General features: G+C 39.4%; 3 protein-coding genes, 1 long non-coding RNA gene and 1 pseudogene across 7 annotated transcripts; 3 read left to right on the top strand and 2 right to left on the bottom strand.

Annotated features, from left to right (window-relative positions):
- Positions 1-28,913: 28,913 nt before the first annotated feature.
- Positions 28,914-37,749, top strand: LOC142173278 (uncharacterized). Of its 4 annotated transcripts, none has more exons than XR_012702903.1 (4): positions 28,914-29,693; positions 29,813-31,327; positions 37,151-37,331; positions 37,433-37,749. It is a non-coding gene; the product is annotated as an uncharacterized LOC142173278 (long non-coding RNA). The 4 variants fall into 4 exon arrangements; XR_012702904.1 differs by having other exon boundaries at positions 28,916-29,693; positions 29,907-31,327; XR_012702902.1 differs by having other exon boundaries at positions 28,937-31,327.
- Positions 37,750-37,755: 6 nt separating this feature from the next.
- LOC142173277 ((+)-pulegone reductase-like) lies at positions 37,756-38,830 on the top strand (the record flags this gene model as incomplete). The annotated part of the gene is made up of 3 exons (XM_075238433.1): positions 37,756-37,838; positions 37,972-38,098; positions 38,504-38,830. Coding segments are annotated over 3 exons (465 nt in total), but the record flags the coding sequence as incomplete, so codon positions are not given.
- Positions 38,831-39,307: 477 nt separating this feature from the next.
- Positions 39,308-41,688, bottom strand: LOC107762379 (3,9-dihydroxypterocarpan 6A-monooxygenase-like). The gene is made up of 2 exons (XM_075238428.1): positions 40,669-41,688; positions 39,308-40,279 (listed from the first exon to the last, which is right to left on the bottom strand). Exons 1-2 carry the CDS (start codon positions 41,569-41,571, stop codon positions 39,518-39,520), a joined length of 1,665 nt encoding a protein of 554 aa, XP_075094529.1. The 5' UTR covers positions 41,572-41,688; the 3' UTR covers positions 39,308-39,517.
- Positions 41,689-45,413: 3,725 nt separating this feature from the next.
- On the top strand, positions 45,414-49,351 carry LOC107765034 (2-alkenal reductase (NADP(+)-dependent)-like). The gene is made up of 6 exons (XM_075238423.1): positions 45,414-45,644; positions 47,030-47,210; positions 47,312-47,478; positions 48,232-48,314; positions 48,448-48,574; positions 48,987-49,351. The coding sequence occupies exons 2-6, from the start codon at positions 47,048-47,050 to the stop codon at positions 49,239-49,241; spliced, it is 795 nt and encodes a 264-aa protein (XP_075094524.1). The 5' UTR covers positions 45,414-45,644; positions 47,030-47,047; the 3' UTR covers positions 49,242-49,351.
- Positions 49,352-49,384: 33 nt separating this feature from the next.
- Positions 49,385-51,702, bottom strand: LOC107765029 (3,9-dihydroxypterocarpan 6A-monooxygenase-like; annotated as a pseudogene).
- Positions 51,703-72,089: the final 20,387 nt, after the last annotated feature.

The following is a 72,089-nucleotide window of genomic DNA, read 5'->3' as shown; positions in this document are numbered from 1 at the left end:
TGGTACTTTGTTGGGTTGTGGATGTGTTGTTAGGAGTTGTTTTGGTGTTACTCTGGCAGGTGGATAGGCCCCATTTACAAGGGAGACTCTACCGAAATTTCTGGAAAATTTGGGAGTTAGTAAAATTTGGGAGATTGAGACATACGAAAGAAGAGATAAGTTATGTTATATGTTTGAGTGCGGACTCTACTTCTCATTCAAGGGCGAATGATCCTAAGTGGGGGAGAATGTAACACCCCGGAAGAATTTTGAAGTACTTTAACACTATCAAGAAAGTTGATGTGCGTAGGCACGAATTGCTATAGCCAGTTGAGACTAATACCGTGCGTTGATTTGAAAATCAGGCTTTTTGGAAATGTTTGGAGTGTAAGAAATTGGTTTTAAAGTTTATAAATGTGGATCAAAGAAGTAATCTCAACTGAAATGGTATTGTCAGACCCCTATTAAATTTATGGTGACATAGAATCACCCGCGAGTATGTGTGCAGTAAATACATTCAGTAAATTAAGTCCTCAGAAGATTCTTAGCACGTTCGAGGACGAACGTATGTTTAAGAGGGGGAGAATGTAACGACCCGACTTATCGTTTTAAGAATTAATGCCTCGTTCAATGACTTAAGGTTCCGAAAAGCTTCGTAATATGTATTATGACCCGCATGTGTGGTCGAGTTTGATTTTTGAAAGATTCAGAATTAAACTGGGAGAACAATTCTCATTTTTGAAGCTTAAATGAAAAGAGTTGACCGGAGTTTGACTTTTGAGCAAACGACTCCGGAATGGAATTTCAATGATTCCAATAGCTTCGTATGGTGATTTTGGACTTAGGAGTATGTCCGAAAAATTATTTGGAAGCCTGTAGTTAAATTAGGCTTGAAATGGCGAAAATATGAAGTTTAAGTTGGAAGTTTGACCGGGGAGTTGACTTTTTGATATTGGGGTCGGAATCTAGTTCTGAAAATTTTCATAGGTCCGTTATGTCATTTATGACTTGTGTGCAAAATTTGAGGTCAATCGGACTTGATTTGATAGGTTTCGGCGTCGAATGTAGAAGTTGGAATTTCTTTATTTCATTAAGCTTGAATTGGGGCATGATTCGTGTTTTTAGCATTGTTTGATATGATTTGAGGCTTCGACTAAGTTCGTATGATATTCTAGGACTTGTTGGTATATTTGGTTGAGTTCCTGAGAGGCTCGGGTGAGTTTCGGGGTGGTTTCAGACCCTTTCTAGGCCATTTTAAATTTCTGGTTTTTGTCCACATAGGTGTGCATCGCGATCGCGAACATTAGGTCGCGTTCGCGAAGAGTAAACAGCAGTTTGGGGACTTGTGAATCGCGATCGCGGAAGCTATTTCGCGATCGCGTAGAACAAACCTCTACTGCACTCATCCGGCTTTGAAACCTTATATCTCGCAATCTGTAAGGAATTTGGAGATGATCTAAAAATGAAAGTTGTATCTCTTTGTGTCTAGTTTTCAGAAAATCAAATCATTTGTTATTTGGAGTTGTGTACAAAAAGTTATGACCATTATACTAGAGGCTATCTGGAAGAGCTGGGCACTTGTTCTTCGCGACCGCGAAGCATTTTCCGCGATCGCGGAAGGCAAATTTTGGGCTGAGAAAAGTTGTGCTTCGCGATCGCAAAGCATTTTCCATGATCACAAAGAGTAAATACCTGGGCAGTAGCTATATTTCGAGGTTTCAACCATTTTTAACATATTTGGAGCTATGGAGCTATAGAGCTCGGATTGAAGCGATATTTGAGGTGATTTTCACCATATGGATTGGGGTAAGTGTTATATCTCCAAAAGTGATTATACTTCATGATTCTATAGTTATATTCATCATTTATTTCGGATTTAAATGGAAGAAATTAAGATTTTTGTAAAACTTTTCAAGAACGAAAATTTTAGATTTGGAGGTCGAGTTGTTATCGGAATTTGATAAAATTGGTATGGGTGGACTCGTAATTGAATGGGTTGTTAGATTTTGTGAGTTTCTTTGGATTTCGAGATGTGGGCCCCACAGGCAATTTTTGAGTTAAATTTCGGATTTTGTTGGAAAATTAGTATTTTCATATGGAATTAATTCCTATAATTAGTATTGACTGAATAGAATTAATTTGAATAGATTTGAGCTGTCCAGAGGAATTATTCAAGCAAGAAGGCTATTTTGGAATATCGGCATAACTTCAAAAAGGTAAGTATCTTGCCTAACCTTGAGTGAGGGAAATTACCCCTATGCATTGAGTCTTATGTGGAAATTTGTGTAATTGAAACCATGTACACGAGGTGACGAGTACGTACTTGGTTTATATGTGCACATTATGGTCGAGCCATGGGCTCCTTATTGTGAAAAATAATGTATTGTTGATTTCTGTGGCAAGTTGTAATATTTGAGCACTTAATGTGCAATTATTAATATGTTGTAATATTTGAGCACTTGTTGTGCAATTTGTGATATGTTGTAATATTTGAGCACTTGAAGCGCAATTTGTGATATGTTTTGATATTTGAGCACTTGATGTGCAATTTATAATATGCTGTGATAATCGGGCACTTGAGGTGCGAATTGTGATATTGATACGCATGCGGTGGTATAAGGTCTGGGTATTGAAACGCATGCGGTGAGATGGGGGGGCTTGATACGCATGGCTGGTATGGGAACTACTAGAAGCCATGTGGTGTGATAAGGGTGGCTAAAACTCGGGATGCTATTTCGAAAAAAAATGATATTTAAAACTAAATGTGAAGACACCTGCAGTGATATAAGGAAAGATTGTAAATTTATTTATGATTTGAGACTATGAGGAGGTACCTCGGGAGTGCCCTTTGTTGAAATTTATTTATGATTTGGGACTACGAGGCGATACCTCGGGAGTGCCCTTTGTTGATATTTCTCTATGGTTGCACTTGCCTTTTGTTATTTTGTTTTTCTGTAATTTGTAAATTCTTGTGTTCTCCGTGATGTATTATTTGACTTAATATTAAGTGTTTTGTATTTCTTGTTGTATTGTGTTGTCTTTGGCTTTTTCGTACGAGACTGTGAGGATTTGTATTTCTGGGTTGTACTTGTTTTCGATGATTGAGTTATTTTAAATAAAAGGAAATTACTATTATGTTTTAATTTAATAAGTTTTACATCCAAATCAGTAGCTTATCTGATGCTTTATTTTAATTGAAATGTCATTTTTCTTCACTCAAATTATTTCTAAAATAAACTTATTTCTTTGTTGATCTCTTACTTGAGTTAAATATTTTAACCTTACTTTATTGAAAATAAATTTATCCTACGATTTTTATATATTGATATTTTGGGCACGTGAGTTTTCCGTGCAGATGTGATTTAGACATGGGCACGAGGTGCCATAACAATATGAAAGAGGGTTGAGACCCGTATTTATGATTATGATATAAGATATTTATGTGAAAGAGTTTTATATTCGAAGGATATTTATTTGAAAAAATTTATTTGGAGGGTATTTATTCGAAAGAATTATATGTGAATGATTTACATTCGAAGGACTTGATTAATTGGATGTACTTGTGTTTATTATCAGTTTGAGCAATATTTATGGCGTTCCTGTTGCCTTGCTGTTTATGTCACAAGTTGATTATTGTTGCCATCACTGCTATTTGTTATTCTATTATTTTCGTATGTTATATTGCACAGGTTATTTGACTAGTGAGTATCTTGACTGTACCTCGTCACTACTCCACCGAGGTTAGTCTTGATACTTACTGGGTACCGACTGTGGTGTACTCATACTACACTTTTGCACATTTTTGTGCAGAGCCAGGTATTGGAGATATCAGATTCGGACAGAGATTAGAGTGTGATCGCAAGGATTCAAGGTAGGGCTTCTTGGTCGTCGCAATTCCCGGAGTCTTTCCATTTTTGTTGTACTGTCAACTCTTATTCGAACAATATTGTATATTCGATCCTTGGGGATCACTGCATATACTCAGTTAGAGCTCGTGACTCAGTATTACCAGTCTTGGGAAGGTGTTATAATTATTTCCGTTGTTGGTTTCTATTATAAAAAAAATGGCTTGAATTGTAATTGTAATCAGCTTACCTAGTCTTAGAGACTAAGTGACATCACGATGCCTGTGGTGGGATTTTGGGTCTTGACATGGACGATGACCAAGGTGATGAGGTTGCTCTTGAACCTCAAGCAAATAGGTAAGGCCGACCGCCTCAGGATAATATTCCCGTCTCTCCCCCACCTCCACCAAGAGCGGCTCCACACCGGGTGTTTCCGAACGAAGGATATGAGAGTGCAATAGTCCCGCCCCGCATTAGGGCGGGCAACTTCTAAATCACCAATGTGATGCTTACATTGTTAGAGCAACGAGGATTCTTCACCGGGGCTCCGAGTCAAAATTCATACAAGCACCTAAAAGGGTTTGTGGATACTTGTTGGGGGAGTAAACAGACCAACATCTCCGAGGATGCTCTAAGGTTGAGGCTATTTCCCTTTCTCTATGGGGAAAGGCCTTGGATTGGTTAGAAAGATTGCCAAACCATTCCATCCATACATGGGATGAATTGGCGGAAACATTTATTGCCAAATTCCTTTCTCTCGGGCATATGGCTACTCTTCGGGATGAGATTCTAGCATTCAAGCAAGAACCCAATGATCCTTTGCACGAGATTTGGGAGAGGTACCGTACCATGGTAAAAGAGTGCCCGAATAATGATATGGCTGAGGCTATGATTCAACAAACCTTCTACCGGGGGATCAACACTACCAATCAATGCGTGGTCAACCAACTTGCCGGTGGAAATTTCATGACAACGCCATATGTCGAAGCTTGTGAAATCTTGAATGAAATGGCGAATACTTCATCGGCATGGTAAAGTAGATCTAATGTTCTTCAAGGTGATCCAAATATGATTCACCTACACAAGGAATTGCATGATCATGGGCAAGCAATTATCGAGTTGACGACCACAATGAATCAATTAGCCAAAGCTATACTTCAACAAGTTCAAGGTCCTAAGCAAGTGAATGCAATTGAAGGTGTGGGTATGATGGTGAACAAAAGAAGGCAAAGGGGTCAACAAGTACAAAACTATGTGGAACACTTTGTGCAAGATGATAGTGGGTTTGACCAAGGCGAATCATACAATGAGCAAGAGGAAGAAGTGTAATATGTGAACAACTATCAAGGGCAAAGAAACAATTCTCAAGGCCCGAGTCAACAACAATGGCATTCTCAAGGAAACCAAGGAAATTGGAACAATCAAAATCACCAAGGAAATTGAAGTGGTGGTAACAACAATCAAGGTAATTGGAACAATAACAATAATCAAGGCAATTGGAATAATCAAGGCAACCAAGGCAATTGAGGTGGCAACAATCAAGGATACTTTGGAGGCAACAACCAAGGGGGGTGGAATAATAACCAAGGGAATCGGGGGTCGGGCTTTCAAAGGCCCCCGATGTATCAACAACCAAGCAACCCGCCTCCTTATCTGTCCCATGGTTCTAGCTCTTACAATAATGAGATGGGACGGATTGAAAATATGTTCAAACAGATAATGGAGAAAAATGCCGACTCTGATGCTCAACTAGCCTCTAACAACACTTCAATCTGAAATTTGGAGGTTCAATTAGGGCAAATCTCGCAAGCTTTAAACACTCGACCTAAGGGGGCACTACCTAGTGACACGGTGGTGAACCTGAAGGGTGGAAATAATACGGGACATGCCATGGTTGTAACCACACGGAGTGGAAAAGGTGGGGAGGCAACAACCTCAAACCAAATAAAAGTTATGGATGATAATGTAGTGATTCAAGAAGATGAAATTCCAAGCAATGTGGTTCAAGCTAATGAAGAAGTGAGAATTGAGATTGATGAAAATATGGAGGAGACCCAAGAAGAAGTAAACCCGTCTAGGGAACACGTGATTGACATACCGGAACTGGTAGTGCCAAAGGCCAAGGCACCAATGCCAAGGCCTCCTCCTCCATACCCTCAAAAGCTCGCCAAGCAAAATAGCGAGAACCAATTCAAGAAGTTTATTGACATGAAGAAGAGCTTATCCATTAATGTGCCATTGGTTGAGGTGTTGGAACAAATGCCCGGCTATGCAAAGTTCATGAAGGATTTGGTGACAAAGAAAAGATAAATGAATTGTGAGACTATCAAGATGACGCATCAAGTGAGTGCTATTGTGCACTCAATGGCTCCGAAATTGGAAGATCCCGGCGCTTTCACAATCCCTTGCACTATTGGGAGCGCCGACTTTGCCAAAGCTCTATGTGATCTAGGGGCGAGTATCAACTTGATGCTCTACTCGGTGTTCAAAACTTTGGGAATTGGGCAACCAAGACCCACATCTATGAGGCTACAAATGGCGGATCGTACTATGAAGAGACCATTGGGTATTATTGATGATGTGTTGGTTCGTGTTGATAAGTTCATCCTTCCGGCGGACTTTATGATTCTTGATTACGAAGTGGACTATGAGGTGCCTATTATCTTGGGTAGACCTTTCATTGATATGGGGAAGGCTCTTATTGATGTGGAAGCCGGTGAGCTCACCTTCTGGGTGGGCGATGAAAAGGTGATTTTCCATGTGTGCAAATCTATGAGGCAACCGAATAGCAATGAAGTGTGTTCGTTTGTGGACATAGTAACCGAAGTGATTGTTGATGATGCTAGTGTCATGATGCATGTTGATAATACTTTGGAAGTCGTATTGCTTAATCATGATGATGATGATAGGGAAGGCTATGTGGAATGTGTAAACACACTGCAAGGAATGGGGTCGTACACTTATGAACCTCGAAAATTGTCCTTAGATATTGAGAACCGGAAGACTCCTCCAACAAAGCCCTCAATCGAGGAGCCTCCCACTTTGGAGTTAAAGCCATTGCCTCTACATCTTAGGTATAAGTTTCTTGGCCCATGTTCTACTTTACCGGTTATTCTTTCCTCTTGCTTGACTAACGTGCAGGTAGATTCTACTTTGGCGGTGCTCCAAAAGAGGAAGAAAGCTATAGGATGGACATTGGCGGATATTTAGGGTATAAGCCCCGCCTTTTGCATGCACAAGATTATTTTGGAGGAGGATGCCAAATCCTCCGTTGAACATCAAAGAATATTAAATGAAGCAACGCAAGAGGTGGTGAAGAAGGAGATCATAAAATGGTTGGATGCCAGGGTTGTTTACCCCATTTCCGATAGCTTGTGGACCTCTCCGGTGCAATGTGTACCAAAGAAAGGAGGTATGACTGTGGTAACAAATGACAAGAACAAATTTATCCCTACAAGAACGGTCACTGGGTGGATAGTGTGTATGGACTATCGGAAGCTCAACAAAGTCACTCGGAAAGATCATTTCCCACTTCCATTACTTGATCAAATGCTTGATAGGTTGGCCGGTCAAGATTTCTATTGTTTCCTTGATGGATATTCTGGCTACAATCAAATTCTTATTGCTCCAGAGACCAAGAGAAGACTACTTTCACTTGTCTCTATGGTACTTTCACATTCTCGCGGATGCCATTTGGGTTATGCAATGCACCGATAACTTTTCAACGGTGTATGATGGCCATCTTCACCAACATGGTGCAGGACTTTCTTGAGGTCTTCATGGATGACTTTTTCGTGGATGGGAACTCTTTTGATGATTTCTTGAACAACTTAGATAAGGTCTTGGCAAGATGTGAGGAAACAAACTTGGTTTTGAATTGGGAGAAATGTCACTTCATAGTCGAGGAAGGCATTGTCCTCAGCCACAAAATTTCAAAGCATGGTATTGAGGTCGACAAGGCCAAAATAGAGGTGATCTCTAAACTTCCACCCCCTACATCCGCGAAGGGAGTGAGGAGTTTCTTGGGTCATGCGGGGTTCTATCGCCGATTCATCAAGGACTTTTCTAAGGTGGTAAATCCCTTGTCTAAACTTTTGGAGAAGTATGCCAAGTTCCATTTCAATGAGGATTGTATGAAGACATTCGAATTGCTCAAGTTCAAATCGACTACTACTCCAATTATCACCACACCGGATTGGAGCTTGCCTTTTGAGCTCATGTGTGATGCAAGTGATGTGGCAGTTGGTGCAGTGTTGGGGCAACGTATCAACAAAATCTTCCATCTGGTCTACTATGCTAGTAAGACCATGAATCATTCCCAAGTCAACTACACAGTGACCGAAAAAGAGCTCCTTGCTATTGTCTTTGTTATGGAGAAGTTCCGCTCATGCTTGATGGGTACAAAGGTGATTGTCCACACCAATTATGCGGCACTTCGATATTTGGTGAGCAAGAAAGATTCAACTGCAAGGTTAATATGGTGGGTGCTTCTATTGCAAGAGTTTGATCTAGAGATTCAAGACCGCAAGGGTAGTAAAAACCAAGTGGCGGACCACTTGTCTAGTTTGGAGGAGGAGGGGAGGCCACATAACAGCCTTGAGATAAATGATTCCTTCCCCGACGAGCAGCTTCTAGCCATTTCAATGACCGGGATGACATGGTTTGCCGACTTAGCCAATTATCTTGTGAGTGGTATTGTACCGAATGAGTTCTCTTAAAACCAAAGGAAGAAGCTCAAACGGGATTGCCTTGGCTATTATTGGGATAAGCTGTATCTCTTCCGGATTTGTACTGATGGTGTAATTCGACGATGTGTACCGGAGGAGGAACAAGTGGAAATTATTGAGGCTTTCCACTCTTCACCATATGGTGGTCACCATGGGGGAGCTATAACGACAACAAAAGTGTTGAGTTGTGGATTCTATTGGCCTACTCTTTTCAAGGACGCTAGTGATCTCGTCAAGCGTTGTGATGAATGTCAAAGGGCCTGTGGGATTTCAAAGAAAAATGAGATGCCTCTCACCACCATCTTGGAGATTGACATTTTTGATGTGTGGTGCATTTATTTTATGGGTCCGTTCGTGAGCTCTTGTGGGAACACTTACATTTTGGTAGCGGTGGATTATGTGTCAAAGTGGGTTGAAGTCGTGGCTTTACCCAACAATGAAGCTCGAAGTGTGCTGGCAGTTTTGAAAAAGAACATCTTCACGAGATTCGGTACTCCAAGGGCCATTATTAGTGATGGAGGATCGCACTTTTGCAACAAAGCTTTTGATACCTTACTCACAAAGTATGGTGTGACTCACAAAGTGTCGACCCCCAATCATCCTCAAGCAAGTGGGCAAGTAGAAGTCTCCAACCGGGAGATCAAGAGTATTTTGTCAAAGACAATGAATGCCAACCGGATGGATTGGTCAAAGAAACTTGATGATGTTCTTTGGGCTTATAGGACGGCTTACAAGACACTTATTGGTATGTCTTTGTACCGGTTAGTGTTCGGGAAAGCTTGTCACCTTCTGGTGGAACTTGAGCACAAAGCTATGTGGGCATTGAAGAAGCTTAATCTTGAATGGGATGTCGCCGCCAACTTGAGGGTGGCACAACTGAATGAGCTTGATGAATTTCGGTACCATGCATATTCAAGTTCGTCCTTATATAAGGACAAGATGAAGTACCTCCATGATAAGTACATCCGGAACAAGGAGTTCAAAGAAGGTGATCTTATGTTATTGTTCAATTCTCGGTTACGAATGTTTCCGGGAAAGTTGAAGTCTAAGTGGAGTGGTCCATTTGAGGTTGTGTATGTGACACCCTTCGGTGCATTGGACTTGAAAAATAAAAATGATGAAGTGTTTAGAGTCAATGGTCACCGGGTGAAGCATTATCTTGGCAAAGTTGATGATTGCCACATCGTGGCGTTAATTCATTTCAAGTGATTGATGGTAATATGTGTCATGTCGCAACGTTAAATCAGGCGCTTCTTGGGAGGCAACCTATGTTTCTTTTCATTTTTCATTTTCTTCTTTTTTAGATAGGTTTTGTTTTGAGCTAACTGGTTTTGAAGTGAATTGCAGGAATGAGTGTGCATTGCAGGGATTGTGTTCAAAAACTTTGGACAAGTGTTAAACAAAGTGCGAACCGCACATTTATTGTGCAGACCGCACAATAATGAATACAACTGCAGAAAGGAGTCTACGGCCGCACAATATTTTTATGCGGCCACACAATTGGAGACCCAAAAATGTAAACTCTCTGAAGTTTTGAGTTGCAGAGAATAGGCCATTCTGCGGCCGCACTCACTTTTGTATGGACCATAGAATCTCATAAAAGGTCCAAGTAAAGAGTGCAGACCACACTCAAACTTGTGCGGCCGCACTCAGCTTAACTTTTGACCGACTTGGTCAACCTATAAATAGGTTCTCTGATCACTATTCACAACTTTACACACTCTAAGTTCTTGAGACCTAAGCAAACACAGTGCACCACAAAATATCTCACACTTTAGATTCTCACCTGCATCCTTCATCACTGGTATGTTCAATCCATGATTAGATTTTTCCATTTTTCTTAATTTTTGTTCTTGATTAGTATAGTTATTTGTAGGCCTAAAATGTCAAATGTTATTCACGTGTGCTTACAATCATGTGGGTTATATCATGTGTGTTCATTGGGGGTTGGGTAGATCATTAATCATGTTTATGTGCAAATACCATGTTTAAATTGTGCAAAAATGGCAAAACCTAAAATCAGTACCGCTTAATTTCAAATTGTGCGGCCGCACAAAAAATTGTGCGGTCTGTAGATCATAAATTAGGGCAAATGTGTTGCATGAAAAGTGCGGACCGCACTCAAAATTGTGCGGTCTGCAGAAACATTGTGCAGCCGCAGAAAGATGTATGCGACCGCACTTTGGAACTTCAGAGAACCAGTGTTCTGAACTTGGGAATGTGCGGCCGCTGTGCGGTCCGCACTTTAGGATGTGCGACCGCACTTTGAAATTGTGCGGTCCGCATATGGTAGTCTATGGCCGCACTTAAAATTGTGCGGTCCACACTGTCTCTTCTGTAGACTATTTTCCTGCAACTTTAATGCAAATGTTTACATTGTTTTGAACTCTACCTGACTTATGTGCCTTGTATTGTAGACAATGGTTCAGTCACGAGGTAGAGGCGATACATCTAAAGGGAGAGGTGAAGCCTCCCGAGGCCGAGGAAAGGGCACTCACCCACTGGGAGTGCAATCAAAAGCCATCGCCAAAAAGTCGACTACTGGGAGAGGTAAGGCCACAGAGCCCTCAGAATCTAGTTTATATGCCCCATCTAGGGAAGCCTCCGAGGGTCATTCAGTGGAGGTACAACCTGAGGCCCAGTCCCAACCACCACAAACTACTGGGAGATATCAATTGCGCAATGAACCCTCCACTACAGCAAGTTCTTCCGAGGGTTCCGATGCCCGTAGCCAGGGTTCAGAGCCCTCCTCTACACCTAATCCTCCTGCACCAGTTGCAATATATGATGATGACGATGTCCCGGATGATAGTAGAGGAGGTGACACTCGAGTGGGCGGCCTAGAGAGGTCGAAGAAGAAGGAAGCATGGGAGGATAGATTTGTGAGTTTGACGGCCTTCACAAGGCTCAGAGAGTGGTGGCCCCAGAGATCGCTCACACTTGAGCGACAATTCTTAATGAAGGATTTGGATAAATACAATCCAAATGTCCTTAGACAATTCCGGGAGCGAAAGGGGTGGAAGTGGTTCACCAAAAGTGTCATAGATGCAAATGAGCACTTGGTACGGGAGTTCTATGCCAATGTGGTTCACATCTAGAAGGGTACCAAAATAACCAGAGTGAGAAATTTGAAAGTCAGATTCGACCCCAACACTTTGAACACTTACCTGGGCTTTGAGGAGGTAGAGGCAATCCAATACCTGGAGATGCTTGCTATGGGTGATGCAGCTCGCCCCTAGTTAGCAGAGATTTTGGCTGCTCCAGGACCACCACCACCGTGGATCACAGCAGGGATTCCTATCACACGGGCCACCCTAAATTTTGAAGCAAAAGGGTGGCAAACCTTTGTGTGCAGCCGTATTGATCCAAGATTGAATGAGAACAATCTTCCAATTCCCCGAGCAGTTCTGGTGGCATCTATTATGGCTGGGTACCCAATCAATGTGGGTGCCATCATGTCGGCCAACATGACAGTGGCTATCCGAAAAGGTGAAAGCTCCTACCCATATCCCAACACCCTCGCAGAATATTTCAACGATACAAAGGTGGAGCCAAGGAATTTTGATACAAAAGTGAGGGCCAAAAAGCCCTTCTCATGGTACTCCCTGCAAGGTCCGGACAACCCAAAGTTCAAGGGTAAGGCCACTACCACCGTTGGTCAGTTTGATGAGCCATCGGTGGTGGTTCCAAAGTTTGTTGCTGAGCCATCTATAGCTCTCATGCCTTCCACAGCAGCCTGGCCTTCCACCGGGACAACTGACATGCCACCACCTTCATCTTCTAGACCATTAGTATCTGTACCAGTGATGGCCTCATTCACTTATCCACTCACTGCGCTGCGAGTCTCCCAGACATTGGCGAGTCTCAACAACTGGATGAAGGCAGCCACTTCTAAGTTGTCTGATATATCCAGTGTTGTTGCAGCATAGTCTTCTACCCTAGTAGTACCACAGGTTCCTCCGTCAGTAGAGAAAACATTAAAGAAGATACTTGAGAACCAGAAGACCATTATGGATACACGGGTGGCTCATGGGGGAGCTATTGAGGAATTGGGCAAGTAGGTAAAGAAGATGAGGAAATCCCAAGCTTCAAATAAATCAGTGGAGAGATTGAGAAAGGAGGTGACAAAGATTGCAGCAGCGGGTACTGATGGAGACGGATCCATCAGTACCAGTAGACATAGCAACACCATCAGCAGAGGCACCAGTGAGCCAGACCTTGCTGCCCACACTGTCGAGGAGATGCTTCAGATGCTTGCCAACCTTGTTGTTCCCTAGCTAGATGAGGATGAGATCCAGTTGGAGGAGCCCGAGGGTGGCGATGTTGCCAGTCACCCTTAGACCACATAGGGAGTGGGTGGTCTATTTTGGTTTGATTTGATGATATTTGATGACATTGGCATGTATTAACTTTAATACTCTTTTTCTTTTATCTTTATCTTCTCTTTCATTATGTATATATTCCTCCCTCTCTTTTGATGTATATATTCTATTCCTCTTGGTTTGTATATTCATTTGCCTTACTTTCAGTAGTTTATTTCATAGCTTCTTCATTTTGTTTTCTTAATAGTATAACTTCTTATTTACTTTAATAGCTTCTTTTTGATTTGTTAGCTTCTTTTTATGTTTAAGTGAACAATTAGTGTTTGGTTTTCTTAATGCCACGGTTTTATCCAAAGGTGAGTTTTGTGTGAACCGGGTGGCTCTTTCCAACGATGGATGGAGTGACAACCTTCTTAAGGGATCGAGTCCGTTTTTGATATTTAGATAGAAACAGTAGTATTAATGAATAAATAAGATTCAAGCATGCTTCACTTGGTACCAACACACTTAACTACACGCTTATGGTTAAAAATAAGTTTTTGGAAAGAAATGGCTCTAGTTAGTGACCTTCTAACTCTTGTGTTGTTTAGTAGAACCATTAGCAATTTTCAATCTTGAATGCGGTTGTTGTGGGCCCTAGACTCTATTCTCTTTAACAAACCAGTTGTGTGAGAGGTGAGGTATTTTGTTACAAGTCCAAGTACCCGTGCGAATGGTCTAGAACTTGCCCCGAATATGTTTCTAGGCGAAATTCTAAGTTAGCTTGGCTTGAGAAGTGATTGTAGGCTCTCCTTGACCCGTTTGGAAACCTTCCATGGCCCACCAATGATATTATTCCTAGTCAACCCTTTTGAGCCTAAAGCTTTTTTCATTCGATAACCATGTTACAAGCCTTTACCCGTTTTATAGTGACCCTCTCTTGGCACCCGAGCTTTATTAGCACTCATGAGAAACAAATGGCGAAAACATAAGTTTGGGGGAGAGACAAGGAGTTTGAAGATTGTATCACGGAACAAAAAGAGAAAATAAATGAAGAAGATGAAAGGCAAAGAAAAAGAAAGTAAGAACAAAAGAAAAACACAAAAAGAAAGTGAATAATCTGAAAGGGTTGAAAAGATTCAAAAGAAAGCAAATGTGCAAAGTATGTAGAAAACAAAGATGGAGAATATGAATAGCATGACCAAGAAAGAGTGATGGCAAGTCTCTCTAGTTCCCCTAAGGAAAAAGAAAATGACTCAAAGAGTCGGCAAAATATGAGACAAAAAAGAGAAAATGGAGTGCTAAAGGAAAGATGAACCAGTTCCATTCCAATATTTCTTCCTTAATCCAAAATCCTTCATTACATGCAGAAAAAGCCCTACGTGATTTCAGGCCGAGTAAGCTTACATTAGTGGTGATCTACATGAGGGGCTAACATATGGTACTTAGAGCCGGGCTTGTGACATTCTTTTGAGAGTGATGAGCGAACCTTTCTCGAATCATTGTATTGAGTGAGATGAGCTTACGGAGAGTATAAGAGGAGGAGTTTGGGATCCACAGTGACCTACATGAAAGTGCAAAATTCCTTGATGAATAAAGTCAACTCTTGATGCTCAAATGTCACATTAGAGCTATTTGTGCTTTAATATTCAAAACATAGGCTTGTGGATGATTCGTGAGTGTGTGGGTAATCGTTGGTCCCAATTGATCTGTGTTTGATTCAACTTAGGCCAGCTAAATTAGCTCTATCCTTGTGGAGGTGGGAATTACCTTAATTGCTTGAGGACAAGAAAAAGCTTAAGTTTTGGGGAGTTGATAAGTAGGGATTTTGACCACTTATTTGCACTCTTTTACTTTCCTTTTAGCTCAAAAATGCTTAAAGGTATTCCCGAGAACTAATGAAATGTGCTTTCTTGCAGGAATATTGGGAAATGAGCCAAAGAGATGAAAATCAACTCAAGAAGGAGTAAAATTGGACAAGGACCAAAACAAAGAAGAAAAGACCAAAGTGCGGACCACACAATACTGTGTGCGGCCGCAGACTATGAAGAACCACTGACAAATTCCCTTCGCAAAGTGCGGACCGCACAATTATTGTGCTGCCGCAGAAGACGAGGTTCAGAAAGATGGTATTTTGGGTCCCTGGAGAAGTGTGGACCGCACTATTATTGTGTGGCCACATAATGCAAAAGTGTGGCCACACTCATAAATGTGCGGTCCGCAGAAATCTCCCATGTCCAGCTCAATTCCAACAGTGCTGTTGCACTCAAAAATGTGCGGTCCGTAAAATCCAAGAGTGCGGCTGCACTCAGAAATGTGCGGTCTGCAAAATCTGAAGAAGTGCGGCCGCAGAAGTCCATCCTGTCAAGCTAGCTTCAAATGCGGACCGCACACAGAATTGTGCGGCCGCACAACCTACGCAGGGGCAATTTTGTCCGATAATTTTTGCTGGGTATAAATAGATCTTTTTGTCAAATTTAGGAAAATTTTTGAACACCAGAAAGTAGATAGCCGTTTTTTCCTTACTATTTTGGGTAACTTTGCAATAGTTTATCATTTTTACATTAGATTTTCTTCCCTTAATAATCTATTATGAGTTTAATCTTAGTTTCTTCTTTAGTTTCTTCAATTTTGCCTATGAGTAGCTAAATTCTTAGCTAGGGTTGTGACTCAACCTTAGTGTGGGTGCCTAATGAGTGTTTAATTTGGGGTTTGTTTGTGATTGGGTGTATGATATTTAGCCTAGTTCTTGGTTGAATTTAAGAATTAATGGTTGCAAATATTGATTCAGGCCTAATTGACCTAGTCTCTACTTGAGAAAGAGAGACTAAGTCTAGGAAAACTTGGCTAACAAAGAATTGGGGTAAACTCAAAAAATTGATAGCCCCAATTAAAGGGTCAAATCTAGAGATAGTAAGACCCGACTTGAGCATCTATCATTAGTTTTGTGAATTACCCATTTGTACTTGAGAAAGCCAAATTGGGCAAAACCACTCAAACTACCGAGAGGTATAAAGTGGGTAATTACGTGTGATGGCTATATTATACCCCGATCAATCAAACCTGCCCTAAAGCCCTCAATCCGTTAGGTAACCACCTAGGTGGAAGTCATGACCCTAGATCTTTTATCAACTTGAAAAACAACAATACCAAAAATATCGTTCCTTAGCTTTTCATTTACAAACAATAGTATACTTTTTATAAGTAGGAAGAAACAACCAATTATGTGGAAGTTCAATTTGGACACGTCATACACCTAGTCTAGATATATATCTACTCCAATATAAGCTCTCTGTGGAATCGACCCCGACTCACGTGGGTAATTATAATTGCATCGACTGCTGCACTATCCCATTCAGTGGTATGAATTTGGGCGACATCACGACATCCTATGAAGGGAGTTTGGGGTCATGACAAGTTGGTATCATAGCTTTGGGTTCATAGGTTCTACGTGTCACGAACGAGTTTAGTAGAGTCTTGTGGATTAGTACGGAGATGTTTGTACTTATCTTCGAGAGGATACATAACTATTAGTAAAATTTCCACTTCTTTTATTCATGTCGTGCGGATATGTTGATTTTGAAGTTTGAGCCTTTATATCTCTATTCTCTCACAGGTGGTGAGGACACGCGCTACCGGATCAGCTGAGCAAACACCCGCGCACCCTGCTAGAGCCGCGAGAGGCCGGGGCCGAGTTAAAGGCCGATGAAGGGCACGTGCCACAACTAGAGCACCTACCAGAGCAGTAGTTAGGAGCCGCCAGTAGCTCTGGTTGGGGGATAGGCACCGGAGGCACCTGTTATCCCCCATACTTCAGGAGACTTTAGCGCAGTTCGTGAGCAAATTTGTTATATTGGCTCAGGCGGAATTGATCTCTGTTGCACCAATTACTTCGCAGAATAGGGGAGGAGCTCAGACGCTCACCACCCGTACTCTAGAGCAGCGATCTTACATTGGTCAGGTTCCGGGTATGGTGCTGGTACAGCTTGTTATTCCAGTTCAGTCTGAGGTTAGGCTAGGGGCATCAGAGGAGGAGCAGAAGAGGCTTGAGAGGTTCAAAGGGTATAGTTCACATACTTTTAGTGGCACAAATATCGAGGATACATAGGTCTTTCTAGAGAAGTGTCACCGTATTCTCCGCACCATGGGGATTGTAGAGGTGAGCGGAGTAGCTTTTACTACATTTCAGCTATCGGAGGCACCGTATTAGTGGTGACAAGTTTATGAGGAGGGTAGACCAGCCGATGCAGCACCACCCATTTGGGCTCAATTTTCAGAGATGTCTTTGAGGGAGTTTGTTCCCTAGACCCTCCGAGATGCGTGGCGTGTAGAGTTTGAGCAGTTGTATCAAGGCACCATGACGATGTCAGAGTATGCCATCATGTTTATTGAGTTATCCCGTCATGCACCTACTTTGATTCCTACAATCAGAGAGTGAGTCCGCAGATTTATTGAGGGGCTCGGTTATGATCTTATATTCAGCATGGCTCGAGAGTTGCAGATTGATACTCCATTTCAGAAGGTGGTGGAGATTGCGAGGATGTTAGAGCGTATTCGGGGTGAGGAGAGGGGGGATAAGGAGACCAAGGGGTTTCGAGGTTTTGGAGGGTTAAGTGGATTCTACTCTTCAGTTATGACCCATCAAGGCAAAGGCTCGGGCATTTGGCCGGTCCAGTCTGCACTTCAGACTACTCGTGGTGCTCCAGTTAGTTAGGGTACTTAAGTGCACCACCGGCACGGGGTTCCCACAACAGTTATTCCAAATATCCGGCACAGACTCAATACGAGCAGTCACGCCTGTAGAAGGGTTGTTATGAGTATGGTGATACTAGGCACATCATGGGAGATTGTCCCAGACTCAGTAGGGGCGAATTTCATCAGAGCACTCAGGATACGATCCTCATTCCAGTTACTACTCCACATGCACAATTAGTTAGGGGTGGAGGACAGGCGGGTAGACGGCTCCCTAGAGGGAGAGGCCCGGCCCGTTGATATGCTTTCTATGGTAGGGTTGAGACCGCTGCACCAGATGGTGTCATTACAGGTATGGTTTTTATTTGTTATAGAGGATCATCATCCTTATTTTGATTCGGTTCTGCTTATTGAGGTAAGTCATCATATCTTGCTTCACATATGGGTGAGTTTCTTGATTTTGTACTCTATTTATGTGTTTACCCCTGTTGGAGATTCTATAGTGGTAGCCCATGTCTATCATTATGTTTTGTTCACTATTGAGAGCTATGAGACTAGAAGTGACTTTTTGTTACTCACTACAGTAGGTTTTGATGTGATTTCTAGATGGTTTGGTTATAATTTGTGATTTAGATGCTCTACCAGTATGGCAAGTTCGTTACGTGTTGCAATTTTGTCTCGCGGAATTGAATTAGTGGAAGGTTTCGATTGGTATAATGTGTGTTCTACTTGTGATTCAGATCTGAGGATGGGATCCTCACATTTTCATGCGATATGTTTGAAACATGCTGCATGTTGCGGTGAAGTTATATTATGATAAGATCCTCGTGATTAGTTCATATGTTTTGATTCTTCCTTGTTGAATTGATTCGTAGTATGATAATAATAGGTATTTGTGCATGTCGGGCTTGCTTGATGATTCTCTCATGTGATTCTCTTTCAATATTCAGTCATATTCACGTTGTGCTTATTGGATTTTAGCTTGCGAGGTGTGTGCCCAGGTGGTGTTAGATGTGACTTGTTGATTTGAATGAGTGGTTATGGGATCTTCATGTTCCTTGCATCATTGTCAGTGTTGTGAAGGTTTGGAACAAGGTTCTAGTTGATATGAGGTTAATTGCTGGTGCTGGATGTGATTATGGGCAGCTATGCTGGTCAGAGATATTGTTATGGGAATATGTATGATGTGTTACGTCATGTGATTGTACCTCATGGGTGTAGGCATGAGTTTTTGCAGCTGGTTGAGGCTGATACCGTGTGTTGATGTGGGAATCGGGTCGTTGGGAAATGATCGCATGGTGAAAATTTTGGTTCTAAGGCTTATTAGTGTGGGTGGGAGGAATAATTTTTAGTTGAGATGGTGTTGTCGGGCCTATGTGGATTGGGGTGACGTGGGATCACCCGCGAGTATATGTATGGTGAGTTTATTTAGTGACTTGATGACTTCGGAATGGTTCTTGGCACGTTCGAGGACGGACATTTGTTTAAGAGGGGGATAATGTAATGACCCGACCGATAGTTTTGAGAATTAGCGTCACATTCGGTGGCCTAAGGTCTCGAGCAACTTCGTATCATGTATTATGACTTGCGTGTATGGTCGAGTCCGATTTTTGGTTGATTCAGGATTGATTTGGAAGGATGATTCTTGTTTTAAAAGCTTAAGTAAAAGAGTTGACCGGATTTTGACTTTTGAGTAGACGACTCTAGAATGGTATTTTGATGATTCCAATAGTTGCATGTGGTGATTTTGGACTTAGGCGTATGCCCGGATTTAGATTTGGAGGTCCGTAGGTTGATTTGATGCATTTTGGCAAAAATTGGAAAGTTGTAGGTTTGGAAGGTTGAGAGGTTTGACCGGGAGTTGACTTTTTGGATATCGGGCTCGGATTGTGATTTCGAGAGTTGGAATAGCTCTGTTATGTCATTTTGGACTTGCATGTCAAATTTGAGGTTATTCCGGATTGATTTGATATGATTCGGCGCGAGTTGTAGAAGTTAAAAGTTCATAAGTTCATTAAGTTCGATTTGAGGTGCGATTCGTAGTTTTGATGTTGTTTGATATGATTTGAGGCCTCGGGCAGGTCCGCGTTATGTTATGGAACTTGTTTTTATGTTCGGACGAGGTCCCGGAGGCCCCAAGTTTGTTTTGGATGAGTTTCAGATTATTTTTGTGTTTTTGGAAAGTCTGGTTTTGGTGCGTCGCATCTGCGCATTTTGGAGCGCAGGTGCGGGGCCGCTTCTATAGAATTTGGGTCGCTTTTGCGACGTTGGGGTTGTTCAGGTCTTCCGCTTCTACGGGTAAGGAACCGCAAGTGCGATATCACATTTGCGGAATAATGATAGCAGATGCGAAATAGAGGCTTCAGATAGTCATCCGCTTTTGTGGAGTTTTTGGCGCTTCTGCGGTGTCCCTTTTTCACAGGTGCGCGTTCTGGACTTAGTAAGTGTATTGGCTCGCAAAAACGAGTGCGCATCTGTGCATTTTTGGTCTGTAAATGCAGAATCCCTAGGCAACATCATTATAGCTCGAGGGTTTGGCCATTTTTATCATATATCTTGTGTTGTAGACCTCGGTTTTGGGCGATTTTGGAGGGGTTCTTTACTGTTTGAATTGGGGTAAGTGTTCTTTATTCGGAATTGGTTATATTTCATGATTACATCTTTGTTTTTAACATTAAATTAGTGATTTGAATGGGAGAAAATGATCTTTCATGTATTTATTTGGAATTGTTATCACATGTTGTATCTTTTATTCGTCATATCTACTATCACATGCTTTATTTGAAGTTGTCGTTGCATGTCACGTTCTTTACTTCTCGAGTTTGCTCTTATATGCTTTATTTGAAATTGATATCGTTTTTATCATTATGTGATTTCTTTTATTGTTGAGTTACTCTTAGTTGAAATTGTTGTACATGATATCATTTTGTTGCCGGGTTATTCAAATGCATTTATACGCAGTATTAGTTCGTGCCATCTCCTTCATTGTTAGCCTAATTCATACACTAGAATCCGAAGTGTGCCATTTCATGGAGTTACTTTCACTACTGAGTTTATCCTTAAACAATTAATTAGAATTGAGGTTATCGAAAGCCATTAATCTATTTTAATTGAAGTTGTATTTAAAGGGGGTGTTGTTTCTTATTTAGTTACTTTCCCGTTCATTTTATTATTATCGAGATTCTATGCACATTGTGTTGAGCCGTGGGCTATTTGTTGTTGAAATATTATTATTGTTGGATATTTGGAAAGGTTGTGGCCTATGGACACTTGTGATACGAGTTGATATGTCGTGTTGTTGTGATGTTAGCACATGTGCATGGTTGTGTGGTTTGGTTGTTGTTATGCGTAGTATAAGTGTGACATTTCACCATTGTTGTTACGCGGGGCATAAAGGTGGCATCGCAATGTTGTTGAATGTACGGAGTGATACGGGTGGCTCTTGTGTTGTTGTCCGGACGGAGCGATAAGGGTGGATATTATAGTGAGTGATAAGGGTGACTAGTAATATTGTTAGGGCGGAGTGATACGGGTGGCTATCAGAGAGATAAGGGTGGCGATGTCAGGGATGATGTGTGATGGCTTGGGGACATTGTGTTGGTGATTTTCGTGTGATTATGTGTTTTTCCATTTGCATGTCATACACCTTGCGTGACTTATTTTGTTGCTTCGATGAGCTACTCAATGTCTTTGACATTACTTGTTGACGTGGGCTACAATAGTACACTCGCACAAGCACACACCGTAGCATGTCACCTATACTAGCTAAGGAGTATGGAACTTGACATTTATTGATCATGCCCATGCGTTCTTGTATTATCTGTTTTCATGTTGATATTAAGCATGTGACTACGCTGGGCAGATTGTGATATTGAGCATGTGATCACATCTGGCGGATTGTGATTATGAGCCTGTGACCACGCCGGACAGATTGTGAATGTGAGCCTGTGATCATGCCGGGGAGATTGAAATATTGGCACGTGAGTTGTCCGTGCGGTTGTGATTTGAAATGTGGGCACAAAGTGTCGTGAGCATAGGATGATGGGTTGAGACCCGTGACTTGTAATTATGAGATAGGGTATCATAGAGTGATTTCGCAGTGAAACTTATGTTAGAACGGCTTGATTAATTGGTTGTCCTTGGTGTTCCTTATTTGGTTTCAATGATACTTAACGATGTTCTTATTGCTTTACTGTTTATATCACTTGTTGATTCTTGTTGCTATTTACTGATTTCTGCTTTCTATTATTAGCTTTATACTTCTTTACTGCACCGGTTATTTTGTCTAGTGAGTGTCTTGACTCGTACCTCGTCACTACTCCACCGAGGTTAGTCTTGATACTTACTGGGTACAGACCGTGGTGTGTGACCTTGTTCAACTGCCTGTAATCAATGCACATTCTCATGGAACCATCCATCTTCTTCACAAATAGAACTGGTGCACCCCAAGGTGACACACTAGGCCGAATAAACCCCTTATTAAGGAGTTCCTGAAGTTGTTCTTTCAATTCCTTCAACTCCGCCGGTGCCATACGATATGGTGGAATAGAAATGGGCTGAGTGCCCGGCACCAAATCAATACCAAAGTCAATATCCCTATCAGGCGGCATGCCCGGCAGGTCTACAGGAAACACATCCGGAAAATCACGTACCACCGAAACATAATCAATGGCAGGAGTGTCTGCACTAACATCCCTCACAAACACCAAATAAGATAGGCAACCCTTCTCAACCATACGCTGAGCCTTCAAATATGAAATTACCCTACTAGGTACATAATCTATAGAACCGCTCCACTCAACCCTCGGAAATCCCGGCATTGCCAACGTCACGGTCTTAGTGTGACAATCTAGAATAACATGACATGGATATAACCAATCCATACCTAATATCACATCAAAGTCAACCATACTGAGCAGCAAAAGGTCCACTCGGGTCTCCAGACCCCCAATAGTCACCACATATGACCGATATACGCAGTCCACAAGTATCGCCCATATGAGTAGATACATGAACAGATGAAACTAAAGACTCATGGGGCATATCCAAAAAATGAGCAAAATATGAGGAAACATATGAATATGTGGAACCAGGGTCAAATAATACCGAGGCATCTCGGTGGCAAACTGAAACAATACCTGTAACCACAGCATCTAAAGCAATGGCATCTGGTCTGGCAGGGAGGGCATAGAAACGGGCCTGACCACCACCTGATCGACCTTCCCCTCTAGGGCGACCCCTAGCTGACTGACCTCCACCCTTAACTGGCTGGACAGGTGGTGAAGTAACTGGTACTAAAGTCGATGGCTGACTCCTTTACTGAGGCGGACCCCCATGACAACGAGGACACTGCCTCCACATATGCCCAAACTCCCCACACTCAAAACAACCCCCTGGTGCTGGAGACGGGGAATGAAGGGAACCCCTAGAACCGGGATAACTGGAAGAAGAACCTGGCATGGAGGAGCCTTGAACTAATGGAGCACGGGACGAACTCTGGGCTGGGAGGGCACCAAGTGATGAGTGGCCCTAATGAGAACTGTGAGAACCATGGCCCGATGATGCACCACGGTGAACTGGGCGAGCTGACTAAGCATGCCTGAATGGACGGCCTCTGCCGTGCTAGAACTGACCCCCATGAGGAGCACCACTGAATCCACCCTGACCATGAGGCATCTTGGCCTCCCTCTCAACCCTCTCCTGACCGTGAACCATCTCAATTTGTCGAGCAATGTCGACAACCTCATCAAAAGTAGCACCAGACACTCTCTCTCTGGTCATAAGCAACCGAAGCTGAAAATCGAGGCCATCTATAAACCTCCTGATCCTCTCTCGGTCTGTGGGAACACACCAGATCGCATGACGGGCCAACTCGGAGAACCGCATCTCATACTGTGTCACAGACATATCACCCTGACGAAGCTGTTCAAACTGTCTGCGCAGCTCCTCTTCGCGGGACTAAGGTACAAACTTCTCCAGAAAGAGAACGGAGAACTGCTGCCAAGTAAGGGTTGTTGCGCCAACCGGCCTACGCCTCTCGTAAGCCTCCCACAACCTGAATGCAGCCCTAGAGAACTGGAAAGTAGTGAATGAGACCCCACTGGTCTCCAGAATACCTGCTGTTCGGAGCATCCTCTGACACTTATCTAAGAAACCCTGTGCATCCTCACCCTCTGCACTACTGAAAGATGGAGGCTGGAGTCTCCCAAACCTCTACAATCTACGATGCTCATCCTTAGGCATAACAGAAACTACATAGTCTTGAGCAGCTGCAACCGGTTGGGATGGTGGTGCCCCCGGTGTCTGAAGCCCCTGAACAAACTGCTCCGGTATGCGAGCGGCGAGAGTCTGAGTGCCTCCCCCGGCTTGAGAAGTGGTTGCGGCAGTCAAGATAGAGACCGCCTGAGCAAGGCCGGTACACACTGCCAGAATCTGAGCTAGGGCCTCTTGAAGGCCTGGAATCACAATAGGCACAGGTGGTGCCTGAGCTGGTGCATCAACAACTGGAATGTGATCCTGATCTGGGGCAATCGGTGGGTCTGCAGGTACTGCCCCAGCTGCTGTGCGGGTTGTACCTCTGCCCCTACCGTGACCTCGGCCTCCCGCGGCCCTGGCTGGTGGTACTGGTGGATGTCCATCCTAACCGGTAGTATGAGTCCTCACCATCTGTGAGAGAATGAAACAACAGAAGTTTAGTTACTAGAATCAACAGATTCGCACGATAAGAATTCAAGAATGTGAGATTTCCTAAAGGTTCTGCAGCCTCTTAAAGATAAGTACAGACGTCTCCGTACCGATCCGCAAGACTCTACTAAATCCGCTCATGACTCGTTAGACCTAGGTAACCTAGGCTTTGATACCAACTTGTCACGACCCAAAACTAACTCTGTCGTGATGGCGCCTATCGTGGTACTAGGCAAGCCGACACATTACCAAAACAATTCGATATTTCCTTTTAAAAGATAATTTCAAAGTTATTCATTATAAAACCTTCACAAAGGAGTTCAATTCGAAATTAAAAAAAAATGCAGAAAAGGAAGCCCGACATTGGGGTGTCACTAAGTCATGAGCATCTAAATCAGACTAGAATCAGAGTTTAAAATGTTCCAATAATACCCAAACAGAAAGAAAAGATAATAATAGAGGAGAAATCAAGGGTTGTGGACGCCGGCAGCTACCTCATAAGTCTCCGACAACCCAAAGCGCACGGACTCAATGATCTCTGCGAACAGGCTAACCTGAATCTGCATACAAGGTGCATGGAGTAACGTAAGTACTTCCAACTCAGTAAGTAACAAAATTAAATAAGGAACTGAGAAAACAAAGCCGAGCTACACATAATACAGTTCTTTTCAGAAATTTCAGTAAAGTAATTTAGACATGTCTTCAAACCTATGTTTTAAAATCAATACGTTTCAAGCTCATGCGAAACAGTAAAAGTCCTTCAAAACATTACAACAACAATGACTAGAAACAATATGTATCAATAAATAAAAGCAATACACAGCCTCACATGGGCTACTGTCACTCATCTATCTCGATAGCTCAATCGCTCGGCTCTCAGCCTCAATACTCACAATCAAGGTACCTACGCTCACTGGGGGTGTACAGACTCCAGATGGGCTCCTACAGCCCAAGCGCTATATATTGCTGCGGCGTGCAGCCTGACCCAATACTGCTGCGGCGTGTAGCCCGATCCATATATTGCTGCGGCGTTTAGCCCGATCCAAGTACTGCTACGACGTGCAGCCCGATCCTAGTACTGCTGCAGCGTGCAGCCCGATCCGATATATGGCCCGAAGGCTTGTTGCGGAAAGCAACCCGATCGAATATTGTTACGACGTGCAGCCTGATCCAATGTATCTCATATAGCTCTCAACCCGGCACTCAGGCCCTATCTCAGTCACTAACCTCTCTAGCCCCTCGGGCTCACAGAATATTATAATAACCAGTCCAAACAGGGAAAACAACAAGTATCAACAAGAAATGAGAGAAAACAGAGATATAGCACACAATAAGACTGTGACTGAGTACAAGATAACAATTAGCAGTTAATTCAATAAGTATACGATTGTTGCGGGTCTCAATAGTGATATCATATGGCCTAAGCGTGGTTTCTAACATGAAAGGCAGTCAATTGCTCAAAGACAAGGAAAAACAAGTAATAACAATGGCTATTCGTCTTTACAGTATCACGAGATGGACCAAGTCACAATCCCTCACAGTGCACGCTCGCACGCCCGTCACTTAGCATGTGCGTCACCTCCAAATATCACATTATACAAAATTCTCGGGTTTCATACCCTCAAAACCAGATTTAAGATTGTTACTTACCTTAATCGAGCAAAATCCTACTCTGCAATTCCTTTGCCTCTCAAATCGGCCTTCAAATGTCCCGAATCTAGCCACAAGAAATACAATACGATCAATATAGGCTAAAGGAATCAATTTCACAAGAAAAATACCAAATTATAGCCAAAATCCAAAATCGGCTCACGCCTCAAAATCCGACAAAAGTTGCAAAACTTGAAAGGCCATTCACTTATGAGTCCATACATACAAAATATATCAAAATCCAACACTGTTTGATCCCTCAAATCCTTAAATTAAACTTTCCAAAATCTCAAGCCCTAACCCCCTATTTTCACCCATAAATTCCACTAATTAGATGATACAACAACAGGAAATGACCATAGATAGGAGTATTGGAGCACAAGAAATTTACCTCAATGAAAACCCCCTGAATCTCTCTTTAACATCACTCCAAAAGCTCCAAAAACCGACTTGAAAATGGTGGAAATGAACCAAAATTCGCGAAGTGTTCTTTTTATACTTTCTGCCCAAGGCTTCCGCACCTGCGGCTAAATATGCGCACCTGCGGTGCCGCATCTGCACAAGAAACTCCGCACCTGCGAAAAATCATTAATTCCCCCAACTTTGCACCTGCGCTCCATATCCGCATCTGCGACCATGCAGGTGCGGAAAAGACCTCGTATCTGCGGACGCTGCCTGACCTCCTCACTACCGCTTCTGCGGGCAGCTATCCACATCTGCGGACCCGCAGATGCGACCTCCCCTACGCACCTGTGGACCCAGCCTACTTCAACTCCGTCCGCACCTACGAACTCCCGCGCGCACCTGCGACTCCCCATCCGCAGGTGCGGAAATACCAATAGCAGCAGCTTCAGCTGCATTTTTCCAACTTCAAACAATCCGTTAACCACCTGGAATCACCCCGAGCCCCCCGGGACCTCAACCAACCGTACCAACAAGTCATATAACAACATACAAACTTAGTCGAGCCTTCGAATAACTCAAAACAACATCAAAACACCAAATTACCTTCAGATTCATGCCTAAGAACTTCTAAACTTCCAAATTCGACAACCGATGCTGAAACCAACCAAACCACATCCGAATGACCTCAAATTTTACATACACGTCACAAATGACACCATGAACCTACTCCAACTTCCGGAAATCCATCCCGATATCAAATTTTTCACTTCCGACCGAAATCGCCAAATTTTCTAACTTTCGCCAATTCAAGCCTACTTCTACTACGGACCTCCAAATCACATTCCGGATGCGCTCCTAAGTCCAAAATTACCTAACGGAACTAACGGAACCGTCAAAATTTAAATCCGAGGTCATTTACATATAAGTCGACGTTCGGTTGACTTTTTCCACTTAAGCTTCTACTTTAGAGACTAAGTGTCTCAATCCACTCCGAAACCACTCCGGACCCGAACCAACTAACCCGATATATCATAATATAGCTGAAAAGCACAGAAGGAAGCAAAAAAATAGGGAAAATGGGGCTATAACTCTCGAAACGACCGGTCGGGTCGTTACACTAAATCAAAACTTTACTAGTCTCCTACTTGAACCACCACTACAAAAAAAAAATACTGAAATTAGCTACGAACGTCGTCTCTAATCTGTCGCTAAAACGCTCATGGCTAGCAAAATTTCTTGATAATCCGTCGCTAAATGAGATTAGCGATGGATTTTTTTGTTTAGCTACAGAATTTATCCGTTGCTAAAACCTGATTTTTTAGTAGTGCACTTGTCTACCCCGGACATTCTCAATCAAATTTTATAGGGTCTCAATTAAGATAAGACAACAATTAGTGAATGTGTTATTTAATTGCCAAATATGAAATAAGCTGGTTGAACAACACGTTTATGGGGTAGTGATCTATAATAATTGTTGGCCATTAATCAGGGCGGCTCAACGGAAGTGATGGCTTAAAACTAAAATATATTAAAAGACCCTAAAATTTCTTTCATAAAATTCATATAATATTGAGACAAAAAAATCTACATGGCTTTGATCTAGTGGTGACTGAGCAACATATAATGTGTGGGTTAGGCACACGTCATATGGTATTGAACTCTACTCTATATAAAAATATAGCATTAAGTAAAAATGGTAAAATGATTGAGCCTATTATCCATTGTGTTTTGAACCTTACAATACTTGTCTCGGGAATTTCTTAGTTTAAAAAAATGAGACACAAACGAAATTGCTTTTTGATGTATGGATCAATCAAATGTGATAAAAAGAATAGTTAATTTAGAGAATCTGAGTTGAAATTAGAAAGTAAAATAGTAAAAAAAATGAAAAAGGAAAGAAAGAAGAATAGAACTGATGAAAAAATAAATATATTATTTAATTTAGTGATAGAATAGTTTTATCCTATTAACTCATTCAATCTTATCTCTACCAAATTTTAAAAAAAAATATTAAAATTTAAAATATTTTATCAATAATTTTATAAATATAAATTACATACTATATAATGATATAGTAAATACATGGATTCCAACTAATAAAATCATAAATAGAGGGTGTTTGGATTGACTTTTAAATTGGTCAAATCATGTTTTAGGCTCTTTTTAATTTTTTTCACTATTTGACAAAGTTAAAAGTGCTTAAAATAAGTTAAAAACTGTTTAAAACAAGCCAAAAGCAATAAGTTGTGGTTGCAATAAGTTGAGCAACCCCAACTTATTGCTTTTTTGCTTAAAAACTATTTCTGCTGAAAAGCCACTTCTTTTAAGCCAATCCAAATGGGCTCTAGTCCTTAACGCGTGAGTATGAAAATAATACTAGTAGTCTCTAACATGGTTATGATGGTTTATTTACTAAAAAAACATAAATATATAATACGTATATATACTTATGTCTTGTATGCGTCTTTTGGAATTTTATGGAGTATATGGCATTGGACATAAAGAGTCCTTTATCCTTGGAAATCAAGCACACAGCCAAAACTAAACGACCGGTTGGGCAAAATCCTTGCTCCGCACGGCTTCTTAGCAATTAACAAATTGCATTAATCAACGTCGAAGCAATCTTTCTCTCTCGAACCAAACTCTCTCTGCCTTCTCTCTATAATTTCAACCAATCCACCTGGACCACTAGAGGTCCCACAACTACCTCCACCAGCCCCACCCGATCCACCAACCCAAACTAGCAATCACCAATCGACACCTCACAATCAGAATTTACCAACATCAACTGCCACCCACTCGTCCAAACAAAACCCACTTTGCAATCAACATCTTCCCAACAAAAAACACATACTTCACATCCATCCCTTGAAGATGTGATTCATTTGGATGGCACAAGCACTCAAACACTATCAAACCCCCGATATGAAAACCCTATTATCCAACACAAACAAGTAATACCCAATACCCAGAAGAGTAATTTTCTCCCACCACCACTGAAGGTTTCTTCTAATTTTGACCCTCACCTCGTCACAACCGAACCAATAATAGCATCCAAAATCCCCAATCCAATATTCAACAGAATGCAAATCGGAACACGAAAAATAACAGTCCTTCCTCTAACTCGAATAATAATTCCAAAAATCAACCTCGACCACCCATTCCAGTGTCCAAGCCGTCCTTTGCAGCTACTGTCTCCACTTCTCTCGCAAATAGATCAAGTGCTAAGCAGCATGTTGAAATTACTCATGGTACTCATATAGGCAAACCCGCGGTCTAATTCTCTGCATAAGACTTTTTTGTTACTCTGGCTGAAGATTGCAGGTTCACAATTGTTGGGAAGTTTACTAGAGGCAAACCTAACATGGAGGAAGTAAGGAGGTTATTCATCAATCATATTCCGCTTAAAGGTACTGTCAAAATAGCCTTTTATGATACAAATCATGTTTATATTGACTTGTCCAATGAAATGAATTTTTATCTTATCTACTTTAAATCGTTCATCACTCTTGGTCCATACATAATGAAGATTATTAGACGGACCCCCGACTTTGCCCCCGAATGTGAGACTACAATTGCTCCGGTATGGATTCTCATTCATCAACTCCCCTGACATCTTTTAGGTGGGACATTTTATCAAGAATGGTTAGTTCAGTTGGTACTCCTATGGCTCCTAACATGGCCACCTACTCTAAATCTAGAGGTAATGCGGCCAAGATTAAAGTTGAAATTGATCTCTTGAAACCTAGTAAGGATCAAATCCGGCTGGGGTTTAAGAGGTTAGATAGTAATGAGGAGGATGGTTATTGGCTTGATATTGAATATGAAGGTGCTCCCTCATACTGTCAATATTGTTGTATGCAAGGACGTGATATACTCTCCTGTAGAAATAAGAAAAGAGAGGAAGAAATACAAGCCCAAGTCACAGCCAATAATGAGGAGAATACTGATCAATGGAAAGTTCAAAAAGGAAACAAGAAAGGTAACCAACACACGAATGGGAGTAATAACCTGAATGTGTTACCACAACAATCTCACCAGGAAGTCATAGATACACGAAACAACACCCAATCACATAAGGATGACCAACCAGCTCAACAACCGAGAGATCATGGTATACAAAACAATCAGCAGTAGGTTCTGAACGAGAACAAATCAATTGAGCAGGCAGCACAACCTCAACAGGTACCAAAGCAAAAGATTGGAGCTAAGAAAAAAGTGCAATGGCAAGTTAACCGGAGCAAGCAAATCACCAATACCATACACCATAATAACTCAAAATAACCAACTACTCAAACAACAAATTTCAACCAAGTTAGAACCAAATCAAAACCAAACACACATCAAAGAATAAATCCCTATCCTCAAGCTACTTATCAACGTTCCACTAGTAAAACCTCTCAGATTGTTCCCGATAACATATCCAAGCCAAAACCCCCAAATTATCACTGACATCCCTTCTATCTCAATAGTCCCAAAACAACATTTATCAGCTACAGAACCTAAAGTGCCAAAACTGGCACAAATTATCCCTTCCCAGCAAATAAGCTCTCAAGTAATTCAGTCAGCTAAGGCTTATGCAAATGCCACCCCTCAAGAGCCACCAGACCCTCCCCCTCTTGAAAACCTCCCACCTGAACACAACTTAAATAATCATAAGCCATCTAGGAATGCTCTTTCATATAGCAGTGATGAATCAGACTAGGGTATGCTAAATGATGTTGACTCTGAATTTGAAGCTTTAGGGAAAGAATTAGAAACTGCAGAATATAGTCAGGTTTTTAATGACTCTGAAGATGACTTTGAAATGAACACCAGTCTGATAGTGATGATGCTCAATCAGTTACCATTGATGATCATGCTAACAAATTGTTAGAAATTTTCTCACATCATTCACCACCACCACCACAAGAAGTTGATCAAGCCTTTGAGGAAGTGATTGGCCAACATCACCTTTCACCCCGGGGACATGAAATAATCAAAGGTAGGTTCTCATCAACAACATGTGGACTCTCAAGCAGAGGTGGCAGAGCAAACAAAAGAGGTAAAGGTATTCCTACTGTAAAATTTTCACAGGACAAAGATGATCAATCCACATCCTTTTAATGATTAAGTCTCTTATTTGGAATATTAGAGGAATCACTTCTTAAGGTACCTTTGATAGACTTAAGCAGCTTAAAAGAACTCACAACCTTGTATTAATAACTATTATGGAACCTTTCAGTGGTAGAACTAAATTGGAGAAGTTCAAGAGAAAACTTGGGTTTGATTTTGCATATGCAAACTGTAGCAACAAGATCTGTTTTTTTGGCAATAATTCTATTAATTGTACTGTGATTGAAGATTTCCCTCAACTTATCAATTGTTCAATTGATAACAATGGGGAGACTCTATTTATGACTTTGGTGTATGCTAACTGCAAAGCTCATCTCAGTGAGACATTGTGGGATAGTATCAAAATAGTTTTTGAGGGAATTAGCTCTCCATGGATGGTGGCCTGGGATTTTAACTCTATCACTGATCCCTAGGAAAAAAAAGGGAGGTAATGATCACAACATGTCCAAAAGCTTACCCTTCATCAATTGTATTGTTGGCAGTGAGTTAATAGATATCGGCTACTCTGGCAATCCCTTTACTTGGTGTAATGGATGGGCTCCTGGTAGGAGGATATGGGCAAGATTAGATAGGGTACTTGTTAATTCTGAATGGTTGCAAAGATTTGCAGATACTTCTGTCACTCATTTGGTTAGAATTGGTTCTGACCATGATTCCCTACTGATCTTCACATATAATCCTCGATGGGAACCTAAGAAGTACTTTAGATTTCTAGACTTCTGGACTGAATAAGAGGGCTTCATGCAAGTCGTGGAACAAGCATGGCAATTGCAGGTACAAGGTGGTTATATGTGGAGATTTCACCTAAAACTTAAAAATATTTGTAAGAGTCTTTCCTTCTGGCCTAAAAACTCTATTGGCAATATATTTGATAAGACCAAAGAATTGCATAACATGCTTGAGACTCTAGAGGAGAGATGCTTGAATGATAACTCAGAAAGCAATAGAATGGAGTACAACAATGTGAATGCTCAATTGATTAGGCATATTAAAAATGAAGAATCTTTCTGGAGACAAAAAGTTGGCTTGAAGTGGTTTACTGATGGAGATAATAACACAAGGTTCTTTCACTCTGTAATCATTTCTAAGAGGAAAAAATTGCAACTGACAAGAGTTAAGAAGTAGGATGGCACATGGCTTGAGAACAGTGATGATATTGCTACTGAAGCTGTCAGCTTTTTGAGAAATAATTCACACAAGAAATTACTTGCAGAGATTTTTCAATCCTAAGGGGGCTTCCAACATTGGTCAACAAAGAAGATAACTTGTTGTTAGACCCCCCCCCCCCCCCATGGAAGAGCTGGAACAAGTGGTATTCTCTATCAACGGTAGTAGCTTACCTGGTCCTGATAGTATTTCTGGGAAATTCTTTCAACACTGTTGGGATATAATTACTAATGATCTCTATGATGTGATTTTGGACTTCTTCTCTGGAACTGAACTTCCTAGGTCCTTCACTCATACATGCCGTGTCCTTATTCCTAAAATTGATAGTCCTCGGCAATTCACTGATTTTAGGCCTATTAGTCTAAGAAACTTTACTTCCAAAATTATCTCAAAGTTGCTTAATAATATGTTAGCCCCTCTTATGAATAGGATTATTTCTCCTAGTCAAACTGGATTCCTTATGGGAAGAGCTATTTCTGTTAATGGCATACTCACTCAAGAACTTGTCCACAACTTGAATAGGTCCAATATAAATGGTAATGTTGTATTCAAACTGGATATGGCAAAGGCCTTTGACAGAGTTGCCTTGGATTATCTTTGCCAGATTATGAGGCAATTAGGAGTTTTTGAATTTTGGATTGATATGGTGGCTAGACAATTGGTATTCCATTAATATCAATGGAGTGAGACATGGGTTTTTTAAATCATCCAGAGGTTTGAAGCAGGGGGTCCACTATCTCCCTCTCTTTTTGTCATTGGTGCTGAATTACTATCCTACATGATGGATCAATTGATACATGATAACTTCATCCCTTTCTCTATGGATAATGAAAGCCCCTTAATCACTCATCTTACATATGCTGATGACACCATCCTCTTCTCCTCTGATGACTTGCTTTCCATTGCCATGATGATAAACAAGTTGGAGAAATATAAACAAATCTCAGGCCAAATGGTGAACAAAAGGAAATCTGCTTTCATGGTATCTTCTAATACTCCACCCCTTGTAATTGAGGACATCAAAGCTATCACTAGTTTTTCCCATTCCCACTTCCCACTTCCCTTTTACTTATTTGGGGTGTCCAAAAAAAAATGCTATTTTGAAAATATGGTGGCTAAAATAGCAAATAGAACTCAGGGATGGAAAGGGAAGATTCTTTCCATTGGGGTTAGAGCAGTCCTTATTAGGTCTCTATTGCATTCTCTCTCTTTACATATCATATATATTGTGTATCCACCAAAAAGTACCCTTGATTATATTGAAAAATCTCTTGCTAGTTTTTTTTGGTGCACATCAGAGTGCAAGAGGATCTATCATTGGTTTTCTGGAAAAATTTATGTTATCCTAAGGTGGAGGGAGGGGTAGGTTTTAGGTCATCGCATGACATCTACATTTCGTTTGCTGCTAAATCATGGTGGAACTTCAGGACTCAAAAATCTCTTCTCACCCTCTTCTTGGAAGCTAAATATTGCAAAAGATATCATCCGGTTGCTAGGAAAAAAAGCTATTCTCAGTCACACATTTAGAGAAGGCTAATGGACATCAAGGAGGATTGTGAAGATCATATTTAGTGGAAAGTAGGGAAAGGTAACCTCTCATTTTGGTGGGATAACTGGACTAACAAAGGTGCTCTTGCTAAGCTAATCCAACATGAAAACAAGTCCAAAAAAACAAAAATGGCTGATTTTATCTCTCACAACCAATGGATGCTGGATAAACTTCATGATACCCTCCCCTCTCATCTGGTATCTCATATTCAGTCCATTAAGATTTCACCAGAAGAGAATTATCGGCCTATCTGGCTTGCTAATCCTTCTGGATCTTTCACTAGTAAATCAGCTTGGGAAACATTTAGAAAATCAAGAGGTACTTCCCTTACTCTTTCTAAGATATGGCACTGTAAACTACCATTCAAAGTCTCCTTCCATGTACTAAGATTACTTAATGGTAAACTTGTTACTGATGATTCTCTTACCAGATTTAATGTACATGGGCCATCAAGATGTTATTGTTGCGCCATTTGCAACATTGAAACTACTAATCATTTATTCTATGAGGGGAATGTTGCTATCAAAGTTTGGAAATACTTCGAAGATGTGTGTGGTTTGTCTACTTGTTCTACTCGAGGCATCAGGGATAAATTCATCAAATGGTGGCTCATCAAACAGAAAAAAGTACATGAAATGATATTGTAATGCCTCCCTTCTGTTATCTGTTGGGAAATCTGAAAATATAGATGTACTTATAAATATGAAGGTATTAGAGGCTCTATTGCCCGAGTCATTCATCAGATTACCACCATGATGCAGTTGCTGCTTTCTACTCAATTTTCCTCTCTATCTTTGTATCTCTATTCCCAAAGATATCGCATATGGTAGATAGAATCAAGCCCCAATTAAATATTATACCTGTGAGCTGAAAAAAACCTGCAATAGGGGATCTCAAATTAAATGTCAATGGGTGTAGCAAAGGGAACCCTGGTAACGCACGAGGTGGAGGGATCCTGAGGAATCATCTTGGTCATATGATTATGGCATTCACTGTGTATCTTGGTTGTTGTTCGAACAACTCTGCTCAAGGTCAAGCAATCAAAACTGGTTTGAGATGGTATTTAGATCATGGTTTCAACATGGTAACAATAGAGTCAGACTCTTTCCTTGTGATTCAGATAATTAAAGGAAATATCACCACTTCTTGGCATATCAAGGATGAAATCTCAGAGATTCAAGCTATGAACCTAGTTGGACATTTTCAATTTGTTCACACTTTCAGAGAAGGCAACATCCCAGCTGACCTCCTTGCTAACTTAGCTGTATTGGATAGGAAAAATATATTCTTTACTGAGGCTATAAGTCTACCAAGGCAGATAATATCCTCACTGAAGAATGATGAGATAGGGAGGCCAAATTTTAGAATCAAGTTGAGGAAGAGTACCTTCAACTTTGATCTAGGTGATTTTTGCTTGTTCCTTTGTAGATAGATCAAATTGTAAGGATGGACTCTGTCCATCCCAGCTTTGTTTTGAGAGGTTAGGCTTATACCCCTTCTATGTTCCTTTTGACTTATCAATATATTCCCCCATGGGGAGCTTTGATTTTAAAAAAAAATGTCGAAGCATATCTACATATGGAGATATCAATTAGAGGCCGTTTGGTTGGTGAAATAAGCATTTAATCACCACATACAATTTGTTACTAACTAATACTACATTATTTGGTTATTTGTTTTCTTTTCCACATAAATAATAGAGGAATTGGTTATTCATGGCTTTTTACAATGTTGAAATTAAAAAAATAGTTTTTTTTAGATCTCTTATGTGTAAAAGATGTTAGAATCTATATATTATTTTATACGAGATAAAATATGGAATAAGAAAGTAAATATTAGCAATACATGAATTAAAATAAAATTGATAAAATTGCCCTCATACTCTTTAGAATTTTTTTTTCCTTAATAATATTCAACAAGAAAGCAATTAAAAAAAAAATCTTCGCATCATTAATCCTACATTACTAATCACTATATTATAATCTCCATTACTAAGCCATACGCTACTAATCCTTAGATTGTCTATCTCTGCGTAACTTGTCTATAGCATTATTCGAATATTTATGGTTTGTATAAAAAAAAAAAAAAAAAAAAAGGAAGAAGAACAGTAAAAAAATGTGCATTCATGGAACAAAAGCAAACTATCCAATTTTTTCTCCACCACATATCACACCTCTAATTTAGACTAGGAAAACTACAGCACAAGGTGTCAAGGACCACCACTATACATCTGGGGACGCTTAAATATCCACCAAAATTCAATTTATTACGCCTTTTCCTCGGTGCATATATCATCTTAAAATCTCTTCTTCACACAAATTACAATTATGCGTGCACATACACACACAGTAACACGTAGAATGGCTGCTGCATCGACGGAGGTGGAGAATAGAGAGTGGTATGTTGCTAGTTATGCACCAACGGGTATTCCCAATTCTGAGCATCTTAAGCAACGTACTGTGAGTTTATCGTTGAGAGAGGATTCCATTCCAGATGGACAAGTGACATTCCAAGTCCTCTCTCTTATGTACTCCGTTAGCTCCGATCAAAAGTAAGTGTTATTTCAACCAAATCAATTTTGTCCAAAAAATATGATGCTTTACATATAACCGTAGTTTTTGCTTTCAACTCTAATTCTTGCTTCAATAAATGATTTAATTTTTTGAGGAGAGATAAATGGTAATTTGAAGAGATGCAAAGGAAGTATCAAAAGTACCATCAAAACTTATAATCTTAAATATGCCAGGACATTTCAGTGGCAATATTTGCATGTCAATGAGGGTATTATGTGAAAATTAAACAATGACAGAGTATCAAAGATAGCCTCAAAACTTATAGTCTTAAATATGCCATGATATTTCGATGGCTATAAATGCATATCATATAAAATGAAGCTGAGAGGGTAACTAGTACACGCTTCAAAGGATAAGAGTAACTTTAATATTGAAAAAGAAATATAAGTATCCTGTTTACAATTAACAAACTTTAATTCAGTTAAAGTATGCTGATATTAATTAATAAAATGAAAAATTGCAGGTGATAAGAGCATTTGGAATGGGGAAGGTAATTCAATCTAAGGACGCCATGTTTTCAGAGGGAGATATAGTACTTAGCCGTATTTGCCCTGTTTCAGAATTTGGAGTTATGCCCTCAAATTTACTTCAGAAGATTACTCCTGCAATTGGGATTGCGTTGCCCGATTATCTTAGTTGCTTAGGTATATACCTAATACCTCTCCTTCACCAATTTTAATTATCGTTTTTACAGTCATGAACTTAAAGCAAAAATCAAGTAATTTCTTTTATTTATGTGTAATAGGAATGCCTGGTATAACTGCGTGGGTGGGCATAGAAAAGATAGGAAATGATAACATTCCCAGAAAAAATAATCGAAATATGTATTTTATAATCCCATAATAATGATAACATTTCAAAAAAATCTAGGAAATGATATGGAAAGTAAGTAGTTAATTATAAGAGTAAAACAAGGGGAAAAAGAAAATTGTCCTTCTCTTGATTTGCGAAAATAGATTAAGTGAAAGTGAAAATATATTTTTCATAAGAGTAAGTGTTTTCAACTGGAGATAAATTAAATTATGCTTGTAATCTGGATATATGCTTCCTCTTCTTTTCTCTTGGTAGGTGAAGCTGTTGAAAGAAGAATGTGGCTACGACGATGCTTTTAATTACCGTGTAGAGACAGATTATGATGCTATATTAACCAAGTAAATTTCTTTGCTTCTTCAAAATATTTAGGTTTTTGGTAGTACTAATTACTAGCTAGTAAATCTTTTTATTTTCCTTGGACTACTTTTCTAGCGATTGACATGCTCATAATTTTTGTATTACCTCTTACAGATATTTCCCAAATGGGATTGATGTTTATTTTGACAATGTTGGTGGTAAAATGCTTGAGGCTGTTCTTAATCATGTCAACCACGGAGCTCGTATTGCACTTTGTGGGATGATATCCGAGTACAACAAGGTACCCTTTACTGTTTTAATACATGTATAATATGTGTATAACTATATATAATTTATGTATACCGATCAAACAAAGTAAATGGTAAATCTGACCGGCTAATTGTGTAAAGATTCCTAACTTTTGTACAAACTTGGTCTTTTTCTTCCTTCCGCTATTAAATAAGGACAGCCCGGTGCACAAATATTCTGCATTCATGCAGCATCCGAGCAAGGGCTGCACCCTAAGGGTTGTGATGTAGATAGCCTACCATAATGCAAGCATTAGTAGTTGCTTCCACAGCTCGAACCCGTGACCTATAGGTCACACGGAGACAACTCTACCGTTGTTCCAAGGTCCCCCTTTTCCTTTCAAGCTATTAAAAAAAAAAACTCAAATCATCAATTTTTTATTTTTTGGATTTTGCAGGTTTGGACAGAAAGAGAAGGGGTTCGGAACCTATTGAACATGGTGGGTAAAGAAGTTATGATGAAAGGGTTTATGGTAGGTTCATATTATAACCACTTTGAGGAATTCATAAAAGAGATGGAAGTTTACTTGAAAGTGGGCAAAATAAAATCCAAACACAAAATCTACAATGGTATTGAGAGTTTTTTGGAGAGTTTAGCATCTCTATTTTCTAGCTCTAATGTCGGAAAAGTAATTCTTCAAGTAACTCCTTAAACTACTTCTCCCTTTGCCATCCCTATTATCCTTGGAATAAATAAGCAAAAACAAAATGACAATATATGTCTATTTATGCTTGTTAGCTATGTTTGTTCTTTTGAGGAAAATGTTACACTCGATCTGTAAAAGGAGGTATAAGGATGGTTGTTTATATATTTATGTCAATTTGCGTTGACTAACCAAAAAAAAAAAAAAAAACAGATTGGTGGTTGTGACATATGTTATAATCTCTCTTTAGAATGCTCTAAATGGTGTGTATAAAAGAAATAGCATTGACTAAAGACACAGACGACGAGTTTGCTTTAATAAAGTGGCTCGGGACAAGATATTGGGGCAAAGGTATGAAGGTACTGCAATGCAGCCTAGTCTGGTCTGACGAGGATTGGGACCGTGAAAAATGCAGCAAAGGTGAAAGACTTTCACCAATTTCTTGAGTGAGGTTAGATCCAAAACCCGTACTCTAGTTTTTTGTTATTTACCTTTTGTCTAATAATAAAAGATTCATACTTTAAATCCAGATTCTTCACTCACTAGTTTTCAATGATATATAATATGAAAATAAACATGACATTGACATAATCAGACGGTAACAACAACAGATAAGTTTAACAGTCTGAACTGAAATTAAGACCTTTGGCTCCTTCCTATGTAGTCCAATCAGTTGGAAATAGTGGCAAAATCTATTGGATTAACACGCGTAACAATAAAGTTGGAGCAACGGTAAAGTTGTCTAAATATAACTTATAGGTCACGGGCTCAAGTCTTAGAACCAGCCACTGATGTTTGTATCAGGGTAGCTAGGCTGCCTACATCACACTCCTCGGAGTGCAGCCCTTCCCCGGACCCCATGCGAACACAAAATGCTTTATGCACCAGACTGTCCTTTTTTACACGCATAACAGGATAACAAACCAAAGGATAAACCATGGCAGCAGAAAATCCAGCTCCTTGTTCCATATTAAGTGTTTCTGCATCTTTAATTATCCAATCAAAACATTGGATCATTGCACCAAGTGTCCTATGCAACACTGCTGCTGCAAGTCCAGCACCAGGGCATCCTCTCCTTCCTCCACCAAATGGCACATAACAGAAGTTCTGGCCATCTTTAATGGCCTCCAATTCATCAGGCTCGATCGCGAGGTTCTCGTTCAAGTTAAGATATCTCTCCGGTACAAACTCATCTGCATCAGCCCATGCATTTGAGTCCCTATTAACCGCGTAAAGGCTGACCACAAGCCTAGAATCTTTAAGTATTTTGTAACCATTGATCACACAATCTTCCCTGCATTTTCGAAATACTAAGGGCAATGAAGGATGTAATCTTAGAGTTTCCTTGACAACAGCTTGCAGATAAGGAAGATTTTGTATATCTGAATCCTCAACCAGTCTGTTTTTCACCCCAACAATTCTGTCAATCTCTTGTTGCAGCTTCTTTATTGCCTTTGGATGGTTCAGCAGCTCCGCGAGCGCCCATTGCAAAGCCACACTTGTTGTATCAGTTCCTCCCAAGAACAGATCCTGTTAAATATAAATATTTTTCGACTATTATTTTGGAAACTTCCTTTCAAACAGGGCCTCGAGAGGCAACCCATGGAAGTACTGCTAGGTAGGGAGCGAGCTCCTACTTCACTGAAAGTCTGATGAAAATGGGGGGCCCCTTACTTAAGATTCAATTCATAAGGCTAACTTTATGTTGTTGAGGCTTCGGGCGGACGACTATTTAAGTTAATTTCTATAAATAAATAAAAGAACCATCAACTGAACCTAGCATTTTTTTAGATAGAGCATAGGTATATATATGCGTGAAAAGTCACTAAATTTTCAACTATTATTAAAATTTCAACCATAAAGGTTGAACACATCAAGTTTAAGTCGTGGATCCATCTTTATGAAGAGATGATTCTTACCAAGAAAAGACCCTTGATGCCATTTCTAGTGAGCTTCATCTCAGTGCTTGTATCATCTGCAATTTCCAGAAGAATATCCATCATATCTTTCCTGTCTTTACTTCCAGCGTGCCTTTTCTCTTCGTGTTTCTCGATGATCCCATCCATAAACTTATCAAACCTAAGCAACAAAGCTTTGACCTTTCTTCCAGCTCCAAGAAGATCACATTTCTTCAAAGGACCAAACACTTCACCTAAGCTCAATTGCCCTGAAAGTAATGTTATTCCCTTAGCGATTTCTCTTATCTCCGCGCTCTCATTGACATTAGTTGAGGTTCTGGTGCTCATAGTCAGCCTACAAATAAGATTATTTGTCATAGCCATAAGTTGATTTCCAACATCACAAGCCTCCCCTTGTTCTGAACACTCCGCGAAAAATTCCAACAATTTCATCATTTCCTCCTTCCTAACATCAGCAAATTTAGTTATCTGCTGAGGGGAGAGAATCTCTGTCATACAAATTTTCTTCATAAAAATCCAATACTTGGTATAATCCAAAGTGGAAAACAAGGTGTCTTTGTAAATTTGGTACTCTGATGAGCCAAATTCTGGCCTAGCAGCAAAATTGACATCATTAGTCTTAAAAATTTCTTTTGCTATGGCGCCATTTGACACTATATATGACGATGATGCACCAGCACGGATCAACATGAATGGCCCATAGCGCAATGCTAATTTCTGAAAGGATTGGTGTAACACTGAACCAAGAAGATACATATGACCGATGATTGGTAATGCTAACGGGCTAGGAGGTTGATGTTGGATTTTCTTGTTTGATTGTTTGAGATTCTTGATAAATGATTGAACTATTATTAGAGCAGATACTAAGCAGATGATTAACAAAAGCAAAGTATTCATTGCCATGGCTGCTAATTATGAGATGATTTACACTTTTAACTTCTGTGTTAATTTTATAGACGCAAGGCCTAAAGTATTTTGGAAAATTGGAACGACTTTGTAATCAAGTAGGGTGAGAGGAATAAAATGCAAAAAAAAATAAATAAATAAATAAATAAATATATATATATATATATATATATATATATACACCAACCACAAGGAAACAATAGATTCCACCCATAGGCGACAAAAGGAGATAATCATATGATTTAATTATTTCATTCGTAATTTTCTATATTTCTTGATCAACCAATTCGATGAAGAGGAGCTAGAAATGAAAGTTACAATTTATGCATGTTGTTTATTTAAGAAAAAAAAGGGGTAGGAAAGGTATCCAATGTGATCTCGTTATTTATTAAAAAAAAACGTAACTCTCACTTTTATTTGTGCATTATTTTAAAAATAGATTTTCACTTTTAGTTGTCACTTTTAGCATATCAAGAGAAGACAATTTCTTTTTTCCTGTTATACTCGCAGTATCGATTACTCATTTCAAATCATTGTCTCAAATCCATTAAAAATATGCATCAATTAATATGGATATCATGATAAATTATGCACTTTATTTATTAATTATTACCTCCAATGATTTTCATATGCAAACATGCATAGCGGCTAATGACAATTATCTCATGCTGGGTATCCAATGTGATCTCATTATTTATTAGATAGCCAAAGTCCTGCAAATGAGCAGTAGTTAATTGATTAAGTTGATTAACATAAATTAATAAGAACCAGTATAACAATGAAATCCAGATTTAGATTGCTGAAAGCAAACTAATCTTGAACTTGGATACTCCGATCCAGATTTAGAATTGCTTTTGGGCTTTTATTCACTTTTAGCCCGCGGCATAAACTATTTACATTCGTTAGCCGAAAAAGTACATAAAATATGTATAATTTTTGGAACGGACCAAAAAGGATATAATTTTTGGAACGGACCAAAAAGGAAATAGGTTCACATAAACTGGAACCGAGGGAGTAATTGTTTCTCTCATATTCCTTGCCAAATATTAAGTTTTGAATTCATGTTATAATTGCTACATGCTTATTTGACCTATGTGTCTTAATTGCTACTTGACATTTAGCATATTAAATATTAAATTGCATATGTTCTCCCTGATTTCCACAATTAACTGTTACTTGTCATTACTTGTTTCCTAAATAAATTATAATTATTGCATGCTTTGTTGCCTGATAATTTCTTATTGAATGTGGTATTTATTGGAGTATTTTTATTACATTTAAGAGTTGTTAAATTATATTGTTGGAGCGGGTTGCACACCGCAATGGAAATAAAAATGAATATATTGGGGGATCGGGTTGCACGCCGCAACGGATTATATTTTAAGTTTATATTATTGGAGCGGGTTGGACGCCGCAACGGAATTTAATTGAAGGATTATATTGGGGGAACGGGTTGCACACCGCAATAGAATGATAAAAGAAATAATTGGTTATACTGCTGGATTGACTTCAATTGTTGATATGATTTACTTGTCTTACCTCTATTCCTATTATTATTATTATTATTATTATTATTATTGCGTACATGTTAATGTAAATGACCTGCCTTAGCCTCGTCACTGCTTCGTCGAGGTTAGGCTCGGCACTTACAGAGTACATGGGGTCGGTTGTACTCATACTACACTCTGCACTTCTTGTGCAGATACCGGAGCTGGTCCCAGCGGCATACTGTAGATTTTGCTCGGATTCAGCTATCAGTTAAGACTTGAGGTATAGATGCACGGCGTTCGCAGCTCTGAAGTCTCCTTCTACTTTATTTTAGCTGTGTGCTTTCTTTCAGATAGCTTTATTTTATTCAGACCCTTGTTTGTATTATTCTAGAAGCTCGTGCACTTGTGACTCCAGTTCTGGAATGGTATTTAAACATCGTTATTATTTTGTTTTGTTCACTTTAATTCAGACATTATTCCAGTTGTTTGGTTTCTTTACTATTTAATTAAAATGAATTGTTAAAATGGTTTAAATTATTCTAACGTTGGCATGCCTAGCAAGTGAAATGTTAGGCGCCATTACAGTCCAGAAGATGGGAAATTTCGGGTCGTGACAAAATTGTTTGGACTTAATGTTATGATATTTGAATGTTTGATGTTTAAGTCCAACAAATTAAATTTTGAAATCGAATGGGCAACTCGAAACTGTAACTTTTCTTATTGAATTATATCGATGCATATAGAGATATCAATTAGAGGCCGTTTGGTTGGTGAAATAAGCATTTAATCACCACATACAAATTGGTACTAACTAATACTACATTATTTTGTTATTTGTTTTCTTTTCCACCGGTATAATTTATGTAGGTATTTAGGGGTGTACAAATGAAATCGACAAACCGTATCAACTCGATAATACGAGTCAAACCGAGAAAAACAAACCCGACTATGGTTTGGTTTGATTGGTTTGGTGTTGGAAAAAAAATCCGACGATATTTGGTTTGGTTTGGTTTTAACCGAAACCAAACCAACCCGATATTATATGTATAGAAGTTTTAAATATATTTAATACATGAAAATATTTATTATAGTGTAGTTTATAAATATTTCTTAAGCTTTTTTCATAATTTATCTTTAAACGTATTATTTCAAGTTTGGACTTATAATTTTTGGATGCTCCAATAAGTTTTATAGTCCATAAATGTTAGTGACTCAAATAAATCCTAAACCAAAATCAAATCAATACTAATAATAATAAAAGATATTCAATTCATTTGTACTATGAATGAAAATAGTGTTGGGTATCTATTTTTTAGTTTTTTCGTGGTTGAGATAAAATGCATAACTTATTTTTTTTTTAGTGTTTAGTCATGTAAATAATAGTACTTATTAGTCGTACTTATTTTAGCAACTTATTACTAATTTTAAATTATATATTTTTTTATTATGGCTAATTAATAATATTTATTTTTTGCTATTTTCTCATCTTTATTGTTGAATATTTTAGTACAATACCATGAATCATCTCATATTTATGTTATTTTATTAAAAAATACCTTATATAGTTCGATTTTACTAGGATTACAGAAATATTTGGAGCACAAATTCTATGTTTTGTGTTATGAAGGCTTTTGATAAAAAAAAAAAAAAAAAAACCCGAAACAACCTGAAAACCCGAGAAAATCCGAGATTTAAAAACCTGACTTTTATTGGTTTGGTTTGTTCTTTAGATTTAATAACCCGATATAATTAGTTTGGTTTGATAATTAAAAAATTCAAACTAACCCGACCTATGTACACCCCTATAGGTATTTATAAAATATTTATACAGGGTAAAATATGGAATAAAAAACGAATATTAGCAATATATGAATTAAAATAAAAATTGATAAAATTGCCCTCACATTCTTTAGATTTATTTATTCTTTTTTCCTTAAAAATATTCAAGAAGAAAGTAAAAAAAAAAAAAAATCACATTATTAATCACTACATTATATTCTTTGCATTACTAATTCCTACGCTACTAATTCTTGCGTAATCTATCGTGCATAACTTGTATTCAAACCAAAAACTACGCCTTATAACTTTATTCAAATACTTGAGTATTTGTAAGTGTCATTCGCTATTTATAAGGAAAGAAGAACATGTAAAAAACGTGCAACGAACAAAAGCAAACTATTCATTTTTTTCTCCACCGCATAATATCACATCTCTAATTTAGCCTAGGAAAACTACAGCACAAGGTGTGTAGGACCTACCACTATACGTCTGGGGACCACCAAAATTCAATTTATTACGCCTTTTCCTCGGTGCATATATCATCTTAAAATCTCTTCTTCACACAAATCATCGACGGAGGTGGAGAATAGAGAGTGGTATGTTGCTAGTTATGCATCGACGGGTGTTCCCAATTCTGAACATCTTAAGCAACGTACTGTGAGTTTATCGTTGAGAGAGGATTCCATTCCAGATGGACATGTGACATTCCAAGTCCTCTATGTCTCCATTGATCCATATGTACGCACTCAATTGAGTGGTCTAGATGATGGCCTCTCTCTTCCTCAGATTCCACTTGGCCAGGTTTACTATCTTCACTTCTCTCAGTCTGATTTTATGTGATGTTGTTAGACTGATCGCAAACTAAAAAAAAATAAAAATTGTTATATACTGCAATTAGTCCGATCGAACCAGAGGCAGATCCAGAATTTGGAGGCTCCGGTTGCCAAGCTAATCGATTTGATCAACTTTGAAAAAAACAAATAGTACTAACTATTTGTCTTTTGGGATTCTAATGGGAGCGAGGATTTTGAAAAGGAAATGTTGTTTTAAGTGTGGGTAAAAAAAACAAATAGTACTAACTAAGAGACCAAAAAAAAAAGTCAAGATTTACTAACAAAGAAAGATATGGTCAACAATAATTAAAGAAAGAAAATAAGGAGAACTGAATAGAATTGAAGAAAGAAAAATAAGTGAACAATAACATCAAAATTTACCGAGAATACGTGATGATGCAGCAAGTTAAAAAGGTTTTAAAAAGTTTTGTCTCAGTGGTTCGATCCCTTACTGCCAAGGAGGATTTATCAGCCATTTACCGCAGGCATCTTAAAATCTTTTGTTACTCCAGGTTGCACTCGGAATATTTATAAGATTTCGCAGATATGCATACATATATAGTTAAGATTTCGAACAAAGCTTGCGGGTGGTGTACCACCCCGCGGGCCTTAGTAGATCCGCCCCTGGATCGAAGGTAAGTGTGGTTTTAACCAAAGAAAATTTGTTCAAAAAAATAACGCTCCACTAAATAAAATAAAAAAGCAGTAGCTATCTTTTCCTAATCTAATCCTTGCTTTAGTAAATGATTTATAAATTTTGCGGAGAGATAAATGGTAATTTGAAGAGATATAAAGGGAGTATCAAAAATACCTTCAAAACTTATAATCATAAATATGTCATGACATTTCGGTTACTATATATGCATGTAAATAAAGGTAAAACAATAAATTTAAAGTTAATAATTGCATAAATTTTTGAATAAACAGAAAATAAAAGAGTGCCATATACATGCTTCAAAGGAATTCAAAAATAGCGAAAAAGAAATATAAGTATTCTGTGTGTTTACCGTTGAGGTATCCTTCTATCCTTAGATTGCGAGTACTATCTATTGTTTGATTGCTATCTTTGCTTCACTTTAATATCTTGTTGTCGTTGTTAGTATTTGTTGCTACTACTTCTTTTCTTCTATTTTTAGGTTCTATCGTAAATATACTCTTTACCTTCCCGATAGGGGTAAGGCTGTGTACACTCTACCCTCCCTAGACCTCACTTGTTGGAGTTTATTAGATTGTTGTTGTTGTTGTTGTTGTTGTTTGTGTTTACAGTCGACGGACTTTAATATCGGTTAAAGTTCTAATATAAATGCATAGCTCTAGTATGCTGATATTAATTAATAAAATGATACAGTGCAGGTGATAAGAGCATTAGGAATGGGGAAGGTAATTCAATCTAAGGACACCAAGTTTTCAGAGGGAGATATAGTACTTAGCCGTATTTGCCCTGTTTCAGAATTTGGAGTTATGCCCTCAAATTTACTTCAGAAGATTACTCCTGCAATTGGGATTGCGTTGCCCGATTATCTTAGTTGCTTAGGTATATACCTAATACCTCTCCTTCACCAATTTTAATTATCGTTTTTACAGTCATGAACTTAAAGCAAAAATCAAGTAATTTCTTTTATTTATGTGTAATAGGAATGCCTGGTATAACTGCGTGGGTGGGCATAGAAAAGATAGGAAATGCTAAAGCGGGATCGAATGTGTACATATCGGCTGCAGCGGGAGGAGTTGGAATTATAGCTGGACAACTAGCCAAAGTAAAAGGGTGTCGAGTTGTTGGAAGTGTTGGTTCAGATGATAAGGTATTATTTGTGTTAAATCCTAAATTATTTACTATATGATTGTTTGATATTACCTAATGTTCCATGCGTTTCATTTTATATGGCGATATTTAATTAGACATGAAGTAATTTAAGAAATAACAAAATTTGTGGCCTAATTAAATATGTCAATTATAAGAGTAAAATAAAAATTTTAAAGTAATTATTTTTGAAATATTAAAAGGTGCCTTATATTCAAAAGCAAAGAGTGTGTAATAAATGAAAGGTGCCCTTTTTTTTTTATTTATGTATATTCAATAACAGAGGGACTTATGTTGTCTAACTAGAGAATTGGAATTAATACATTTTTGCCTCAAAACTTATAGTATCAGACCTTTTCTCTTACGAAAAATCTAGGTTAAAATTTTACAGCTCACAACAACGATTTTAGAAGCTGTTTGGTAACTCGGTTAAATATATATTCTCTCTGTTCACTTTTAGTTTTTCACTTTTGACTTTGCATTCCCTTTTAAGAAAAAATAATTGAAATATGTATTTTATAATCCCATAATAATGATAACATTTCAAAAAAATTTAGGAAATGATATGGAGAGTAAGTAGTTAATTATAAGAGTAAAACAAGGGGAAAAAAAGATTGTTCTTCTCTTGATTTGCGAAAATAGATTAAGTGAAAGTGAAAATATATTTTTCATAAGAGTAAGTCTTTTCAACTGGAGATAAATTAAATTATGCTTGTAATCTGGATATATGCTTCCTCTTCTTTTCTCTTGGTAGGTGAAGCTGTTGAAAGAAGAATGTGGCTACGACGATGCTTTTAATTACCGTGTAGAGACAGATTATGATGCTGCATTAACCAAGTAAATTTCTTTGCTTCTTCAAAATATTTAGGTTTTTGGTAGTACTAATTACTAGCTAGTAAATCTTTTTATTTTCCTTGGACTACTTTTCTAGCGATTGACATGCTCATAATTTTTGTATTACCTCTTACAGATATTTCCCAAATGGGATTGATGTTTATTTTGACAATGTTGGTGGTAAAATGCTTGAGGCTGTTCTTAATCATGTCAACCACGGAGCTCGTATTGCACTTTGTGGGATGATATCCGAGTACAACAAGGTACCCTTTACTATTTTAATACATGTATAATATGTGTATAACTATATATAATTTATGTATACCGATCAAACAAAGTAAATGGTAAATCTGACCGGCTAATTGTGTAAAGATTCCTAACTTTTGTACAAACTTGGTCTTTTTCTTCATTCCGCTATTAAATAAGGACAGCCTGGTGCACAAATATTCTGCATTCATGCAGCATCCGAGCAAGGGCTGCACCCTAAGGGTTGTGATGTAGACAGCCTACCATAATGCAAGCATTAGTGGTTGCTTCCACAGCTCGAACCCGTGACCTATAGGTCACACGGAGACAACTCTACCGTTGCTCCAAGGTCCCCCTTCTTCCTTTCAAGCTATTGAAAAAAAAAACTCAAATCACCAATTTTTTATTTTTATTTTTTGGATTTTGCAGGTTTGGACAGAAAGAGAAGGGGTTCGGAACCTATTGAACATGGTGGGTAAAGAAGTTATGATGAAAGGGTTTATGGTAGGTTCATATTATAACCACTTTGAGGAATTCATAAAAGAGATGGAAGTTTACTTGAAAGAGGGCAAAATAAAATCCAAACACAAAATCTACAATGGTATTGAGAGTTTTTTGGAGAGTTTAGCATCTCTATTTTCTAGCTCTAATGTCGGTAAAGTAATTCTTCAAGTAACTCCTTAAACTACTTCTCCCTTTGCCATCCCTATTATCCTTGGAATAAATAAGCAAAAACAAAATGACAATATATGCCTATTTATGCTTGTTAGCTATGTTTGTTCTTTTGAGGAAAATGTTACACTCGATCTGTAAAAGGAGGTATAAGGATGGTTGTTTATATATTTATGTCAATTTGCGTTGATTAACAAAAAAGAAAGAAAGAAAAAAAAAACAGATTGGTGGTTGTGACATATGTTATAATCTCTCTTTAGAATGCTCTAAATGGTGTATATAAAAGAAATAGCTTTGACTAAAGACACAGACGACGAGCAAAAGTTTGCTTTAATAAAGTGGCTCGGGATAACCTTAAGATAGTGGGGCAAAGGTATGAAGGTACTGCAATGCAGCCCTTCCCTGACCCTGTGCGAACACGGAATGCTTTGTGCACCGGGCTGTACTTTTTAACACGCATAACAGGATAACAAACCAAAGGATAAACCATGGCAGCAGAAAATCCAGCTCCTTGTTCCATATTAAGTGTCTCATCTGCACCTTTAATTTTCCAATCAAAACATTGGATCATTGCACCAAGTGTCCTATGCAACACTGCTGCTGCAAGTCCAGCACCTGGGCATCCTCTCCTTCCTCCACCAAATGGCACATAACAGAAGTTCTGGCCATCTTTAATAGCCTCCAATTCATCAGGCTCGATCGCGAGGTTCTCGTTCAAGTTAAAATATCTCTCTGGTATAAACTCATCTGCATCAGCCCATGCATTTGAGTCCCTATTAACCGCGTAAAGGTTGACTACAAGCCTAGAATCTTTAAATATTTTGTAACCATTGATCACACAATCTTCCCTACATTTTCGGAATACTAAGGGCAATGAAGGATGCAATCTTAGAGTTTCCTTGACAACAGCTAGCAGATAAGGAAGATTTTGTATATCTGAATCCTCAACCAGTCTGTTTAATCCAACTTTTCTGTCAATCTCTTCTTGGAGTTTCTTCATTGCCTTTGGATGGTTCAGAAGCTCCGCTAGTGCCCATTGCAAAGCAACACTTGTTGTATCAGTTCCTCCCAAGAACAGATCCTATTAAATAAGGCCAAAAAAGAAGGGGAAGTTAGCCGTTCGATAAAAAATATTTACATCTCCTAGCCAATATACATTTGTTATACACTAAATATACATAATATATACATTTTCCAACTATTATTTTGAAAACTGCCTTCTAACAAGACCTCGAGAGACAACCCATGGAAGAACTGCTAGGTAGGGAGCGAGCTCCTACTTCACTGAAAGTCTGATGAAAATGGGGGGCTCCCTTACTTAAGATTCAATTCATAAGGCTAACTTTATGTTGTCATGAGGCTTCGGGTGGACGACTATTTAAGTTAATTTCTATAAATAAATAAAAGAACCATCAACTGAACCTAGCATTTTTTAGACAGAGCATATGTATATATATATGTGTGAAAAGTCACTTAATTTTCAACTATTATTAAAATTTCAACCAAAAAGGTTGAACGCATTAAGTTTAAGCTTAAGCAGTGGATCCACATTTCTCAAGAGATGATTCTTACCAAGAAAAGACCCTTGATGCCATTTCTAGTGAGCTTCATCTCAGTACTTTTATCATCTGCAATTTCCAGAAAAATATCCATCATATCTTTCCTGTCTTTACTTCCAGCGCGCCTTTCCTCTTCGTGTTTCTCGATGATCCCATCCATAAACTTATCAAACCTAAGCAACAAAGCTTTGACCTTTCTTCCAGCTCCAAGGAGATCATATTTCTTCAAAGGACCAAACACTTCACCTAAGCTCAATTGCCCTGAAAGTAATGTTATTCCCTTAGCGATTTCTCTTATCTCCGCGCTCTCATTGACATTAGTTGAGGTTCTTGTGCTCATAGTCAGCCTACAAATAAGATTATTTGTCATAGCCATAAGTTGAACTCCAACATCACAAGCCTCCCTTTGTTCTGAACACTCGGCGAAAAATTCCAACAATTTCATCATTTCCTCCTTCCTAACATCAGCAAATTTAGTAATCTGCTGAGGGGAGAGAATCTCTGTCATACAAATTTTCTTCATAAAAATCCAGTACTTGCTATAATCCAAAGTGGAAAACAAGGTGTCTTTGTAAATTTGGTATTCTGAAGAGCCAAATTCTGGCCTAGCAGCAAAAATGACATCATTAGTCTTAAAAATTTCTTTTGCTATGGCGCCATTCGACACTATATATGACGATGATGCACCAGCACGGATTAACATGAATGGCCCATATGACCGATGATTGGTAATGCTAACGGGCTAGGAGGTTGATGTTGAATTTTCTTGTTTGATTGCTTGAGATTCTTGATAAATGATTGAACTATTATTAGAGCAGATACTAAGCAGATGATTAACAAAAGCAAAGTATTCATTGCCATGGCTGCTAATTATGAGATGATTTACACTTTTAACTTCTGTGTTAATTTTATGATCAACCAATTCGACCAAGAGGAGCTAGAAATGAAAGTGACAATTTATGCATGTTGTTTATTTAAGAAAAAAAAGTAGGAAAGGTATCCAATGTGATCTCATTATTTATACAAAAACATACTCCATCCATCGGCACATCCGCCCCAGATGCACGCTTAGCCGCATTGTTCATCTTGAAAAGAGCCGTTCATTTTTACTTGTATTTTAAAAATAAATTTTCACTTCTACTTGTCACTTTTAGCATATAAAAAAGAAGGTAAATTATGCATTTCATTTATTAATTATTACCATCAATGATTTTCATCTACAAACATGCATAAATATATCAGTGGCTAATGACAATTATCTCAAGCTGGGTATCCAATGTGATTTCATTATTTAGATAGCCAAAATCCTGCAAATGAAAGCAGTAGTTAATTGATTAAGTTGATTAACATAAATTAATAAGAATCAGTATAACAATGAAATCCAGATTTAGATTGCTGAAAGCAAACTAATCTTGAACTTGGATACTCCAATCCAGATTTAGAATTGCTGATTTGGACTTTTATTCACTTTTAGCCTGCGGCAGAAACTGTTTACCTTCGGTAGTCGGAAAAATAATATCGTTTTCCCACATTATAATTGAAGCAGTCCAGATTTAGATTGCTGAAAGCATTTCCCCAAATTATAATTGAAGCAGTCCAGATTTAGATTGCTGAAAGCAAAAATCCCAAAACCAGTCCAGGGCTGATGGTTCGTCCAATTCTAAAGCCCAATTGGGACAAGACAAGTTTGAAATCCACATTTAAACTTTCATGGTTGAAGGAAGATTACCGCCTTTGAGCAACATTCCAAGGCTCAATTAACAACTGTATCGTATAAATCCATAAATTCTCTATGATAAAGCATAGTGTAAATCTTATACGACTTTATCATATAAATTTCTAAATACCACAAGCTCCTTTCTAATCAAACATTAGCCCAAGTTTTTAAATAAATGGGCTAAACTTGTAAAAGAAATTGAGTTGCCGGAAAAAACTTTATGACCAAAATTTAGGGGGGAAATGAGAAATAATCAGATTTACAACTGGTGATTGAAAAATAGCAACAATTTCAAAGTAATCAAAATTTAGCCACTTTTTTCATGTAAAGATAAAATCTGAATAAAAATACCCTTAAAATCCGGAAAAATGTCAGCATAATATGCTGGAATACGAATTTTTTACATATGAGATTCTCGCATAATGTGGTGGAATTTCATAATGTGCTCGAGTTCCAACCTAATATGTTGAAAGTTTATATGCATGAGCTCCATAATCCATTGTATTATGCTGGAACTTTCCATGTACCCGTTCCAACATAATATGCTGGAACGCAGAAGCTTCAACTTTTTTTGTTTCAACAAAATAATGGCTATTTTTAATGACTTTGCAAACGCCGACGATATTCTAATTATCAATTCGAAAACTGACTAGCACGTGCTATTTTCACAAAATTTTAGACCAGTGGGATTAAGTTGTTAGGAACCGGTAGCCGTAAATTTTTCATTCTAAAATTGAACTACCAATAAAAAGGATTATGACCAAAATTAAGACCACTAGGTTCTAATGTCAGGAACTAGGGGTGTAAATAGGTCAGATTGGTTCGGATTTTTCAATCACCAAACCAAACCAACGGTGTCAGATTTTTAAATTTATAAACCAAACCAAATCAATAAAGTCGGGTTTTTTAATCTCAAATTTTCTCGGGTATTTCGATTTTTTTCGGGTTTTTAGATTTTTTTCCGGTAAAGTCTTAATAGCACAAAATATGTAACTTGTACTCCAAATATTTATTTTAGTCCTAATAGGATACAACTATATAATGTATTTTCCAATAAAATAAAATAATAATAATAATATGAGATGAGTCATAATATTGTACTAAAATATTCAATAACATAGATAATAAAATCGCACAAAGAAAATATTATTAATTAATATACCATAATAAAAATTAACATAACCTAAAAATACTATATAGGTCGTGCTAAAATAAGTACAACTAATAAGTACTATTAATTACACAACTAAGCATAAAAAAAAAAGATAAATTAGGTTATACATTTTCATTATAAATCAATGCAAAACTAAAAAAATAGATATCTAACACTATTGTCATTCATAGTGTTGAATTGAATTTCCTTTATTAGCATTAGTATTGATTTGAACTTTATTTGACTTACTACCTTTATGGGCTATAAAATTTATTGAATCATTCAAGAATGTTATGTCCAAATTTAAATAATCTTTTAAAGATAAAACTGTGAACAAATTTAAGAAATAATTATAAATTATATTACAATAAATATTTATATACATAAAATATTTTTTAAAATTGTATAAATATAATGTCGGGTTGGTTTGGTATTGATTTGATTTTTTTTTAGTTAAAACCAAACCAAATCAATTATGGTCGGATTTTTTTCCAACACCAAACCAAATCAAACCAAACCACAATCGAATTTTTTTTCTCGGTTTGACTCGAATTATCTGGTTGGTACGATTTATCGGTTTCCTTTTTACATGCCAGCTCTTAATTTGTTCGTTCTCCCAATTGTAAAATGCTTAAGCTGTATCTAAAAGCATTTTAAAACAAGGATAAAATAGAAAGAGTGTCATCTTAAAAGGTTATTTTAGAAAATAAGCCTTTAAAAATATTAGAAAAAGATTTGGCACATATTTGTTTTTTTCATTTAGTTAATTTAAAAAAGTAATGAAGGTTACCGTAAGGCGAAATTCAAATTTGGGAACGAAATGGAACTATGAGTTCTTGCCAACTAAGCTGTCCTCTTAAGGATACGCATAATAATTAATTAAGGGATTAATTATATCTGAATTTCTAAATTTTTGCAGTAAAGTCAATAAATTAGATATGGAGAACAACAGCTTTCTGTTTGTCAGTATCGTGCTATAAGTAGGTTACCAATTAATGATACTTATAATTTCATACCCAAATTAACACGTTCTCCACGCATTAAATCTGGCTATCAAAAATCACAAGAAAGCAGTAAAAAGAAGAAGAAATACTTAAATGCTATCAAATGATCGATGGATAAGATATCTTTACTCTTAATTAGAAATTTTAAGTTCGAGTTTTTGAAATTAGAGAACTCTTCACTTTTTAGAGGACTCACGCAATGACGAAACCAGAAACTTCACTAAAGATGTTCAAGATTTAATATTCATAAATAAAAAGTAATTTTTAATTTGTGTAAGTATAATTTTTTTATATATAATATTATTTTTTTACTAAAAATATTTAGCTGACCACCCTTCATTATATATATGGCTACGCCACTAAGTTCACGCACTGATAATCTGAATTAATCGGATAAACAAACAAAACTTGAGTTCCGAAACATTTACTTTTAATAAAACAAAGCATTAAGAGAGTTGTGTGCGAGATTAGTTTTTGACGTCGTACATGATGTGCAAATTAGCTTGTCGTATTACGATATACAATAATATAGTGCAAAGCATTAACAAGGCACGATTTATTAGTTCCAGATATCTTAAATTATTGTGCATTTGTAAAATATTATACCGTAGAACATTAATAAAAGATATTCATATACGGAAAAGGTACCGACACTATGCTTGCATCCATAATTAATTATCTTTTAGACAAAATGCCTCCATTTAGCACTTGGAGTCACTATTTTTTTTCTTTCCTAAAAATCACATATTTTTCTTCTGCTAGTTTAATATTAAAAAATCATAAACCACGGAACACTAGCTAACAAGATATATATAATATATATACACACACACACACATATATAAAATACGGTATTGTTTACCTTCAAAATCGGATAGCAATTGAATTTGTAAGTGGTTTTAAGGATACATGAATTAACTTTACACAAAACGATGAATTAGATTGCAATTGAAATAAATAATGATAAAGTAAATGCAAACCACACGAATTGAACAGTCTCAGCCTTGGAAGGTTAATCACCCTTGAGTCGGGCGTACTTCGATCGATATCAAGACACAGAGGAATAAGAAATTAAAGAGAATAATAATGTATTGCTTTGGAATGCATGTTACAATGTGTTCAATGAATTATAATACTCCCCTTTATATAGTAGAGGAGTCCTACTGTAGGTACAATTCTATAAAAGGTAAAAATCTCTTGATTTGCTGATTGCCGGTTCTTTACTGATACGCGTCGAGATTCCCGCCGCAACATCTGCCTGGATACGGATATTTCGGTTGGTTATACTAACAATGTTTCTTAGAGCTCGTTCGGGGCTAGGATCGACTTCGGAGTCTCGAACTCAATGTTCTCGAAAGCAGGTGTCCTGACCCCAGGTTCTAGCCCGGTGTGACTCAGGGCCGATCTTCAGTCTTGCATTGTCATGTTCCGAGCCTGTCCTTTCATGTCATAGGCGAACTCGATCTCAACCGTATACATATAGTCCCTTCGTTTTTCGGAGAGTAGACGACGAGAAACAACATGAGCTTCCGATTCTTTCTTCGACAACACACGACAGAAGCGACAAAACAGTCGAAACGTCTCGTCAGTCAAGTCTTAATGGCATTACATGTTTGTCAATTCCTGGTCGGCCACTCCTGGATGCGAACCATCGTTGAAAATCTATAAATACCTCCCTCATTTGCTCATTCAAACTTTACATTCAATCTTTTTGCCCTCGTACCTTAGCAATCTTAATTTTTTTAGGCACTTATGTTTCGGTTATTTGAGATCTTTTTATAAGAACTTATGTTCCGTCTTCATCCTAATCCATCAAGTGTACTCTTTTTAACTTCCCATTTTTCCTCTTTTTTCCTTCATTTTCAAAGAAATGGTGAATGCTTCAAAAACCGTTCCCCAAAATGAAACTCCTTCTACCTTGCGGCCGGCTACGGAAGAGACCATTTTGCGTACTGCTGTCGAGGAACCAATACCAGAACCTCCTCTGAAAATGTTCATCCCGGGAGGATGCCCGGTCAATGCTGATTTTAAGGCCGAAAAGCCCTCCTCCGTACCAGGCCGATGCGAGGAGGTCTCGAGGTACATCTGCTCGATCACTGAGGATATTCTCTCCGAAGTCAAAAAGGATTGTAACTGGGTTGACAAACATGTGGTGGTTCCCGAACCTGACGAAGCCATCACCACCCACGTCGAGAGATTTTTAAGTGTTTATACTTAAGTGTTTATACTTATCATCGACTTTTGCAAAAGATATGAGGTAACCCTCGGTCAAATTCACCCTTCTTTCCGGAGGATCATAATCCGCCTCCGTTTCTTTGTAAGCAAGATCGAAGGGTGCCCTTTCACTATCGACCACCTTATGCATTTATACAGTCCCCGACTCTACCAGGGGGATTGATCAAGCTCGCCCGTCGGGCCAGTAAAGCCTCGTTCTCGAGTATCGATGAAAATAAGGATCGAGGTTGGCTAGGCCATTTCGTCCGAGTGAGGACCTCGAACTTGATCCCAGCCGAGCACATGTCATTCCCTGAGAAGTGGAACATGTCACGTAAGTATAATTTTGCTTCCAAAATTTAATTTATCATTTTTTCCTTCCTTCTTATCGGTGTTCTGTGGTGGTGCAGTTGTTGCTCGGGTCTTGAATGCAGTTTCTCGACTCATGGAGTAGGTCGAGGCATCGCATTACAAAGGCCTTATTTCGTACGTTCGTGGCGAGAGCTTTCGAAGGGTCGATGGGAGGCCCGTTCGCATGGTAAGATTTCTTTTATGAGTAATATTTGGTTTCCCTTATGCATCATTAAGTCCTCACTTATTTTATTTCCTTTTGCAAGTTTATCCAAGGATGTCAAAATGAGGCCCTCATCCAGTAGCGATGATTTACCCATCGAGTCCCCTGCTCTGAGGCAGGGTGAAGAGAAGAAAAGAAAAAGGGCTCCGAATTCTCCGAGCTTGGAGAAGAAGAAGCCAAGGAGAAGGCTGGTGCGTAAATTCAAAGAAAGCACCAGCGCTCGAGCACCATCTTTGGAGTCTCTCAATCGGCTGAGGGATGAATCTGAATAAGAACAAGAAGAGGAAGCCTTCAATCTGGTGGCTCAAGTGTCGTCACGACTCGAAGGGCAAGGGGCATCCAAACCAGAGAGAGATGAGGTCAATCTGCCTCAAGTTAGGGAGGCCGACGAGGAGGCCGTGGCTGAAGCTTCTCAGGATGTCGACGACGCCCTAAAAGTAGCACACAATATGATCGACATCACCTAGTCGCCTTCGTTCACTGAGTCCATGTACAACGAGGCTCAGACGGTGAAGGAACGTCCCAACGAGGGGATCCTTCCGTCTTCGAGAACAAGCGGGCCTTCTTCAAGGACGAATCTGGTCAACCAGTTTCCAACAAGCGGGCCTTCTTCAAGGCCGAATCTGGTCAACCAGTTTCCAACTCCGAGTGTGGATCCCGGCCAGAAGCGGTCGATCGTCATCTCTGTTCCGGAGGATGTCCGGATACTTTTTGCCCCCGTACGGGTGGCCAGCTATCTTCGACGCTTGATGACCGAGGAGGGCCAAGATAAGATGAATGAGGTAGTCGTGCCCTGCCTGTTCAATGAAGCACAATAGGCGTTAAACCGGGTAACTTCAAATATCTCTTAATGATTTCATTTCATACTTAGCCTAATTTGTGGATAATCTTAACATTTTTCTTTGTGTCTGCAGGCCTTAGTGCTTCATCATGAGACCTTTATCCGATATCGAGATGAGCTAAACCAGCTTGAGGTCGAGGTCAAAGGGCTCACTGAGAAGAGAGATTCTTACAAACTTCTCAGCGAGCAGCGTGAGGGGGAGGCTAAGAGCCTCCGATCTGATTTGGAGGTGGCTCGGAAGGAGCATGCCGATTTGGTCGAGCAGGTTAAACTATTTGAGGTTAGTGACGATGAGCTAGGCTCGGTGACTAACAGCCAGAATTCGCAGGTCCAACAAAAATTGATCGGATCGATCAACTGCGAGCTGAGATGGACGATGTCAAGACCGAGACCGACGAATGGAGAGGCAGGATGGACCGCTTGGCCTTGGAAAAGGAGACTGCTCGGGCGTAGTTGGCTTTGGCTGAGGCCCAGCTTCAAGAGGCAAAATAAAAGGCCGAGGTTCAGGTCAAAAGGGTTGGGGAGCTCCAATCTTAGCTAAGTATAGCCGTCTCCGATCGAGAAAATCATGCCAAGGAGCTGGAAACAGCCAAGTCAGTGGTTGTTGTTGTTAAAGCCGATGCCGATGAAATAGTGGCCCAATATAAGGCCTATGCCGAGGCGGCCCAAGTCCGTACAAAAGATATCGTCGAGCTTATCGAGAGTGATAAGCTCTCGAAGAGATTCATGCTCGGGGGTTTCGACTTATCGGCCAAAATCGAGAGTGATAAGGGGCTCGAAGCTGAGGCCAAGAGGTTGGCTTATCCCGAGAAGACTCCAAGGGTTCGAGCGGATTCGAGGATGGAGGAGACTCCGAAGACCCTGGCAATGAGGCGGGCTACGGTGAAGACCAGGTCGTTTAAGTGTCTTGCACATTTTTTGTACTTTTGTTAAGGTCGTTTGGCCTTTGTAAAGACTTTACGTATATATAATATAAAGCTTGTTTTCCCTTCGGCAATCTCTGAGTTTTGTTGTGTACTTTGCTTTATTATTTATATTTGCAAATATCGACATGCCTTAGCATGAGATAGTTAGGTCATCTTCGGAGATTCGAACAGACCTTGCCGTTGACATTATTTTGTTTAAGGTATCGTGGGGGTTTGGTATGACCGGAAACATTTCCCCAAAGTACTTATAATTTTTCGATTATAGTTTGTCGAGGATAGCCTTTATAACGGGTTTTAAAATTTTTCAAGGCATTTTTTTATTATTATGGGTCACAGACGTCTTCGAACCATTTTAATATGGCTATAGCCTTCTTAGTTCGGGTGTTGCCCAGTGGGCTTGTCATATCGAGTTATCCGGTCTTGCCTAATCAACGGTCAAAGAACTGGAGCAAATCACGCCGGTTGAACATCTGCCCGAAGGAAAGGTATACCCGGGCACGGGGTTAAATCCCGAGCTCAGGAAAAATCTTATTCAATTTCTTATAGCTAACATGAACTGTTTCGCTTGGTCCCATCTTGAAATGACAGGGATCCCACCAGAAGTAACTACTCATAGACTAAGCATGGATCTAAAATTCCATCCGATAAAGCAAAAGAGAAGGCCCCAGTACGAGGTCAAACATGCCTTCATCAAAGATGAAGTAACCAAACTTCTTAAAATAGGATCTATTCGAGAGGTAAAGTAGCCTGAATGGCTAGCAAATATGGTGGTAGTCCCTAAAAAGGGAAACAAACTTAGAATGTGTATAGATTATAAATACCTAAATAAAGCATGCCTTAAGGATTCTTTTCCTTTGCCTAATATTGATCGTATGATCGATGCCATGGCTGGCCACGAGACTCTCAGTTTTATCGATGCCTACTCCGGGTACAACCAGATACAAATGAACCCAGAGGACCAAGAAAAGACCTCGTTCATCGCTAAGTATGGTACCTACTATTATAACGTAATTCTATTCGGTCTAAAAAATGTTGGTGCAACTTATCAACGCCTAGTAAACCGAATGTTCGAAAAACAAATAGGAAAATCAATGGAAGTTTATATTGATGACATGCTAGTTAAGTCCCTATGAGCAGAGGACCATTTAAAGCATTTGCAGGAAACATTCAACATACTAAGAGAGTACAATATGAAACTCAACCCCGAAAAATGTGCATTCAGGGTTGGCTCGGGCAAATTTCTTTGTTTCATGGTATCCAATCGAGGAATCGAGATCAACCCCGATAAAATCAAAGCTATCGAGGACATCACAGTAGTAGATAATGTAAAGGTTGTGCAAAAGCTAACGGGACGGATAGCCGCCCTAGGACGATTCATTTCGAGATCCTCAGATAGGAGCCACCGATTATTCTCACTACTTAAGAAAAAAGCAGCTTTGCATGGACTCCGGAATGCCATCTGGCTTTGGAGGAGCTGAAGCGGTATTTATCGAGCCCGCCACTTCTTCATACCCCGAAAGTGAACGAACATCTTTACTTGTACTTAGTTTTCTCGGAGATAACGGTAAGCGGAGTCCTTGTCCGAGAAGAATGAAGTACATAATTCCCTATTTATTATGTCAATCGGACCTTGGGCGAGGCCGGAACTAGGTATCCACATTTAGAAAAATTAGCGCTTGCTTTAATAAGCACCTCTAGGAAACTAAAACCATATTTCCAATGTCATCCAATACATGTTGTAACAACTTATCCTCTTCGGAGTATTTTGCACAAACCCGAGCTTTCAGGTCGACTGGCTAAATGGGCCATAAAAATCGGCGGGTATGATATTGAGTACCGACCCCGAATCGCTATCAAATCTCAAATCTTGGCAGATTTTGTGGCTGACTTTACGTCGGCCCTCATACCCGAGATTGAGAAAGAACTATTGATAAAATCGGGTACCACCTTGGGAGTTTGGACCCTCTTTACGGACGATGCCTCGAACGCAAAGGGGTCCGGACTAGGCATCGTACTAAAATTGCCCACAGGTAATATAGTTAGACAGTCTATTAGAACTATAAAATTGACTAACAATGAGGCCGAGTATGAGGCCATGATTGCAGGTCTCAAACTAGCCAGAAGTTTGGGAGCGGAAGTCGTAGAGGCTAAGTGTGATTTCCTCCTCGTGGTCAACTAGGTTAACGGGACCTTCGAAGTCCGAGAAGATCGAATACAGAGGTACTTGGACAAATTACAGGTGACTCTACATCGATTTAAGGAATGGACTTTGCAGCACGTACCCAGAGAACAAAACAGCAAGGCCGATGCCCTTGCAAACTTAGGCTCAGCAGTCGAAGATGATGAACTCAACTCGGGGACTGTCGTACAACTCATAAGATCGGTGATCGAAGAAGGTCACACCGAGATAAACTCCATAAGTCTGACCTGGGATTGGAGAAACAAATATATAGAATACTTCAAGAACGGGAAACATCCTTCAGATCCAAAGGAATCGAGAGCTTTACGCATAAAAGCAGCACGGTTCACCCTGTCCGAAGACGATACATTGTTTAGAAGGACGTTCGATGGACCATCGAAAATATGCTTGGGACCGAGAGATACCGACTACATCCTACGTGAGATTTATAAAGGAACTTGCGGGAATCATTCTAGTGCCGATTCGTTGGTCCACAAAATAATCAGAGCAGGATATTATTGGATCGATATGGACAAGGATGCGAGGGAGTTCGTTCGAAAATGCGGCAAGTGCCAAAGGCACGTGCCCATGATTCATCAACCCGGGGAACTTTTCCACTCGGTCCTATCTCCATGGCCTTTCATGAAATGGGGGATGGACATCGTTGGCCCCCTCCCATCGGCCTCAGGTAAGGCTCAGTTTATTTTGTTTATGACTAATTATTTCTCTAAATGGGTTGTAAATGGGTTGAAGCACAGGCTTTCAAGAAAGTTAGAGAAAAGGAAGTGATAGATTTCGTTTGGGACCACATCATATGTTGATTTGGGATTCCATCCGAGATTGTACGTGATAATGTAAAATAATTCATCGGCAACAAAGTAACTAAATTTCTCGAGGACCACAAAATCAAAAGGATTCTATCAACACCTTATCATCCCAGTGGGAATGGACAGGCTGAATCAACCAACAAAACCATCATCCAAAATCTTAAGAAAAGATTAACCGACGCTAAAGGAAAATGGAGAGAAATACTACCCAAAGTCCTATAGGAATACCGCACAACATCGAAATCTAGTACCGGAGCAACACCATTCTCGTTGGTTTATGGCGCCGCAGATCTTATCCCGGTTGAGGTCGGAGAACCTAGCATCAGGTTTCGATATGAAACAAATGAGTCAAACAATGAGACAATGAACACAAGCCTAGAATTATTAGACAAAAAATGAGAAGCTGCTTTCATCCGATTGGCCACCCAAAAATAGCGGATCGAAAGGTACTATAATCAAAGAATCAATCTTCAACATTTTAAAATCGGGGACTTGGTGCTAAGGAAAGTCACCCTCAACACCCGAAATCCGAATGAAGGGAAACTGGGTGCGAACTGGGAAGGACCGTATCGGGTTCTCGAAATCATCGCAAAAGGATCCTACAAGCTCGGTGTGATAAACGACAATCAACTACCAAGCAACTGGAACGTGTTGCACCTAAAATGATACTACTGCTAAGGTACGACCCTCCCATGTTCATTTATATTTCAAAACTAACCCTTGCAGGTGTTTGACTAGAAACAGGGATGGATTATTCAACTCGAAGCCTTTAGGCCTGGAAGCACGTGTTGCATTCTTTTTCCCTTAGACCGATTTTGTCCCAAGTGGGTTTTTCGGCAAGGTTTTTAACGAGGCAACCATTGATCGTGCTAACTTAGAACAATTCAACAGTATCCGAGGCCTCTTTAAAATCAACCTCAAATACTGGGGGGCATTGCCCTCGAATAAGTCAAGTTCGATGCAAGAAAGTTACTTCATGTCAAACAGGGTCTCGATAGGAAAAAGTGTAAGGGCCAAATGGTCAAACGAACCATGCCCGCGTAGTTTGCTCGAGCCCTGGCACAAAACATGAACACATATATAATGACTTATAAAGAGAAATTTCTTCTTTACCGATATCTCATATCTCAAAAAGATCTTTCTACTTCATGATCAAATAGGCTTAAGGGCCGACCATAAAGCCTAAGGGCTGTTTTCATTTAGAGTTCGAGCAAACACTCACTCGACCATAAAGCCTAAAGGTTGTTTTTATTTTGAGTTCGAGCAAACACTTAATCGATCATAAAGCCTAAGGGTTACATTACTTCGAGTTCGAGCAGATGCTCACTCGACTATTAAGCCTAAGGGCTACTCTTACTTCGAGTTCGAGCAAGCACTCACTCGACCATTAAGCCTAAGGGCTACATTATTTCGAGTTCGAGCAAACACTCACTCGACCATTAAGCCTAAGGGCTATATTAGTTCGAGTTCGAGCAAACACTCACTCGACCATTAAGCCTAAGGGCTACATTACTTCGAGTTCGAGCAAACACTCACTCGACCATTAAGCCTAAGGGCTACATTACTTCGAGTTCAAGAAAACACTCACTCAACAATTAAGCCTAAGGGCTAAATTACTTCAAGTTCGAATAAACACTCACTCGACAATTAAGCCTAAGGGCCACTCTTACTTCGAGTTTGAGCAAACACTCACTCGACCATTAAGCCTAAGGTCTACATTACTTCGAGTTCGAGCAAACACTCACTCGACCATTAAGCCTAAGGGCTACAGTACTTCGAGTTCGAGAAAACACTCGCTCGACCATTAAGCCTAAGGGCTATATTACTTCGGGTTCGAGCAAACACTCACTCGACCATTAAGCCTAAGGGCTACATTACTTCGAGTTCGAGCAAACACTCACTCGACCATTAAGCCTAAGGGCTACATTACTTCGAGTTCGAGCAAACACTCACTCGACCATTAAGCCTAAGGGCTACATTACTTCGAGTTCGAGCAAACACTCACTCGACCATTAAGCCTAAAGGCTATATTAGTTCGAGTTCGAGCAAACACTCACTCGACCATTAAGCCTAAGGGCTATATTAGTTCGAGTTCGAGCAAACATTTACTGGACCATTAAGCGTAAGGGCTACATTAGTTCAAGTTCGAGCAAACACTCACTCGACCATAAAGCCTAAGGGCTACATTACTTCGAGTTCGAGAAAATACTTACTCGACCATAAGGCCTAAGGGCTGCTCTTACTTTGAGTTCGAAGTGAACACTCGCTCGACCATAAAGCCTAAGGGTTGTTTTTTACTTCGAGTTGGAGAAATCATTCTCACTCGACCATTAAGCCCAAGGGCCACATTGATTCAAGTTCGAACTATTGCCCCAAACCGGGGACTATGTATCAAGCTTAAAAAGGCTACTCTATTTCAAGTTTGAGCAAATCAATTCATTTGACATCTATCCATCGAGCCTAGGGGCCACCTCAGTTCGAATCCGGACATTCACTCGAGGACTACCTATAAGAAACGGTCGACTGCAGTACTTATTACCGACCTTTATTATCTCAATCTTGGACCTTCGAATAATCATTCAATGTTAAGGCACTTTTGACCTTTGTATAAATTAACAAAAAGGCAAAAGATTCGGAAACCATAAAAGGGAAAAGGTTTTATATACAAATCTTTTACAAAGGCAACTCAGCCCGAATGAAATTCTTTACAAAGGATGAAAGTAACCTCAAAAGAAATAACAACAACTACCTAAGATCCTAAAAAGCTTGGTATTCATCGGAGGCCGCGTCCTCGGCATCTTCCCCACCTTCATATTCGCTCGAGCTATCGGAATCTTCCTCAGGGAAGGCCAGCCTTCGAGCATTGTTTTCCTCCGCCATGGCAATTTCAATCTCGGCCCCAACATCGAAGCACTGAGCACTGACCTCCTCGAGAGCTTCTCTCCGAGCCTGCCATTTAGCGTGCTCGACCATGCTCTTGGCTTTGGCTTGGTTGACCTCAACATCGATCCTGAACTGGGCCACTTTAGCATCAACTCTTTTATTGGCCTCGATCACCTCAGATCTGGCCACTTCAAGTTCATCAGCCAAGCTTGCTTTATTAGAAATAGCCAAATCTAACCGATGTTGAAGCTCATTCATCCTCTCGATCAGCCCCGAGGCATTTTCTTTTGCAAATACATATTGGGCCTCAGACAACTCTAACTGAGCTTGAACGACTTCCTTTTTTGAGGGAAGGATATCCAGTGAGGTTCTCAGTGAGGTTCCGAACCTCAGCCTCGTGCTCCTCTCAGATTCGGAGGAAGGCTTTGTGATGCAACACTGAAGCCTACAAACATAGGAAAAATGTTAGAATTAACTACATATCTAAATATAAGAGAAACAACAAAGATGCCATCGAAGTTACCCGATTCATAGCATGTTGGGCCTCGTTGAAAAGGCAGGCGGGTCCTACCACATTCATCACTGATTGATCCTCTTCAGTCACCAAGGACTGAAGGTAACTGGCTGCCCCCACGGGGGGAGAGAAAATTCAAGTATCTTCCGGGACGGAGAGCACTACCCTCCGCATATGATCAAGATCAACACTCGGGGCCGAGAATCTGTCTACCAGTTTCAGAATTGATAAAAACCCGACAGATCCCGATCATGATGCTTTCTTTGGTATCGGTAATCCATCAAACCCGATAACCTCCTCCGAGGCAGCTGACTCGATCCCATCCAGAAAACCATGGATATCGGTCGGCTCCTGAATGTCCTCATAGGATCGACCTTCCAACATGCTGGCCTCATGGATCATAGCATCCGATATCTGAGGGGATCCAGTAATATCGACTATCCCGAGCTCATCCCTCAAGATATCTTCTGCCCAAGATGTCCTGCCCTCGGTCTCTCCCTCGACCATCTCAGCTTGAGATCAAATATTCTCGGCTTTCCCTTGTTCGGAAATCACAGCCAGAACTCCCTTGTTAATCTCCACTGATTCGGGTGATTGTTGTATCACAACATTGGCCCACACACAGGCTAACTCCTCCTCTTCTTCTTCGGGCTCGTCCCTTAATCGGCAGATCGAGTCAAAGGCATTATATCGGAGCCCCCTTTAGGTTTTCAAGTTCTCTTCACCAGGTTTTTCTTGTCCGAGACCGGGGAACTCGGTGCATATTTTCTTTTCCTCTCTTTAACCTGCTTCGGGGCAGGGACCTCTTCATCACCAGATAGGGGCCTCATAACAACATCTTTCTCGAGTCCTACAAAGGAAGAAATGAGGGTAAGTAAGTAAATAAGATCGATCTACAAACAAACTAAGAAAGAGATTTACCATGACTACGGGCCTCCCATCGACCCTTTGATAGTTCCACCCAAGCACACTCAGAAATACGCTCTCTACAGCACGAGAGCTTCAACCCATTATTTAAGGTTTAGGATCGATTCCGACATCTGAGACACAGCTGTAACAGAAAAAGTGTGGATCAAGAAAATGAAAGGCGGTCCCAAATTAAAATGCTCGAAAGGAAGAAAATACTCACGACTCATATATGTTATTTCTCAGTAAACGGCATATCGGCGGCAGAAATCAGGTCTGAGGTTTTGACTCGAACAAACCAGCCCATCCAACCTCGATCACGAGTTTCGTCAATACTCGAGAATGGTGCTTTAGTGTCTCGGCGAGCTAGCTTGATCAGTCCTCCTCAATAGATTTGGGGACTATAAAGGCGCATAAGGTGATCGAGGGTGAAAAGACACCCCTCGATTTTGCTTGAGAAGAATCGAAAAAGAATTACTATTCTCCAAAACGAAGGATGAATTTGGCCAAGGGTCACATCGTATCCTTTACAAAAAGCGATGATGACGGGATCTAATGGACCCAACGTGAAAGGGTAAGTGATTTAAACCATATTCAACTCTTTTAAAAGGTCATGATGGCGCCCAACGATATAGCTAGGCAAGCCAACTAGTGATTTAAACCATATTCAACTCTTTTAAAAATTTACCGAATAATTAAACTCTTCTTACTTGCAATAATTAAGACGATATGAAAAGATTTGGTAAATTAAAATAATCAAGAAAAATAATTAAATCCAAACATTCTACTAGTGTGTGTGCCAAGACCTGGTGTCACAAGTGTATGAGCATCTATTAGATTATACAAAATTTTTTCAAATACTGTCTGAATTAAAATAGACAGAATAAAGTCTCCAGGAAAAGGCATTGGTTGCTGCAGAATGAATCAGAAGGGCATCTCACTACTAAGCCTCTGGATATCGTGGGTGCGCGCCGATAGGTCAAACTATAGCACTTGTCTGAGATCCTGCACAAAAAGTGCAGCAAGTGTAGCATGTGTACATAAACAACGTGTACCCAGTAAGTATCAAGCCTAATCTCGAAGAAGTAGAGACGAGATGGTCGACTTTGACACTCACTAAGTGTCAATAATAATAATTAAAATAAAAATAGAATATCTAAATCAACATGATTCACAGAGTTAACAATAATCTTATTTAATCAGCATAAATAATTTAATTCCTTCAAATGCAATAATTTCTAATTTATTAATTAAATTCACAAACTTTAATTAAAATATCAAGGTATCGTATAATAATTATTATTATTATGCACGATTTCTGCCGAGGTCGTACGGCCCGATCCAGAGTATCATGTATACAACCGAGGGACGTGCGGCGCGATCCATAGATGCATCTATACTGCCGAGGCGTTTGGCCCGCTCCACAAGAAAAGAGGGCATTTTCTTATGTACCTCCGGAAGGAGAGTATATTTATTATAAGATTAATTCGAGAGGATGAACAATTTCTTTTAATAATTAATTAATTTAAACAGAAAATTAAGTATATGAGATTTCCATCTTTTACTAAATTTCCCTAACAATTCACAATATATTTCAAATAATTTAATTAAATAAAGAATACAATTTACACACGTAATTCCTGATGTGAATTGTCTCAAAGTCCGCTTTCCGGTCTCAGATGCAATTTACACACGTAATTCTTATCATAAGATTAGACAAGAGACTTACCTTGTCTCAAAGTCCGCTTTCCGGTCAAAATATTGCGTAAAAACCTCAATTCAGTGCCGAAAAATCCGAAACTATCCAAAAGTTATATAAGATAATTAACACATGTTCAATAATTTGAAATTCATCTATTAAATAAATTACCCTATCCAAAATGGTAAAATTCCTAAAATTCACCCTGGGCCCACGTGCCCGGATTCCGAAAATATTTGGAGGAAAACGTTACCCATAATCTCAACAACTCAAATATATAATTTCTATCCAATTTCATAACCATTTTCGTGGTTAAAATCTCATTTTTATACAAATCTAGATTTTTTATCTAAACCCTTGATTTCTAAGATTTACCAGTTATAATCTACCTACAATCTATGTATTTAACTCAATGTGTGTAGAATTAACTTACCTCCAAGTTGTTATTTGAAATCCCCTCTCAAAGAGCTCTAAAATCGCCCAAACATGGAAGAAAAACGGACAAAAATGGACTGAGCTTCCTCCGTTTTAAGGTTCTGTCCAAGCAGGTTTTTCACACCTGTGGCTTTACACCTGCGAAAATTTCTCGTAGGTGCGAGACTCACTAGCCTGGGTCAAGCTCGCATCTGTGCACACTGCTTCGCACCTGCGCGTTCGCAGGTGGGCCAAAATTCCGCATCTACGGCGATGGCCTCCCCTTCCCTTTTCCGCTTCTGCGCACAAAACTCGCATCTGCGAGGGTCGCACCTTCGGCTGTCCAAGCGCAGGTGCGAACGTACCAGAAGCAGAAGCTTCAGCTCTTGTTTAAAATTCCAAAATTGGTCCGAGCCTTGTCCGATTAACACTGGTGGTCCTCGGGATCCCGCCCGAACATACCAACAGGTTTGAAATCATAAAACGGACTCGCTCGAACTCTCAGAACGTGTAAAACAACATCAAATCTAAAAATTATACCCCAAACCAAATTAATTCAACTTAGAAATTTCAAATTCTCCAAACTTACTCCGAACGCGCCGAAATATACTTATACTACTCGGAATGACACCAAATTTTGCGTGCAAGTCTTAAATCACTATACGGAGCTATTCTAAAACTCAAAATTCCAAACGGACTTCAATTTCTCCAAAACCTACCCCAAATCATATTTCAAGAACTTTAAGCCTTTAATTATCTAGTTTTCACTGTTAAGCGCCAAAACGCTCCAGGGTTATCCAAAACCCGATTCGAACATATGTGTCACAACTCGACCGGTCGTTTTGAGCTCTAGCACATCGTTCAGTGGTTTGAGGCCATGGGCAGTTTCACTTCAGGTATTATGACTTGTACGCGTGGTCGGACTTGAAATTTCGGAAGTTCAGAGTTGATTTGGAAAGAGAATTCTCATTTCAAAAGCTTTAAGTTGGAAGAAATTACTAAGATTGGATTTTAGAGTAAACGGCCTCAGAATCAGGATTTGAAGGTTCCAACAGGTTTGTATGATGATTTCGGACTTGGGTGTATGTTCGGATCGGGTTTTGGATACCTCGAGAGCGTTTCGGCATCTATTGTGGAAGTTAGCATTTTGGAAGAATTCCATAAATTTGGGTTGAAGTGCATTTCAATGTTATCGATGTACGTTTGGAATTCCGAGTCTGGGAATAGCTCTGTTTGGTGATTTCGGTATTGGGAGCACGTCCGGAAGTGGATTTGGAGGTCCATAGGTCATTTTGGGGTGGTCATTTGGCGAAAGTTGGAAATTTGGATAATTTTGAGAAGTTTGACCGGGAGTGAACTTTTTGATATCGTGGTTGGAATTCAATTCCGGAAGTTGGAGTAGGTTCGTAATATCAAATATGACATGTGTCCAAAATTTGAGGCCAATCGGACGTGATTTGATAGGTTTCGACATCGAATGTAGAAGTTTAGAATTCTAAAGTTCATTAAGCTTGGAATAGGGTGTGATTCATGAATTCGACATTGTGTGATGTGATTTAAAGGCTCGACTAAGTTCATAATGTATTTTGGGACGTGTTGGTATAATTGGTTGAGGTCCCGAGGCCCTCGGGTGGATTCTGGACGGTTAACGGATAGAGTTTGGACTTGGAAGAAAAGATGAGGCAGCTGATATCTAGTTTGATCGCACCTACACAATAAGGGTAGCATGTGCGAGCCAGTGGTCGTAGGTGCGATTTGGGCAAAGTTGGGCAGTGACCGCAGGTGCGAAGGGTTGTTCGCACCTGCGAGGTCGCAGATGCGGAGGTGCGTCGCAGGTGCGAGAGTGAGAGAAGAATCTGGGAGCGCATGTGCGAGGGTATGTCCGCACCTGCAGAGGCGCAAATGCGGAAGGAAAGGCGCATGTGCGGAGTCGTGCTAGGCAGAGGGAATGCCCAGGTGCGAGGTTTTGGCCGCACCTATGAGACCGTAGATGCGACGAAGAAGCCGCTCATTTTCACCTCATTTTCTCCATGAGAGCCGGTCTTGGAGCGAATTTGGAGCTCATTCTTCGTCATCAATGCCAAGGTAAGTGATTCCCACTTATTATAAGTTAATTACATGGTTTGTATAAGGATTTAAATATGAAAATTGGTATAAATTGTGGGGTTTTGGTAGAACGCCTAGAATTTGGTATTTTTGGATTTTGACAACAAAATTGGGCATGGAATTGAGAATAAACTATATATTTGAGTTCGTGAGGTTATGGGTAAAGTTATCTTCGAACATTTTTGGAATCCGGGTATGTGGGCCCGAGGGTGATTTTTATCGACTTTTCAATCGGGGTTAGAAATTGTTATAAATAGATTTTATTGAATATTTGAGTATATATTAATGGTTTTGCATAATTATTGGCTAGTTTTGGGGCGTTGTACATCGATTCGAGCTGTTTGAAGGGCTCGGAAGCCGGTTATGGAACTACGGAGCGAGGTAAGTCTCCTTTCTAACCTTGTAAGGGGGAATTAACCCCATAGGTGAACTAAATTATTATGTGCTTCTATTCGTGGGGGCCACATACACACGAGGTGATGAGAGTCCGTATATAACTACTAGCTATGCCGTCCGGGTAGTTTTAGGCTCATATCATGCCTTGTTGATATTGTTATTGATTTATGTTCATTGTTTGCCTTGAGAGAGAGTGAGATTGAGTCTGCTTATTACATGTTTTAAAAGGAGTTGAAATTGAAGAACTTAAGATTTAAAAGGTTTCATTTGAACTTCGTAATTTCGAAAAGAATTGAGAAAATATATAATAGCTGAAGAAATCTATGTGTAACCGCGTCGCATGTATGTTTTGCGAGCGGGGTAATTTCCTTAAAAATCTACAAGTTGAATTTCCCTTATTTTGAAAAGAATTAAGAAAGAGATATGATTTTAATGTTAAATTTTTGTTTGACCACGTCGCACGTATGATTCGCGAGCGGTGTATTTCCTACTACTCTTATGGGAGCGGGTCGTTTGCCTCGGCAGATTAAATAGATGCATCTATGGTTCGCGCCATTCGACCCTCTGGCAGTGCACAGTTTAAATATTTGTTGGATCGGGCCGTACGACCTCGGCATGATTTGCGCATGCTTGTATTGCTTGCCTTGAAATTTATAAATAATGATATTGCCTCCCTGGTCTGAGATAAATTGATAAATGATGAAATGTGAATTTGGAAACCTCTTATTAACAAAGGAATTGTTTACTTGATTCATGATTTTCTTGAGTTTACTGTCATTTTTAATAAATCCACGACTAATTATATTATTGATGGCCACAGTAAGTGTCGAAGTCGACCCCTCATCACTACTTCTTCGAGGTTAGGCGGGATACTTACTGGGTACGTGTTGATTTACGTACTCATACTACACTTGTTGCACGTTTTGTGCAGGTACATATATGACTAGT

The sequence above is a fragment of the Nicotiana tabacum genome, chromosome 2 (genome assembly GCF_000715075.1).
Source record: "Nicotiana tabacum cultivar K326 chromosome 2, ASM71507v2, whole genome shotgun sequence".
Classification (NCBI taxonomy): Eukaryota; Viridiplantae; Streptophyta; class Magnoliopsida; order Solanales; family Solanaceae; genus Nicotiana; species Nicotiana tabacum.
This window is presented reverse-complemented; position numbering and strand designations above follow the sequence as displayed.

What these genes read in the sequence shown, in the direction of transcription:
- LOC107765034 (XM_075238423.1), top strand. Translation starts at nt 47,048, where the DNA reads ATGGGGAAGGTAATTCAATCTAAGGACACCAAGTTTTCAGAGGGAGAT. An exon ending in CGATTATCTTAGTTGCTTAG is followed by an intron (nt 47,211 to 47,311) that starts GTATATACCTAA and finishes TATGTGTAATAG; the next exon opens with GAATGCCTGGTATAACTGCG. An exon ending in TGATATCCGAGTACAACAAG is followed by an intron (nt 48,575 to 48,986) that starts GTACCCTTTACT and finishes TGGATTTTGCAG; the next exon opens with GTTTGGACAGAAAGAGAAGG.
- LOC107762379 (XM_075238428.1), bottom strand. Translation starts at nt 41,571, where the DNA reads ATGGCAATGAATACTTTGCTTTTGTTAATCATCTGCTTAGTATCTGCT. An exon ending in GCATCAAGGGTCTTTTCTTG is followed by an intron (nt 40,280 to 40,668) that starts GTAAGAATCATC and finishes TATATTTAACAG; the next exon opens with GATCTGTTCTTGGGAGGAAC.